Source organism: Triticum dicoccoides, chromosome 1A (assembly GCF_002162155.2).
Source record: "Triticum dicoccoides isolate Atlit2015 ecotype Zavitan chromosome 1A, WEW_v2.0, whole genome shotgun sequence".
Taxonomy (NCBI): Eukaryota; Viridiplantae; Streptophyta; class Magnoliopsida; order Poales; family Poaceae; genus Triticum; species Triticum dicoccoides.
In genome coordinates, this window is record NC_041380.1 from 376099860 (window position 1) to 376169840 (window position 69981).

At 46.4% G+C, this 69981-nt stretch overlaps 3 protein-coding genes across 3 annotated transcripts; 2 read left to right on the top strand and 1 right to left on the bottom strand.

The window, feature by feature from the left end:
* The first annotated feature begins 37673 nt into the window (after positions 1–37673).
* LOC119291423 (serine carboxypeptidase-like 34) lies at positions 37674–41529 on the top strand. Its single transcript, XM_037570207.1, has 9 exons — positions 37674–37968; positions 39388–39478; positions 39587–39682; positions 39802–39864; positions 39977–40067; positions 40160–40438; positions 40573–40709; positions 40808–41009; positions 41313–41529. The coding sequence occupies exons 1-9, from the start codon at positions 37674–37676 to the stop codon at positions 41460–41462; spliced, it is 1404 nt and encodes a 467-aa protein (XP_037426104.1). The 3' UTR covers positions 41463–41529.
* A 616-nt stretch (positions 41530–42145) lies between these two features.
* Positions 42146–45286, bottom strand: LOC119353190. Its single transcript, XM_037619778.1, has 4 exons — positions 45239–45286; positions 44967–45159; positions 42654–42775; positions 42146–42514 (listed from the first exon to the last, which is right to left on the bottom strand). Exons 1-4 carry the CDS (start codon positions 45284–45286, stop codon positions 42500–42502), a joined length of 378 nt encoding a protein of 125 aa, XP_037475675.1. The 3' UTR covers positions 42146–42499.
* Positions 45287–55494: 10208 nt separating this feature from the next.
* LOC119274359 (probable protein phosphatase 2C 47) lies at positions 55495–59173 on the top strand. The gene is made up of 5 exons (XM_037555043.1): positions 55495–55663; positions 56184–56361; positions 56445–56642; positions 57283–57488; positions 58299–59173. The coding sequence occupies exons 2-5, from the start codon at positions 56212–56214 to the stop codon at positions 58855–58857; spliced, it is 1113 nt and encodes a 370-aa protein (XP_037410940.1). The 5' UTR covers positions 55495–55663; positions 56184–56211; the 3' UTR covers positions 58858–59173.
* Positions 59174–69981: the final 10808 nt, after the last annotated feature.

A 69981-nucleotide genomic window follows, 5' to 3' on the forward strand; every position in this document is an offset into this window, starting at 1 on the left:
ATGAACACATGACACTTGCTTCAAGGCAATTTTGGAGCAAGAAAAACTCGAGGCTCAACTTTAGCAAAAACAACTCGAGTGGCACAAGGGGCAAGCAACGTGTAAGGACTTGCTACAATTGCAGCAGCGTGAGTCATTTCATTGCGGAATTCCCGTATGAGAAGAGGGAAGACAATGGTGGCAAACTCATCCGAAAGGACAAGGCCAAGTCGTTCCCCAACAAGAACAACTTCACCAAGAAGACTCCTCCCAAGGCTTTGGTTGTGCAAGAAGAGTACAATGAGGATGATGATGATGATGAAGATGATGAGTCGGTTGCCATGGCCTCCGTTGCCATTGCAACAACGTCACGGGTGTCTCTCTTCGACTCACCCAACGAGAGCATCACCACCAAGTGCCTCATGGCTAAAGCCACCAACAAGGTAACCTCCAACATCAAAACTACCATCATTAATCATCCTTCCCCAACGGATAGCATTAATGAACTTGAGGGAGCTAATGTGGAGACTAACGAGTTTGAGGCCTTTATGGGCAAACTCAAGGGAAAATCCAAGAAGCACTTTGTTGCTCTCTTGGAACAACTTGGTGAGGCCAATGACATGATCGAGGCTCACGAAGACACCATCTCTAAGATGGAAGGGCATAGTCGTGACTATGCCGATGAGATTTCGGATCTTTCCAATGCTCTTGAGGAAGAGCGTGGTCTTCGTTTGGCTCTTGAGAAGTCACACAACATTGATCATGCTAAGTTAAAGAAAGATTATGATCATGCCCTCATTGTTTCTCGTGTGCTAAATTCTGAGAAGGCCAAACTCGGGGTTGATCTTGCTAGACTCAAAGAGGAGTTTGATATACTTGACAAGGCCCACAAGGCCTTGAAGGGTATTCACGCTAGTCTCAAGGAGTCTCATGATCAACTCCAAGTGAAGCTAACTAAGGAGAAAGCAACTTTTCCTCATATGGTTTTAATTGATAATGCAAATGCTACTAACCCGTGTTGTGAGCATATACATCTTGTTGAGGAAAATGCTAAGTTGAAGGAGCAACTTGAGAGAGGTCTTGCGACTTGCATACAAGTCAAGAAGAACCTCAACGATCTCTTGGTCAACCAAAAGGGAGGTGTGGCCAAGGAAGGGGTTGGGTACGTGCCCGACTCCAAGAACAAGAAGAAGAATGACAAGACCAAACGACCTCCTCCCCACATGCAAACCTTTGTGAGGGCGGGAGAGAGTGCCCCCGAGGAGAAGAAGAAGAACAATGTCAAGAAGGGCAATGTCATCCCTCCCAACAAAGCCGGCGATTTTAATCCTTCTTATGTGTTATGCCGTGCTAGTGATGGGCATGTTTATGCCAAATTTGTTGGTTCTCTTCATGAGTACATTGAATGGTCTATTTGGGTTCCTAAGACCCTTGTTACTAACATCAAAGGACCCATTACAAAATGGGTACCTAAAACCAAGCATTGATCTCTTGTAGGTGTTTGCTTCCAGTGGTGGATCATGGTTGCTCGATAGCGGAGCTACAAATCATATGACCGGAAGCAAGGACTTGGTGGTGGACGTGCACAAAGTTCCATCTATGCCCACCAATGTCGAGTGGGGTGACGCCTCATCCTCTAAGGTATTGGGACTTGGCAAGGTGGTCATCTCTCATGATCTCACGATCGAGAAGGTCATGCTTGTTGAGTCCCTTGCATACAATTTACTTTCCATTCATCAACTTGCAATCATGGGCTTTGCCACTTTCTTTGATATCGATACCGTGGCCCTCTTGTGGAGCAAGACTCTTAAAGTAACTTTTGTTGGGCATGTCGAGAACGGTCTATATGTGATTAACTTTTCAGAGCGACCCACTAAGACCGCGACATGCCTAATGGCTAAAGTTGATGTGGGATGGCTTTGGCATCGCCGTTTAGCCCATGTCAATATGAGATCTTTGCAAAGTCTCCTCAAGGGGGACCATGTCCGTGGACTAACGAATGTTAGTTTTGTTAAAGATCGTGCTTGCAGTGCCTGTATCGAAGGAAAGCTACATGAGAAGGCTCACCCTCCCGTGACTATCATTTATTCAAAGAGGCCCTTGGAGCTCCTTCACATGGATCTTTTTGGGCCCCAATCCTTAGATAGTCTTGGAGGTAGGAAGTATTGCTTGGTGATTGTAGATGACTACTCAAGGTACATGTGGATGTATTTCTTCAAGAGGAAGAGCGAGACCCAACAAACCGTCATTGACTTTGCAAATGAAGCACAATGTCAACACAATGCAAAGATCTTGACAATAAGAAGTGACAACGGCACCGAGTTCAAGAACTACACCTTGGATGAATTTCTTAGTGATGAGGGAATCAAGCATCAATATTCCGCACCATACACCCCTCAACAAAACGGTGTTGTGGAGAGGAAGAACCGAACGTTGATGGATGCGGCAAGGACCATGATGGCGGAGTTCAAGTCTCCATACAACTTTTGGGCCGAAGCCATCAACACCGCGTGTCATGCATCCAATCAGCTCTACCTCTGCAAGGGCTTGAACAAGACTCCATATGAGATACTCACCGGTAACAAGCCCAACCTCAAGTACTTCCGGGTATTCGGGTGTAAGTGTTTCATTCTCAAGAAAGGTGTTCGGTTGTCTAAATTTGAGGCTAGAGCTTATGAGGGCATATTCGTTGGTTATGCTACAAACTCTCATGCTTACCGTGTCCTCAATAAATCCACGAGACTTATTGAGGAGACGTGTAACATGGAGTTTGATGAGAATAACGGCTCCCAAGTGGAGCAAAGTGGCACTTGTGATGTAGGTGATGAAATTCCTCCTCAAGCCATAAGAAGAATGGGTGTTGGTTTCATCCTACCCATTGAGGAACCCCTTGTGGCCGAAGGAGAAGTACAATGCTCCACTCAAGTGGAGCCATCACCAACCCAAGGCCCACACGCTTTCTAAGAACAAAGTGAAGGCCCTCAACCTCATGAACAAGACCAAGGGCAAGATCATACTCAAGACGGTGTTGACACACCAAGTGATGCCCAAGGTCAAGTTCTCTCCCTCGAGCAAGTTCAAGATCAAGAACAAGCTCATGACGGCGCTCAAGATGATCAAGTAACCGCTCCTCAACTCACCACCGAGGAGGAATTAGAGCGTCGTGCCGCCAAGGTTGCTTCCAAGCTCTCCACCAAGGATCATCTCATGACGAATGTGCTTGGAAGCTTAAGAAAGGGGGTAAGCACTCGTAGACAATTAGCAAATTATTGTGAGCATCACGCGTTTGTCTCTTGTGTGGAACCCCACAAGGTCTATGAGGCGGTAGAAGATCCGGATTGGCTCAATGCCATGCACGAAGAACTCAACAACTTCGAGTGCAACAAAGTGTGGAGATTGGTGCCAAGGCCAACGGGGAACCACAATGTCATTGGAACCAAGTGGATATTCAAGAACAAGCAAGATGCCCATGGGATTATCATTCGCAACAAGGCTCGTTTGGTAGCACAAGGCTACTCCCAAGTCGAGGGTATCGACTACGGTGAAACCTTTGCTCCCGTTGCTCGTCTTGAATCCATTCGCATGTTGATTGCATATGCTTCTCATCATAACTTTAAGTTACAACAAATGGATGTGAAGAGTGCTTTTCTTAATGGTCCCATTAATGAATTGGTTTACGTCAAGCAACCCCCGGGTCCGAGGATCCCTACTTTCCCGATCATGTGTATCAACTCGATAAGGCACTCTATGGCCTTAAACAAGCCCCACGTGCGTGGTATGACCACCTTACCGAGTTGTTACAAGACCATGGTTTTGAAGTTGGGCTAATCGACCCCACTCTTTTTACTAAGAAGGTCAAAGGGGAGTTGTTTGTGTGCCAATTATATGTTGATGATATTATCTTTGGTTCTCCTAACAAAGCTTTCAATGAGGAATTTGCCGCTCTCATGACCTCAAAGTTCGAGATGTCCTCCATGGGAGAGTTGAAGTTCTTTCTAGGGTTCAAAGTGAAGCAAAGAAGAGAAGGAACCTTCATCAATAAATCCAAATACACTCAAGACATGCTCAAGAGATTCAAGCTAAGTGACGTCAAGCCGGCCTCTACTCCAATGCCCACCAAGTGCCAACTTGACTTAGATCCCAATGGTAAAGTGGTGGATCAAAAGGTATATCGTTCCATGATTGGATCCTTGCTTTACCTTTGTGCATCTAGACCGGACATCATGTTGAGTGTGGGAATTTGTGCACGGTTTCAAGCCGCACCTAAGGAAAGTCACTTTGTGGCGGTCAAACGAATCTTTCGATATTTGGCTCATACCCCAAACTTTGGCTTATGGTACCCAAGAGGATCAAACTTCAAGCTTGTAGGGTACTCGGATTCCGATTGGGCGGGAGACAAAGTGGATAGGAAGTCCACTTCCGAAGGGTGCCAATTCCTTGGTTGCTCTTTGGTAAGTTGGTCTTCCAAAAAGCAAAGTTGTGTTGGAAATATGCCCTAGAGGCAATAATAAATTGGTTATTCTTATATTTCCTTGTTCATGATAATTGTTTATTATCCATGCTAGAATTGTATTGATAGGAAACTCATATACATGTGTGGATACATAGACAACACCATGTCTCTAGTAAGCCTCTAGTTGACTAGCTCGTTGATCAATAGATGGTTACGGTTTCCTAACCATGGACATAGGATGTCCTTGATAACGGGATCACATCATTAGGACAATGATGTGATGGACAAGACCCAATCCTAAGCCTAGCACAAAGATCATGTAGTTCATATGCTGAAGCTTTTCTAATGTCAAGTATCATTTTCTTAGACCATGAGATTGTGCAACTCCCGGATACCGTAGGAGTGCTTTGGGTGTGCCAAACGTCACAACGTATCTAGGTGGCTATAAAGGTACACTACAGGTATCTCCGAAAGTGTTTGTTGGGTTGGCACGAATCGAGACTGGGATTTGTCACTCCGTGTAAATGGAGAGGTATCTCTAGGCCCACTCGATAGGACATCATCATAATGTGCACAGTGTGGTCAAGGAGTTGATCACGGGATGATGTGTTACGGAACGAGTAAATAGACTTGCTGGTAACGAGATTGAACAAGGTATCGGGATACCGACGATCGAATCTCAGGCAAGTATCGTACCGCTAGACAAAGGGAATTGTATACAGGATTGATTAAGTCCTTGACATCGTGGTTCATCCAATGAGATCATCGTGGAGCATGTGGGAGCCAACATGGGTATCCAGATCCCGCTGTTGGTTATTGACCGGAGAGTTGTCTCGACCATGTTTGCATGACTTCCGAACCCGTAGGGTCTACACACTTAAGGTTTGATGACGCTAGGGTTATAGGGAAAGTATGTACGCGGTTACCGAATGTTGTGCGGAGTTCCGGATGAGATCCCGGACGTCAGGAGGAGTTCTGGAATGGTCCGGATGTAAAGATTGATATATAGGAAGTATGGTTTTGGCCACCGAAAGTGTTCCGGGCATCACCGGTAGTGTACCAGGACCACCGGAGGGGTCCGGGGGTCCACCAGGTGGGGCCACCAGCCCCGGAGGCCTACATGGGCCAATAGTGGGAAGAGACCAGCCCCTAGGTGGGTTGGGGCGCCTCCCACCAAGGCCCAAGGCGCCTCCAAGAGGGGAAGGGGGCAAACCCTAGGCTCAGATGGGCCTAAGGCCCACCTAGTGGTGCGCCCCCTCTCCCCCCTTGGCCGCCCCCTAGATGGAATCTAGGGCTGGCCGCCACCCCTAGCGAGGGAACCCTAGGTGGGGGCACAGCCCATCCCCTCCCCCCATATATACTTGAGGTTTGGGGCTGCCCAACACATGTGATTTGCTCTCCCTGTTGGCGCAGCCCTACCCCTCTCCCTCCTCGTCTCTTGTAGTGCATGGCGAAGCCCTGCTGGAGTCCCACGCTCCTCCACCACCACCACACTGTCGTGCTGCTGCTGGATGGAGTCTTCCCAACCTCTCCTTCTCCCCTTGCTGGATCAAGGCGTAGGAGACGTCACCGGGCTGTACGTGTGTTGAACATGGAGGTGTCGTCCGTTCGGCACTAGGATCATCGGTGATTTGGATCACGACGAGTACGACTCCATCAACCCATTCACTTGAACGCTTCCGCTTAGCGATCTACAAGGGTATGTAGATGCACTCTCCTTCCCCTCATTGCTAGATTACTCCATAGATTGATCTTGGTGATGCGTAGAAAATTTCGAATTTCTGCTACGTTCCCCAACAGTGGCATCATGAGCTAGGTCTATGCGTACTTACTATGCACGAGTAGAACACAAAGTAGTTGTGGGCGTCGATATTGTCAATTATCTTGCCGTTACTAGTCTTATCTTGATTCGGCGGCATCATGGGATGAAGCGGCCCGGACCAACCTTACACGTACGCTTACGTGAGACCGGTTCCACCGACTGACATGCACTAGTTGCATAAGGTGGCTGGCGGGCGTCTGTCTCTCCCACTTTAGTCGGATCGGATTCGATGAACAGGGTCCTTATGAAGGGTAAATAGAAATTGGCAATTCACGTTGTGGTTTTGGCGTAGGTAAGAAACGTTCCTGCTAGCAGCCACATAAAAACTTGCAACAACAATTAGAGGACGTCTAACTTGTTTTTGCAGCATATGCCTTGTGATGTGATATGGCCAAAAGGATGTGATGAATGATATATGTGATGTATGAGATTGATCATGTTCTTGTAATAGGAATCACGACTTGCATGTCGATGAGTATGACAACCGGCAGGAGCCATAGGAGTTGTCTTAATTTATTTATGACCTGTGTGTCAACATAAATGTCATGTAATTACTTTACTGTATTGCTAAAGCGTTAGCCATAGTAGTAGAAGTAATAGATGACGAGACAACTTCAAGAAGATACGATGATGGAGATCATGATGATGGATATCATGGTGTCATGCCGGTGACAACGATGATCATGGAGCCCCGAAGATGGAGATCAAGAGGAGCAAAATGATATTGGCCATATCATGTCACTATTTGATTGCATGTGATGTTTATCATGTTTTACATCTTATTTGCTTAGAACGACGGTAGCTTAAATAAGATGATCCCTCACTAAAATTTCAAGAAAGGTGTTCCCCCTAACTGTGCACCGTTGCGAAGGTTCGTTGTTTCGAAGCACCACGTGATGATCGGGTGTGATAGATTCTAACATTCGAATACAACGGGTGTTGACGAGCCTAGCATGTACAGACATGGCCTCGGGACACATGCGAAACACTTAGGTTGACTTGACGAGCCTAGCATGTACAGACATGGCCTCGGAACACGGAAGACCGAAAGGTCGAACATGAGTCGTATAGAAGATACAATCAACATGAAGATGTTCACCGATGATGACTAGTCCGTCTCACGTGATGATCGGACACGGCCTAGTTGACTCGGATCATGTAATCACTTAAATGACTAGAGGGATGTCTATCTGAGTGGGAGTTCATAAGATGAACTTAATTATCCTGAACATAGTCAAAAGGTCTTCGCAAATTATGTCGTAGCTCGCGCTTCAGTTCTACTGTTTAGATATGTTCCTAGAGAAAATTTAGTTGAAAGATGATAGTAGCAATTATGCGGACTAGGTCCGTAAACTGAGGATTATCCTCATTGCTTCATAGAAGGCTTATGTCCTTAATGCACCGCTCAGTGTGCTGAGCCTCGAATGTCGTCTGTGGATGTTGCGAACATCTGACATACACATTTTGATAACTACGTGATAGTTCAGTTAAACGGTTTAGAGTTGAGGTACCGAAGACGCTTTGAAACATCGCGAAACATATAAGATGTTTCGAGGGCTGAAATTGGGATTTCAGGCTCGTGCCCACGTCAAGAGGTATAAGACCTCCGACGATTTTCTTAGCCTGCAAACTAAGGGAGAAAAGCTCAATTGTTGAGCTTGTGCTCAGATTGTTTGAGTACAACAATCATTTGAATCGAGTGGGAGTTGATCTTCCAGATGAGATAGTGATGTTTCTCCAAAGTCATTACCACCAAGCTGCTAGAGCTTCGTGATGAACTATAATATATCAGGGACATATATGATGATCCTTGATATATTCGCGATGTTTGACACCACAAAAGTAGAAATCAAGAAGGAGCATCAATTGTTGATGGTTGGTGAAACCACTAGTTTCAAGAAGGGCAAGGGCAAAAGGGGATACTTCATGAAACGGAAAATCAGCTGCTGCTCTAGTGAAGAAACCCAAGGTTGAACCCAAACCCGAGACTAAGTGCTTCTGTAATAAGGGGAACGGCCACTGGAGCAGAATTACCCTAGATACTTGGTAGATGAGAAGGCTAGCAAGGTCGATAGAAGTATATTGGATATACATTGTGTTAATGTGTACTTTACTAGTACTCCTAGTAGCACCATGGTATTAGATACCGGTTCGGTTGCTAAATGTTAGTAAACTCGAAATAAAAGGCTGCGGAGTAAATAGAGACTAGCTAAAGGTGAGCTGGCAATATGTGTTGGACGTTTTTCCAAGCTTGATCTGATCAAGCATCGCACGCTCCCTCTACCATCGAGGTTGGTGTTTGCGTTGAGCATAGACATGATTGGATTATGTCTATCGCAATACGGTTATGTTGGGGAACGTTGCAGAAAATTAAATTTTTTCCTACGGTTTCACCAAGATCCATCTATGAGTTCATCTAAGCAACGAGTCAAGGGAGAGAGTTTGCATCTACATACCACTTGTAGATCACGAGCGGAAGCTAGCCAAGGGGATGGTGATGATGGAGTCGTACTCGAACGTGATTTGGATCACCGATGTTCAAGTGCTGAACGGACAGCACCTCCGCGTTCAACACACGTACGGGATGGGAGACGTCTCCTCCTTCTTGATCCAGCAAGGGGGAAGGAGAGGTTGAGGAAGATTGCTCCAACGGCAGCACAACGGCGTGGTGTAGTTGGTGCAGCAGTACTCCGACAGGGCTTCGCCAAGCATATACGGAGGAGGAGAGGTGTTGGGGAGGGGAGGGGCTGCGCCTTGGCTTGTGTTAAGCTCCCATGCGCCTCCCCACTATATATAGGGGTGGAGGGGCTGGTTTCTTGCCCTCCAAGTCCATTGGGGCGTTGGCCAAGGTGGGAGGAAAGAAATCCCATCATTTCCTTCCCCACCGATTGTTATCCCCCCTTTTTAGGGATCTTGATCTTATCCCTTCGGGATATGATCTTATTCCTTCTAAGGGGGGATCTTGGTGCGCCTTGACCAGGGGTGTGGGGCCTTTCCCCCACTACTCACGTTCATGTGGGTCCCCCCATGCAGGTGGGCCCCACTCCGGAACCTTCTAGAACCTTCCCGGTACAATACCGAAAAATCCCGAACATTTTCCGGTGGCCAAAATAGGACTTCCCATATATAAATCTTTACCTCCGGACCATTCCGGAACTCCTCGTGACGTCCGGGATCTCATCCGGGACTCCTAACAACATTCGGTAACCACATACAAATTTCCTTTATAACCCTAGCGTCATCGAACCTTAAGTGTGTAGACCCTACGGGTTCGGGAGACATGTAGACATGACCGAGACGTTCTCCGGTCAATAACCAACAGCGGGATCTGGATACCCATGTTGTCTCCCACATGCTTCTCGATGTTGTCATTGGATGAACCACGATGTCGAGGATTCGATCAAACCCTGTATACAATTCCCTTTGTCAATCGGTACGTTACTTGCCCGAGACTCGATCGTCGGTATCCCAATACCTTGTTCAGTCTCGTTACCGGCAAGTCACTTTACTCGTACCGTAATGCATGATCTCGTGGCCAACACTTTGGTCACCTTGAGCTCATTATGATGATGCATTACCGAGTGGGCCCAGAGATACCTCTGTTGGGGAACGTTGCAGAAAACAAAAATTTTCCTACTCGTTTCACCAAGATCATCTAGGAGTTCATCTAGCAACGAGTGATTAGATGCATCTACATACCTTTGTAGATCGCGAGCGGAAGTGTTCAAAAGAACGGTGATGATGTAGTCGTACTCGACGTGATCCAAATCACCGATGACCAGCGCCGAACGGACGGCACCTCCGCGTTCAACACACGTACGGAACAACCACGTCTCCTCCTTCTTGATCCAGCAAGGGAGGGAGGAGAGGTTGAGGGAGATGGCACCAGCAGCAGCACGACGGCGTGGTGTTGATGGAGCTGCAGTACTCCGGCAGAGCTTCGCTAAGCACTATGGAGGTGGAGGAGGTGTTGGGGAGGGAGAAGGAGGCAACCAAAGGCCAAGGCGTTCAGGTATGAAGTGCCTCCTCTCCCCCACTATATATAGGAGGGCCAAGGGGGGGTGGCCGGCCCTAGGAGATCCAATCTCCTAGGGGGTGCGGCGGCCAAGGGGGGTTTCCCTCCCCCCCAAGGCACCTAGGAGGTGCCTTACCCTCCTAGGACTCTTCCCCTTTCAAACCCTAGGCGCATGGGCCTATGTGGGGCTGGTGCCCTTGGCCCATTAGGCCAAGGCGCACCCCCTACAGCCCATGTGGCCCCCCCAGGACAGGTGGACCCACCCGGTGGACCCCCGGGACCCTTCCGGTGGTCCCGGTACAATACCGATAACCCCGAAACTTGTCCCGATGCCCGAAACAGGACTTCCCATATATAAATCTTTACCTCTGGACCATTCCGGAACTCCTCGTGACGTCTGGGATCTCATCCGGGACTCCGAACAACATTCGGGTTACTGCATATACATATCCCTATAACCCTAGCGTAACTGAACCTTAAGTGTGTAGACCCTACGGGTTCGGGAGACAAGCAGACATGACCGAGACGACTCTCCGGTCAATAACCAACAGCGGGATCTGGATACCCATGTTGGCTCCCACATGCTCCACGACGATCTCATCGGATGAACCACGATGTCGAGGATTCTATCAACCCCGTACGCTATTCCCTTTGTCTATCGATATGTTACTTGCCCGAGATTCGATCGTCGGTATCCCAATACCTCGTTCAATCTCGTTACCGGCAAGTCACTTTACTCGTACCGTAATGCATGATCCCGTGACCAGACACTTGGTCACTCTGAGCTCATTATGATGATGCATTACCGAGTGGGCCCAGTGATACCTCTCCGTCATACGGAGTGACAAATCCCAGTCTTGATCCATGTCACCCAACAGACACTTTCGGAGATACCCGTAGTCTACCTTTATAGTCACCCAGTTACGTTGTGACGTTTGGCATACCCAAAGCACTCCTACGGTATCCGGGAGTTACACGATCTCATGGTCTAAGGAAAAGATACTTGACATTGGAAAACTCTAGCAAACGAACTATACGATCTTGTGCCATGTTTAGAATTGGGTCTTGTCCATCACATCATTCTCCTAATGATGTGATCTCGTTATCAATGACATCCAGTGTCCATAGTCAGGAAACCATGACTATCTGTTGATCAACGAGCTAGTCAACTAGAGGCTCACTAGGGACATGTTGATGTCTGTTATTCACACATGTATTACGATTTCCGGATAACACAATTATAGCATGAATAAAGACAATTATCATGAACAAGGAAATATAATAATAATGCTTTTATTATTGCCTCTAGGGCATATTTCCAACAGTCTCCCACTTGCACTAGAGTCAATAATCTAGTTACATTGTGATGAATCGAACACCCATGGAATTCTGGTGTTGATCATGTTTTGCTCTAGGGAGAGGTTTAGTCAACGGATCTGCTACATTCAGGTCCGTATGTACTTTACAAATCTCTATGTCTCCATCTTGAACATTTTCACGAATGGAGTTGAAACGACGCTTGATGTGCCTTGTCTTCTTGTGAAACCTGGGCTCCTTGGCAAGTGCAATAGCTCCAGTGTTGTCACAGAAGAGCTTGATCGGCCCCGACGTATTGGGTATGACTCCTAGGTCGGTGATGAACTCCTTCACCCATATTGCTTCATGTGCTGCCTCCGAGGCTGCCATGTACTCCGCTTCACATGTAGATCCCGCCACGACGCTTTGCTTGCAACTGCACCAGCTTACTGCCCCACCATTCAAAATATACACGTATCCGGTTTGTGACTTAGAGTCATCCAGATCTGTGTCGAAGCTAGCGTCGACGTAACCCTTTACGACGAGCTCTTCGTCACCTCCATAAACGAGAAACATTTCCTTAGTCCTTTTCAGGTACTTCAGGATATTCTTGACCGCTGTCCAGTGTTCCTTGCCGGGATTACTTTGGTACCTTCCTACCAAACTTACGGCAAGGTTTACATCAGGTCTGGTACACAGCATGGCATACATAATAGAACCTATGGCTGAGGCATAGGGGATGACGCTCATCTCTTCTATATCTTCTGCCGTGGTCGGACATTGAGCTGACCTCAATTTCATACCTTGCAACACAGGCAAGAACCCCTTCTTGGATTGATCCATATTGAACTTCTTCAATATCTTATCAAGGTATGTGCTTTGTGAAAGACCTATGAGGCGTCTCGATCTATCTCTATAGATTTTGATGCCTAATATATAAGCAGCTTCTCCAAGGTCCTTCATTGAAAAACTTTTATTCAAGTAGGCCTTGATGCTGTCCAAGAGTTCTATATCATTTCCCATCAAAAGTATGTCATCTACATATAATATGAGAAATGCTACAGAGCTCCCACTCACTTTCTTGTAAACGCAGGCTTCTCCATAAGTCTGTGTAAACCCAAACGCTTTGATCATCTCATCAAAGCGAATGTTCCAACTCCGAGATGCTTGCACCAGCCCATAAATCGAGCGTTGGAGCTTGCACACTTTGTCAGCATTCTTAGGATCGACAAAACCTTCCGGCTGCATCATATACAATTCTTCCTTAAGGAAACCATCAAGGAATGCCGTTTTGACGTCCATTTGCCATATTTCGTAATCATAGAATGCGGCAATTGCTAACATGATTCGGACGGACTTCAGCTTCGCTACCGGTGAGAAAGTCTCATCATAGTCAACCCCTTGAACTTGTCGATAACCCTTAGCGACAAGCCGAGCTTTATAGATGGTCACATTACCATCCGCGTCTGTCTTCCTCTTAAAGATCCATTTATTTTCTATGGCTCGCCGCTCAACGGGCAAGTCAGTCAAAGTCCATACTTTGTTTTCATACATGGATCCTATCTCGGATTTCATGGCTTCCAGCCATTTGTCGGAATCCGGGCCCGCCATCGCTTCTTCATAGTTCGAAGGTTCACCATTGTCTAACAGCATGATTTGCAAGACAGGGTTGCCGTACCACTCTGGTGCGGAACGTGTCCTTGTGGACCTTCGAATTTCAGTAGGGGCTTGATCAGAAGTATCTTGATCATTTTCATTAACTTCCTCTCTAGTCGGTGCAGGCACCTCAGGAACATTTTCTTGAGTTGCGCCATTTTCCGGTTCAAGAGGTAATACTTCATCAAGCTCTACTTTCCTCCCACTTACTTCTTTCGAGAGAAACTCTTTCTCTAGAAAGGACCCATTCTTGGCAACAAAGATCTTGCCTTCGGATCTGAGGTAGAAGGTGTACCCAATAGTTTCTTTTTGGTATCCTATGAAGACGCATTTTTCCGACTTGGGTTCGAGCTTTTCAGGTTGAAGTTTCTTGACATAAGCATCGCATCCCCAAACTTTTAGAAACGACAGCTTAGGTTTCTTCCCAAACCATAATTCATACGGTGTCGTCTCAACGGATTTCGACGGAGCCCTATTTAAAGTGAATGCGGCAGTCTCTAAAGCATAGCCCCAAAAAGAAAGCGGTAAATCGGTAAGAGACATCATAGATCGCACCATATCTAACAGAGTGCGATTACGACGTTCGGACACACCATTACGCTGAGGTGTTCCAGGCGGCATGAGTTGTGAAACTATTCCACATTTTCTTAAGTGTGCCCCAAACTCGTGACTCAAGTATTCTCCTCCACGATCTGATCGTAGAAACTTGATTTTCCTGTCACGTTGATTTTCAACCTCACTCTGAAATTCCTTGAACTTTTCAAAGGTTTCAGACTTGTGTTTCATTAAGTAGATATACCCATACCTACTTAAATCATCAGTGAGAGTGAGAACATAACGATAGCCACCGCGAGCCTCAACACTCATCGGACCGCACACATCAGTATGTATGATTTCCAATAAGTCGGTTGCTCGCTCCATTGTTCCTGAGAATGGAGTCTTGGTCATTTTACCCATAAGGCATGGTTCGCACGTGTCAAATGATTCATAATCAAGAGACTCTAAAAGTCCATCAGCATGGAGCTTCTTCATGCGTTTGACACCTATGTGACCAAGGCGGCAGTGCCACAAGTATGTGGGACTATCATTATCAACCTTACTTCTTTTGGTACTCACATTATGAACATGTGTAGCATCACGTTCGAGATTCATAAAGAATAAACCATTCACCATAGGAGCATGACCATAAAACATATCTCTCATAAAAATGGAACAACCATTATTCTCAGATTTAAAAGAGTAGCCATCTCGAATTAAACGAGATCCCGATACAATGTTCATGCTCAAAGCTGGCACTAAATAACAATTATTAAGGTTCAAAACTAATCCCGAAGGGAGATGCAGAGGTAGCGTGCCGACGGCGATCACATTGACCTTGGAACCATTCCCGACGCGCATCGTCACCTCGTCCTTTGCCAGTTTCCGCTTATTCCGCAGCCCCTGCTTTGAGTTACAAATGTGAGCAACTGCACCGGTATCAAATACCCAGGAGCCACTACGAGCACTAGTAAGGTACACATCAATTACATGTATATCACATATACCTTTTGTTTTGCCGGCCTTCTTATCCGCTAAGTACTTAGGGCAGTTCCGCTTCCAGTGACCGCTTCCCTTGCAATAAAAGCACTCAGTCTCGGGCTTGGGTCCATTCCTTGGCTTCTTCCCAGCAGCTTGCTTGCCGGGCGCGGCAACCTCCTTGCCGTCCTTCTTGAAGTTCTTTTTACCCTTGCCTTTCTTGAACTTAGTGGTTTTATTGACCATCAACACTTGATGTTCCTTCCTGACTTCTATCTCTGCTGATTTCAGCATAGCAAATACTTCAGGAATGGTCTTTTCCATCCCCTGCATATTGAAGTTCATCACAAAGCTCTTGTAGCTTGGTGGAAGCGACTGGAGGATTCTGTCAATGACCGCGTCATCCGGGAGATTAACTCCCAGCTGAGTCAAGCGGTTATGCAACCCAGACATAGTGAGTATGTGCTCACTGACAGAACTGTTTTCCTCCATCTTACAGCTGAAGAATTTGTCGGAGACTTCATATCTCTCGACCCGGGCATGAGCTTGGAAAACCATTTTCAGCTCTTCGAACATCTCATATGCTCCATGTCTCTCAAAACGCTTTTGGAGCCCCGGCTCTAGGCTGTAACGCATGCCGCACTGAACGAGGGAGTAGTCATCGAAACGTGCCTACCAAGCGTTCATAACATCTTGTTCTGCAGGGAGAACGGGTGCGTCACCAAGCGGTGCTTGTAGGACATAATCTTTCTTGGCAGCTATGAGGATGATCCTCAGGTTCCGGACCCAGTCCGTATAGTTGCTGCCATCGTCTTTCAGCTTAGTTTTCTCTAGGAACGCGTTGAAGTTGAGGACTACGTTGGCCATTTGATCTACAAGACATATTGCAAATATTTTAGACTAAGTTCATGATAATTAAGTTCAACTAATCAAATTATTAGTGAACTCCCACTTAGATTAGACATCCCTCTAGTCATCTAAGTATTACATGATCCGAGTTAAACTAGACCGTGTCCGATCATCACGTGAGACGGACTAGTCAACATCGGTGAACATCTTCATGTTGATCGTATCTTCTATACGACTCATGCTCGACCTTTCGGTCTTCTGTGTTCCGAGGCCATGTCTGTACATGCTAGGCTTGTCAAGTCAACCTAAGTGTTTGCATGTGTAAATCTGTCTTACACCCGTTGTATGTGAACGTCTGAATAAAACACCCGATCATCACGTGGTGTTTTGAAACAGCGAACTGTCGCAACGGTGCACAGTTAGGGGGAACACTTCTTGAATTTATTGTGAGGGATCATCTTATTTACTACCGTCGTTCTAAGTAAACAAGATGCAAAACATGATAAACATCACATGCAATCAAATAATAAACGTGACATGATATGGACAATATCACATAGCTCCTTTGATCTCCATCTTGGGGCTCCATGATCATCTTGTCACCGGCTTGACACCATGATCTCCATCATCGTGCCTCCATGAAGTTGCTCGCCAACTATTACTTCTACTACTATGGCTAACGCGTTTAGCAATAAAGTAAAGTAATTTACATGGCGTTTCTCGATGACACGCAGGTCATTAAAAGAATAAAGACAACTCCTATGGCTCCTGCCGGTTGTCATACTCATCGACATGCAAGTCGTGAATCCTATTACAATAGCATGAACATCTCATAAATCACATATAGATCATTCATCATTCATCACAACTTTGGCCATATCATATCACAAACTACTTGCTGCAAAAACAAGTTAGACGTCCTCTAATTGTTGTTGCAAGTTTTACGTGGCTGAATTAGGGTTCTAGCAAGAACGTTTTCTTACCTACGTTAAAGCCACAACGTGATTTGTCAACTTCTATTTACCCTTCATAAGGACCCTGTTCATCGATTCCGCTCCAACTAAAGTAGGAGAGACAGACACCCGCCAGCCACCTTATGCAACTAGTGCATGTTAGTCGGTGGAACCGGTCTCACGTAAGCGTACGTGTAAGGTTGGTCCGGGCCGCTTCATCCCACAATACCGCTGAAGCAAGAAAGGACTAGTAACGGCAAGAAAGTTGACAAATCTACGCCCACAACAAATTGTGTTCTACTCGCGCAAGAAGAACTACGCATAGACCTAGCTCATGATGCCACTGTTGGGGAACGTTGCAGAAAACAAAATTTTCCTACTCGTTTCACCAAGATCATCTAGGAGTTCATCTAGCAACGAGTGATTAGATGCATCTACATACCTTTGTAGATCGCGAGCGGAAGCGTTCAAAAGAACGGTGATGATGTAGTCGTACTCGACGTGATCCAAATCACCGATGACCAGCGCCGAACGGACGGCACCTCCGCGTTCAACACACGTACGGAACAACCACGTCTCCTCCTTCTTGATCCAGCAAGGGAGGGAGGAGAGGTTGAGGGAGATGGCACCAGCAGCAGCACGACGGCGTGGTGTTGATGGAGCTGCAGTACTCCGGCAGAGCTTCGCTAAGCACTATGGAGGTGGAGGAGGTGTTGGGGAGGGAGAAGGAGGCAACCAAAGGCCAAGGCGTTCAGGTATGAAGTCCCTCCTCTCCCCCACTATATATAGGAGGGCCAAGGGGGGGTGGCCGGCCCTAGGAGATCCAATCTCCTAGGGGGTGCGGCGGCCAAGGGGGGTTTCCCTCCCCCCCAAGGCACCTAGGAGGTGCCTTACCCTCCTAGGACTCTTCCCCTTTCAAACCCTAGGCGCATGGGCCTATGTGGGGCTGGTGCCCTTGGCCCATTAGGCCAAGGCGCACCCCCTACAGCCCATGTGGCCCCCCCGGGACAGGTGGACCCACCCGGTGGACCCCCGGGACCCTTCCGGTGGTCCCGGTACAATACCGATAACCCCGAAACTTGTCTCGATGCCCGAAACAGGACTTCCCATATATAAATCTTTACCTCCGGACCATTCCGGAACTCCTCGTGATGTCCGGGATCTCATCCGGGACTCCGAACAACATTCGGGTTACTGCATATACATATCCCTATAACCCTAGCGTAACTGAACCTTAAGTGTGTAGACCCTACGGGTTCGGGAGACAAGCAGACATGACCGAGACGACTCTCCGGTCAATAACCAACAGCGGGATCTGGATACCCATGTTGGCTCCCACATGCTCCACGACGATCTCATCGGATGAACCACGATGTCGAGGATTCTATCAACCCCGTACGCTATTCCCTTTGTCTATCGATATGTTACTTGCCCGAGATTCGATCGTCGGTATCCCAATACCTCGTTCAATCTCGTTACCGGCAAGTCACTTTACTCGTACCGTAATGCATGATCCCGTGACCAGACACTTGGTCACTCTGAGCTCATTATGATGATGCATTACCGAGTGGGCCCAGTGATACCTCTCCGTCATACGGAGTGACAAATCCCAGTCTTGATCCATGTCACCCAACAGACACTTTCGGAGATACCCGTAGTCTACCTTTATAGTCACCCAGTTACGTTGTGACGTTTGGCATACCCAAAGCACTCCTACGGTATCCGGGAGTTACACGATCTCATGGTCTAAGGAAAAGATACTTGACATTGGAAAACTCTAGCAAACGAACTATACGATCTTGTGCCATGTTTAGGATTGGGTCTTGTCCATCACATCATTCTCCTAATGATGTGATCTCGTTATCAATGACATCCAGTGTCCATAGTCAGGAAACCATGACTATCTGTTGATCAACGAGCTAGTCAACTAGAGGCTCACTAGGGACATGTTGATGTCTGTTATTCACACATGTATTATGATTTCCGGATAACACAATTATAGCATGAATAAAGACAATTATCATGAACAAGGAAATATAATAATAATGCTTTTATTATTGCCTCTAGGGCATATTTCCAACAACCTCTCCATCATACGGAGTGACAAATCCTAGTCTCGATCCGTGTCAACCCAACAGCTACTTTCGGAGATACCTGTAATGCACCTTTATAGTCACCCAGTTACGTTGTGACGTTTGATACACCCAAGGCACTCCTACGGTATCCGGGAGTTACACGATCTCATGGTCTAAGGAAGAGATACTTGACATTGGCAAAGCTCTAGCAAACGAACTAAACGACCTTTGTGCTATGCTTAGGATTGGGTCTTGTCCATCACATCATTCTCCTAATGATGTGATCCCGTTATCAACGACATCCAATGTCCATAGCCAGGAAATCATGACTATCTGTTGATCACAACGAGCTAGTCAACTAGAGGCTCACTAGGGACATATTGAGGTCTATGTATTCACACGTGTATTACGATTTCCGGATAATACAGTTATAGCATGAATAAAAGACAATTATCATGAACAATGAAATATAATAATACTTTTATTATTGCCTCTAGGGCATATTTCCAACAGTCTCCCAGTTGCACTAGAGTCACCAATCTAGTTACATTGTGATGAATCGAACACCCATAGAGTTCTGGTGTTGATCATGTTTAGCTCGCGAGAGAGGTTTAGTCAACGGATCTGCGACATTCAGATCCGTATGTACTTTGCAAATTTCTATGTCTCCATCTTGAACATTTTCACGGATGGAGTTGAAACGACGCTTGATGTGCCTGGTCTTCTTGTGAAACCTGGGCTCCTTGGCAAGGGAAATAGCTCCAGTGTTGTCACAGAAGAGTTTGATTGGCCCCGACGCATTGGGTATGACTCCTAGGTCGGTGATGAACTCCTTCACCCAAATCGCTTCATCGCTGCCTCCGAGGCTGCCATGTACTCCGCTTCACACGTAGATCCCGCCACGATGCTCTGCTTGCAGCTGCACCAGCTTACTGCTCCACCATTCAACATATACACGTATCCGGTTTGTGACTTAGAGTCATCCGGATCTGAGTCGAAGCTAGCGTCGACGTAACCCTTTACGACAAGCTCTTCGTCTCCTCCATAAACGAGAAACATGTCCTTTGTCCTTTTCAGGTACTTCAGGATATTCTTGACTGCTGTCCAGTGTTCCTTACCGGGATTACTTTGGTATCTAGCTACCAAACTCATGGCAAGGTTTACATCAGGTCTGGTACACAGCATGGCATACATAATAGATCCTATGGCTGAAGCATAGGGGATGACACTCATCTCTTCTTTATCTTTTGCCGTGGTCGGTGACTGAGCCGAGCTCAATCTCACACCTTGTAACATAGGCAAGAACCCCTTCTTGGACTGATCCGTTTTGAACCTCTTCAAAATCTTATCAAGGTATGTGCTTTGTGAAAGACCTATGAGGCGTCTCGATCTATCTCTATAGATCTTGATGCCTAATATGTAAGCAGCTTCTCCAAGGTCCTTCATTGAAAAACACTTATTCAAGTAGGCCTTAATGCTGTCCAGAAATTCTATATTATTTCCCATCAAGAGTATGTCATCTACATATAATATGAGAAATGCTACAGAGCTCCCACTCACTTTCTTGTAAACGCAGGCTTCTCCATAAGTCTGCATAAACCCAAACGCTTTGATCATCTCATCAAAGCGAATGTTCCAACTCCGAGATGCTTGCACCAGTCCATAAATGGATCGCTGGAGCTTGCATACTTTGTTAGCGTTCCGAGGATCAACAAAACCTTCCGGCTGCATCATATACAGTTCTTCCTTAAGATGCCCGTTAAGGAATGCCGTTTTGACGTCCATTTGCCATATCTCATAATCATAGTATGCGGCAATTGCTAACATGATTCGGACGGACTTCAGCTTCGCTACGGGAGAGAAAGTCTCGTCGTAGTCAATCCCTTGAACTTGTCGATAACCCTTAGCGACAAGTCGAGCTTTATAGATTGTAACATTACCATCCGCGTCCGTCTTCTTCTTAAAGATCCATTTGTTTTCTATCGCTCGCCGATCATCGGGCAAGTCTGTCAAAGTCCATACTTTGTTTTCATACATGGATTCTATCTCGGATTTCATGGCTTCAAGCCATTTGTTGGAATCCGGGCCCGCCATCGCTTCTTCATAGTTCGAAGGTTCATTGTTGTCTAACAACATGATTTCCAGGACAGGGTTGCCGTACCACTCTGGTGCGGAACGTGTCCTAGTGGACCTACGAAGTTCAGCAGTAACTTGATCCGAAGTACCTTGATCATCATCATTGTTTTCCTCTTCAGTTGGTGTGGGCATCACAGGAACGGTTTCTTGCGCTGCGCCACTTTCCCGCTCAAGAGGTAGTACTTCATCGAGTTCTACTTTCCTCCCACTTACTTCTTTCGAGAGAAACTCTTTTTCCAGAAAGCATCCGTTCTTGGCAACAAAGATCTTGCCTTCGGATCTTAAGTAGAAGGTATACCCGAAAGTTTCCTTAGGGTATCCTATGAATACGCATTTTTCCGACTTGGGTTCGAGCTTTTCAGGTTGAAGTTTCTTGACATAAGCATCGCATCCCCAAACTTTTAGAAACGACAGCTTAGGTTTCTTTCCAAACCATAATTCATACGGTGTCGTCTCAACGGATTTATACGGTGCCCTATTTAAAGTGAATGTAGCTGTCTCTAGAGCGTATCCCCAAAATGATAGCGGTAAATCGGTAAGAGACATCATAGACCGCACCATATCCAATAGGGTGCGATTACGACGTTCGGACACACCGTTTCGCTGAGGTGTTCCAGGCGGCGTGAGCTGTGAAGCGATTCCACATTTCCTTAAGTGTGTACCAAATTCGTAACTTAAGTATTCTCCTCCACGATCTGATCGTAAGAATTTTATCTTTCGGTCACGTTGATTCTCTACCTCATTCTGAAATTCCTTGAACTTTTCAAAGGTCTCAGACTTGTGTTTCATTAAGTAGACATACCCATATCTACTCAAGTCATCTGTGAGAGTGAGAACATAACGATATCCTCCACGAGCCTCAACGCTCATTGGACCGCACACATCGGTATGTATGATTTCCAACAAGTTGGTTGCTCGCTCCATTGTTCCGGAGAACGGAGTCTTGGTCATTTTGCCCAAAAGGCATGGTTCGCACGTGTCAAACGATTCATAATCAAGAGACTCTAAAAGTCCATCTACATGGAGCTTCTTCATGCGCTTGACACCAATGTGACCAAGGCGGCAGTGCCACAAGTATGTGGGACTATCGTTATCAACTTTAAATCTTTTGGCATCTACACTATGAACATGTGTAATATTACGCTCGAGATTCATTAAGAATAAACCATTGACCATCGGAGCATGACCATAAAACATATCTCTCATATAAATCGAACAACCATTATTCTCAGACTTAAATGAGTAGCCATCTCGTATTAAACGAGATCCAGATACAATGTTCATGCTCAAACTTGGCACTAAATAACAATTATTAAGGTTCAAAACTAATCCCGTAGGTAAATGTAGAGGCAGCGTGCCGACGGCGATCACATCGACTCTGGAACCATTCCCGACGCGCATCGTCACCTCGTCCTTCGCCAGTCTCCATTTATTCCGCAGCTCCTGCTGTCAGTTACAAATATGAGCAACGGCACCGGTATCAAATACCCAGGAGTTACTACGAGTACTGGTAAGGTACACATCAATCACATGTATATCAAATATACCTTTGGTGTTGCCGGCCTTCTTATCCGCTAAGTATTTGGGGCAGTTCCGCTTCCAGTGACCCTTCCCCTTGCAATAAAAGCACTCAGTCTCAGGCTTGGGTCCATACTTTGACTTCTTCCCGGTAACTGGCTTACCAGGCGCGGCAACATCTTTGCCGTCCTTCTTGAAGTTCTTCTTACCCTTGCCCTTCTTGAACTTAGTGGTCTTATTGACCATCAACACTTGATGTTCTTTCTTGATTTCAGCCTCTGCTGACTTCAGCATCGAGAACACTTCAGGAATGGTCTTTTCCATTCCCTGCATGTTGTAGTTCATCACAAAGCTCTTGTAGCTTGGTGGGAGCGACTGGAGGATTCTGTCAATGACCGCCTCATCTGGGAGGTTAATGTTCAGCTGGGTCATACGGTTGTGCAACCCAGACATCTTCAGGATGTGCTCACTGACAGAACTGTTTTCCTCCATCTTACAACTGTAGAACTTGTCGGAGACATCATATCTCTCGACCCGGGCATGAGCTTGGAAAACTAGTTTCAGCTCTTCGAACATCTCATATGCTCCGTGATGCTCAAAACGCTTTTGGAGCCCCGGTTCTAAGCTGTAAAGCATGCCGCACTGAACGAGGGAGTAATCATCAGCGCGAGTTTGCCAAGCATTCATAATGTCTTGGTTCTCTGGGACGGGAGCGTCACCTAGCGGTCCTTCTAGGACATATTGTTTCCTGGAAGCTATGAGGATGATCCTCAGGTTCCGGACCCAGTCCGTATAGTTGCTGCCATCATCTTTCAGCTTGGTTTTCTCTAGGAACGCGTTGAAGTTCATGTTGACATGAGCGTTGGCCATTTGATCTACAAGACATATTTGCAAAGGTTTTAGACTAAGTTCATGATAATTAAGTTCTAATCAAATTATGAACTCCCACTCAGATTAGACATCCCTTTAGTCATCTAAGTGTTACACGATCCGAGTCGACTAGGCCGTGTCCGATCATCACGTGAGACGGACTAGTCATCGTCGGTGAACATTCTCATGTTGATCGTATCTTCCATACGACTCGTGTTCGACCTTTCGGTCTCCGTGTTCCGAGGCCATGTCTGCACATGCTAGGCTCGTCAAGTTAACCCTAAGTGTTTTCGCTGTGTAAAACTGTCTTACACCCGTTGTATGTGAACGTAAGAATCCATCACACCCGATCATCACGTGGTGCTTAGAAGCGACGAACTGTAGCAACGGTGCACAGTTAGGGGAGAACACTTCTTGAAATTTTTGTAAGGGATCTTCTTATTTACTACCGTCGTCCTAAGTAAACAAGATGCATAAACATAATAAACATCACATGCAATTATATAGTTGTGACATGATATGGCCAATATCATATAGCTCCATTGATCTTCATCTTCGGGGCTCCATGATCATATTGTCACCGGCTTGACACCATGATCTCCATCATCATGATCTCCATCATCGTGTCTTCATGAAGTTGTCACGCCAACGACTACTTCTACTTCTATGGCTAACGCGTTTAGCAATAAAGTAAAGTGAGTTACATGGCGTTCTTCAATGACACGCAGGTCATACAAAAAATAAAGACAACTCCTATGGCTCCTGCCGGTTGTCATACTCATCGACATGCAAGTCGTGAATCCTATTACAAAGAACATGATCTCATACATCACAATTCATCATTCATCACAACTTCTGGCCATATCACATCACATGATCAATCGCTGCAAAAACAAGTTAGACGTCCTCTAATTGTTGTTGCATCTTTTACGTGGCTGCAATTGGGTTCTAGCAAGAACGTTTTCTTACCTACGAATAACCACAACGTGATTTTGTCAACTTCTATTTACCCTTCATAAGGGCCCTTTTCATCGAATCTGCTCCAACTAAAGTGGGAGAGACAGACACCCGCCAGCCACCTTATGCAACTAGTGCATGTCAGTCGGTGGAACCGGTCTCACGTAAGCGTACGTGTAAGGTTGGTCCGGGCCGCTTCATCCCACAATACCGCCGAAGCAAGAAAAGACTAGTAGAGGCAAGTAAGATGACAAAATCCACGCCCACAACAAAATTGTGTTCTACTCGTGCAAAGAGAACTACGCATAGACCTAGCTCATGATGCCACTGTTGGGGAACGTTGCAGAAAATTAAAAATTTTCCTACGGTTTCACCAAGATCCATCTATGAGTTCATCTAAGCAACGAGTCAAGGGAGAGAGTTTGCATCTACATACCACTTGTAGATCACGAGCGGAAGCTAGCCAAGGGGATGGTGATGATGGAGTCGTACTCGAACGTGATTCGGATCACCGATGTTCAAGTGCTGAACGGACAGCACCTCCGCGTTCAACACACGTACGGGATGGGAGACGTCTCCTCCTTCTTGATCCAGCAAGGGGGAAGGAGAGGTTGAGGAAGATTGCTCCAACGGCAGCACGACGGCGTGGTGTAGTTGGTGCAGCAGTACTCCGACAGGGCTTCGCCAAGCATATACGGAGGAGGAGAGGTGTTGGGGAGGGGAGGGGCTGCGCCTTGGCTTGTGTTAAGCTCCCATGCGCCTCCCCACTATATATAGGGGTGGAGGGGCTGGTTTCTTGCCCTCCAAGTACATTGCGGCATTGGCCAAGGTGGGAGGAAAGAAATCCCATCATTTCCTTCCCCACCGATTGTTATCCCCCCTTTTTAGGGATCTTGATCTTATCCCTTCGGGATATGATCTTATTCCTTCTAAGGGGGGATCTTGGTGCGCCTTGACCAGGGGTGTGGGGCCTTTCCCCCACTACTCACGTTCATGTGGGTCCCCCCATGCAGGTGGGCCCCACTCCAGAACCTTCTAGAACCTTCCCGGTACAATACCGAAAAATCCCGAACATTTTCCGGTGGCCAAAATAGGACTTCCCATATATAAATCTTTACCTCCGGACCATTCCGGAACTCCTCATGACGTCCGGGATCTCATCCGGGACTCCGAACAACATTCGGTAACCACATACAAATTTCCTTTATAACCCTAGCGTCATCGAACCTTAAGTGTGTAGACCCTACGGGTTCGGGAGACATGTAGACATGACCGAGACGTTCTCCGGTCAATAACCAACAGCGGGATCTGGATACCCATGTTGGCTCCCACATGCTTCTCGATGTTGTCATCGGATGAACCACGATGTCGAGGATTCGATCAAACCCTATATACAATTCCCTTTGTCAATCGGTACGTTACTTGCCCGAGACTCGATCGTCGGTATCCCAATACCTTGTTCAGTCTCGTTACCGGCAAGTCACTTTACTCGTACCGTAATGCATGATCTCGTGGCCAACACTTTGGTCACCTTGAGCTCATTATGATGATGCATTACCGAGTGGGCCCAGAGATACCTCTCCGTCATACGGAGTGACAAATCCCAGTCTCGATCCGTGTCAACCCAACAGCTACTTTCGGAGATACCTGTAATGCACCTTTATAGTCACCCAATTACGTTGTGACGTTTGATACACCCAAGGCACTCCTACGGTATCCGGGAGTTACACGATCTCATGGTCTAAGGAAGAGATACTTGACATTGGCAAAGCTCTAGCAAACGAACTAAACGACCTTTGTGCTATGCTTAGGATTGGGTCTTGTCCATCACATCATTCTCCTAATGATGTGATCCCATTATCAACGACATCCAATGTCCATAGCCAGGAAATCATGACTATCTGTTGATCACAACGAGCTAGTCAACTAGAGGCTCACTAGGGACATATTGAGGTCTATGTATTCACACGTGTATTACGATTTCCGGATAATACAGTTATAGCATGAATAAAAGACAATTATCATGAACAATGAAATATAATAATACTTTTATTATTGCCTCTAGGGCATATTTCCAACAGGTTATTCATTTAAGGAGAATAATGGTTACTCTGTTTATTTGAATAATACCTTCAATGGTCTTGCACCTAAAATGAATGGTTTATTGAATCTCGATCGTAGTGATACACATGTTCATGCCAAAAGATATAAGATAGTAATGATAGTACCACCTACTTGTGGCACTGCCATGTAAGTCATATCGGTATAAAACGCATGAAGAAGCTCCATGTTGATGGATCTTTGGGCTCACTCGTTTTGAAAAGTTTGAGACATGCGAACCATGTATATTGGTGTATATGCATGAAGAAACTCCATGCAAATGGACCATTTGGACTCACTTGATTTTGAATCACTTGAGACATGCAAATCATACCACATGGGCAAGATGACTGAAAGCCTCGTTTTCAGTAAAATGGAACTAGAAAGCAACTTGTTGGAAGTAATACATTTCGATGTGTGCAGTCCAATGAGTGCTGAGGCGTGTAGTGGATATCGTTATGTTCTTACTTCACAAATGATTTGAGTAGATGTTGAGTATATTTACTTGATGAATCACGAGTCTGAATTATTGAAAGGTTCAAGTAATTTCAGGGTGAAGTTGAAAGATCGTCGTGACGAGAGGATAAAATATCTATGATATGATCATAGAGATGAATATCTGAATTACGAGTTTGGCACAGAATTAAGACATTGTGGAAATTGTTTCACAACTAATACAGCCTAAAACACCATAGTATGATGGTGTGTCCGAACATCATAACTGCACCCTATTGGATATGATGCATACCATGATGTGTCTTATCGAATTACCACGATAGTTTATGGGTTAGGCATTAGAGACAACCACATTCACTTTAAATAGGGCACCACGTAATTCCGATGAGATGACACCGTATGAACTATGGTTTAGAGAAACCTAAGCTGTCATTTCTTAAAAGTTTGGGGCTGCGACGCTTATGTGAAAAAGTTTCAGGCTGATAAGCTCGAACCCAAAGCGGATAAATGCATCTTCATAGGACACCCAAAATAGTTGGGTATACCTCATGTCTCAGATCCGAAAGCAATAAGGGATTGTTTCTAGAATCGGGTCCTTTCTCGAGGAAAAAGTTTCTCTCGAAAGAATTGAGTGGGAGGATGGTGGAGACTTGATGAGGTTATTGAACCGTCTCTTCAACTAGTGTGTGGCAGGGCACAGGGAGTTGTTCATGTGGCACCTACACCAATTGAAGTGGAAGCTTATGATAGTGATCATGAAACTTCAGATCAAGTCACTACCAAACCTCGTGGGATGACAAGGATGCGTACTACTTCAGAGTGGTACGTAATCTTGTCTTGGAAGTCATGTTGCTAGACAACAATGAACCTACGAGCTATGGAGAAGCGATGGTGGGCCTGGATTCCAAAATGGCTCGAGGCCATATGATCCGAGAGAGGATCCATATATGAAAAGAAAGTGTAGACTTTGGAAGAACTACTTGATGGTCGTAAGGCTGTTAGGTACATATGGATTTTTAAAAGGAAGACGGACAATGATGGTAAGTATCACCATTAAGAAAGCTTGACTTGTCATTAAGATGTTTTTTCCGACAAGTTCAAGGAGTTGACTACGATGAGAATTTCTCACCTGTAGCGATGCTTAAGTCCGTCGGAATAATGTTAGCATTAGCTGTATTTTTCGATCATGAAATCTAACAGATGGATGTCAAAGCAAGTTTTCTTACCAGTTTTCGTAAGAAAAAGTTGTATGTGATACAATAAAAGGTTTTGACGATCCTAAGGATGCTAAAAGGTATGCTGGCTCCAGCAATCCTCTATGGACTAGAGCAAGCATCTCGGAATCGGAATATATGTTTTGATGGAGTGATCAAAGCTTTCAGGTTTATACAATGTTTGCTAGAAACTTGTATTTACAATAAAGTGGGTGGGAGCACTACAACATTTCTGATAAGTATATGTGGATGACATATTGTTGATCCGAAATGATGTAGAATTTCTGGAAAGCATATAGGGTTATTTGAAAGGTGTTTTTCAATGGAAAACCTGGATGAAGCTGCTTACATACTGGGCATCAAGATCTATAGAGATAGATCAAGACGCCTGATGATACTTTCAAAAAACGCACACCTTGACATGTTTTTGAAGGAGTTCAAAATAGATCAGTCAAAGAAGGGGTTCTTACCTGAGTTGTAAGGTGTGAAGTTGAGTAAGACTCAAAGCTTGACCACGGCAGAAGAAAGAGGAAGGACGAAGGTCGTCCCCTATGCTCTTGTCATAGGCTCTATACGGTATGCCATGCTGAGTACCGCACCTGATGTGTGCCTTGCCACATGTCTGGCAAGAGGGTACAAAGGTGATCTAGGAGTAGATCACCAGATAGCGGTCAAAATTATCCTTAGAGGAATAAGGATATGTTTCTCGGTTATGGAGGTGATAAAGAGTTCGACGTAAAGAGTTACGTCGATGCAAGCTTAACACCTATCCGGATAGCTCTGAGTAGAGATACCGGATACGTATAATGGAGCAACAATTTAGAATAGCTCCAAGTAGAACAGTTATTTGAAATGGCTCCAAATATAGCATAGTAGCTGCATCTACAAGATGACATAGAGATTTGCGAAGTACATACGAATTTGAATGTTGCAGACCCGTTGACTAAAACCTCTCTCACAAGCATAACATGATCAAACCCAGAATTCTTTGGGTGTTAGTCACATGGGATGTGACCTTGAGTGTTAATCACATAGCGATGTTAACTGGATTATTGACTCTAGTGCAAGTGGGAGACTGTTGGAAATATGCCCTAGAGGCAATAATAAATTGGTTATTATTATATTTCCTTGTTCATGATAATTGTTTATTATCCATGCTAGAATTGTATTGATAGGAAACTCAGATACATGTGTGGATACATAGACAACACCATGTCCCTAGTAAGCCTCTAGTTGACTAGCTCGTTGATCAATAGATGGTTACGGTTTTCTAACCATGGACATAGGATGTTGTTGATAACAGGATCACATCATTAGGAGAATGATGTGATGGACAAGACCCAATCCTAAGCCTAGAAGAAAGATCATGTAGTTCGTATGCTGAAGCTTTTCTAATGTCAAGTATCATTTCCTTAGACCATGAGATTGTGCAACTCCCGGATACCGTAGGAGTGCTTTGGGTGTGCCAAACGTCACAACGTAACTGGGTGGCTATAAAGGTACACTACAGGTATCTCCGAAAGTGTCTGTTGGGTTGGCACGAATCAAGACTGGGATTTGTCACTCCGTGTAAACGGAGAGGTATCTCTGGGCCCACTCGGTAGGACATCATCATAATGTGCACAATGTGGTCAAGGAGTTGATCACGGGATGATGTGTTACGGAACGAGTAAAAAGACTTGCCGGTAACAAGATTGAAAAAGGTATCGGGATACCGATGATCGAATCTCGGGCAAGTATCGTACCGCTAGACAAAGGGAATTGTATACGGGATTGATTAAGTCCTTGACATCGTGGTTCATCCGATGAGATTATCATGGAGCATGTGGGAGCCAACATGGGTATCCAGATCCCGCTGTTGGTTATTGACCGGAGAGTTGTCTCGGCCATGTCTGCATGACTTCTGAACCCGTAGTGTCTACACACTTAAGGTTCGATGACGCTAGGGTTATAGGGAAAGTATGTATGCGGTTACCGAATGTTGTTCGGAGTCCCGGATGAGATCCCGGACGTCACGAGGAGTTCCGGAATGGTCCGGATGTAAAGATTGATATATAGGAAGTATGGTCTTGGCCACCGGAAGTGTTCCGGGCATCACCGATAGTGTACCGGGACCACCGGAGGGGTCCGGGGGTCCACCAGGTGGGGCCACCAGCCCCGGAGGCCTACATGGGCCAATAGTGGGAAGGGACCAGCCCCTAGGTGGGCTGGGGCGCCTCCGACCAAGGCCCAAGGCGCCTCCAAGAGGGGAAGGGGGCAAACCCTAGGCTCAGATGGGCCTAAGGCCCACCTAGTGGTGCGCCCCCCTCTCTCCCCCCTTGGCCGCCCCCTAGATGGGATCTAGGGCTGGCCGCCACCCCTAGGGAGGGAACCCTAGGTGGGGGCGCAGCCCCTCCCCTCCCCCTATATATACTTGAGGTTTGGGACTGCCCAACACATGTGATTTGCTCTCCCTGTTGGCGCAGCCCTACCCCTCTCCCTCCTCATCTCTCGTAGTGCTTGGCGAAGCCCTGCTGGAGTCCCGCGCTCCTCCACCACCACCACGCCATCGTGCTGCTGCTGGATGGAGTCTTCCCAACCTCTCCTTCTCCCCTTGCTGGATCAAGGCGTAGGAGACGTCACCGGGCTGTACGTGTGTTGAACACGGAGGTGCCGTCCGTTCGGCACTAGGATCATCGGTGATTTGGATCACAACGAGTACGACTCCATCAACCTGTTCACTTGAACGCTTCCTCTTAGCGATCTACAAGGGTATGTAGATGCACTCTCCTTCCCCTCGTTGCTAGATTACTCCATAGATTGATCTTGGTGATGCGTAGAAAATTTTGAATTTCTGCTACGTTCCCCAACAAGTTGTGTGTCTCTCTCGTCTACTGAGGCGGAGTATGTTGCCGCCGGTAGTTGTTGTGCACAACTTCTATGGATGAGGCAAACTTTAAAGGATTACGGTGTCACTTGTGACAAAGTGCCTCTTTGGTGTGACAATGAAAGTGCCATCAAGATTTCTCTCAACCTAGTGCAACACTTTAAGACGAAGCATATTGAGATTCGGTATCACTTCATCCGGGATCACATTAGGCGAGGAGAGATCGAGCTCAACTATGTCAACACTCATGAAAACCTTGCAGATATTTTCACAAAGCCCTTGGATGAAGCAAGATTTCGCGAGTTAAGGCATGAGCTAAATATCATTGATTCGAGCAATGTGGCTTGAACCCGTGCACACCCTACCACGCTCAATTTGGTGTCTAGTTTAGGTGTAGGCATGGACATAGGGGGAGTGTTGTTCTCTCAATGAACTCTCCCTCCCCCCATTATGCATAAATTGATCAAGTCTTTCACTTTAGCCGTTGTTGATGGCACTTGTGCTTCAAAGACGAGTTTTGGTCATGGGCCCAAGGTTAAAATCTTTGCGGTGCCATACCTTTTGACTCAAACATAGGTGGCCTCGGCCACCGCCTTCTTGTGAAGAGGTGTGTCTTGGTCGTTTGCTGGTGTGTTTTTTTTTCTTTTGTCGTTTTGTCGTGTCTGTTTAGTTGTCGTGGCGTGCTGGGCGGTACTACCGCTGGTGATGCACGGTACTATCGCTCGTAAGCGGTACTACCGCCCCCCAGCACGGTACTACCGCTGGGGGACGAGAACAGGGGGTTAAGTCAGGGCAGGGGGAGGTTTCTTCTCCCCCATACCCATTCACTTCGCCCCTCATTTCTCTTCCTCTCTCCAGCCTCCTCTCGCCGCGGGAGGGCTCCGGCGGATCTCCGTCTCCGGGGCGTCCCTCTCCATTTCCTTTGGTGGAGTTGATCCCCACCTCGTCCTCTTGCCATGGATGCCGGTATTGCCCCCGTTCTTTCTTTCGTTTTGTCTCTTTTTCAGTTCTTGTTTCTTAGGGGCAATGGTGGTTGCATCTCTAGATTTTTGGCTAAATCTAGGCTTGAGTTGGTTGGAGAAGGCAACTAGACTATCTCGATTAGAGTTTGGTAGGATTATTTTTGAATTTGGTAGGCCGGTAGTGCCGGATCTGATTGCGGTAGTAAGAACCCGCTGTTTCACCGCCTCGTGCTATATGAAACTGTTGTTTCTCCGCCTCAAGCAGTACTACCGCTCCTCTTGGAGCGGTACTACCGCTTGACCTAGAGCGGTACTACCGCTCCCTTTGGGGCGGTACTACCGCTTGGGGCGGTACTACCGCGGGCACGTCACGGTACTACCACTGAATGCCAATTTCCATCATTTTCCTGCCTTACCTTGATCTGTTATTGAGTTTGTTGGCTTATGCTCGTTCTTTCTGGTTGTTTTACGTGTTCTTGTGTTTGGCTCCAGGTGATGACCTTTCCGAGCAGCAAGGTCGCCGTATCAACCCTGGGCGTGCCACATCAAAACGCTACCGCACCTTAGAGCCAGCCGGTGGTTCCTCGAGCACCCAATCGCCTCCAGCAAGTGCATCTGCAAGTGTTCCTCCACCTCCTCAGCAATCGAAGCGAGCCGCCAACAAGCCAAAAGGGAAGACTGTGACTGAGATGACCAACAAGGAGTTTTGGGAGAAGCGTCGCCGCAACCCATATGCGGTGGACCAAGAACCCACTTTGGTCAACCGCCCGTTCTGGAACCGTTTTCAGTTTGCCATCTACTTTGATGTGATCAAGGCCAAGAAGAATCTTTTTGTTGATGTTCGCTCCATTGACACTGATGCTATGGAGAAGGACCCGGAGTACTTTGGCGAAGCTCTTCAGATGTGCACTCAGCTGAACATTCTCAGGATCATGCAATTCAACAAGGATTTCGATGCGGATCTGGTGGCTCAATTCTATGCCACCGTCCATCTTGGGACGGATGTCGACAGGACTCTGACATGGATGACCAATGGCAAGCTGCTGTCTGTCAAGTGGAAGGCTTTCATGGAGTTACTTGATGTGGTGGATAACGGGCTTGAGACTCATGTCGGTTTCCGTCCTCACCGCAATGCTACATCCACCCACAAGCAAGCCCTTTGGCCCTACTGCATTGTGAAGGTTCACCCAGTAACTGAGAAGAAGACCTATGAGTTGTCTCCGTATCTAGACATTCTTCATCGCATATTCCGTGAGACTCTCTTCCCTCGGATTGGGAATCTGGATATGGTCCACTCTTACCTCGTGGACATGCTCCTTTTCTGTCAGCATGAGAAGGAAGCAAGCATTGGAGAGGGCCTGGATATCTCTCATGTCATGTGGTCTAAACTTCTATCTGCCGTGTCTGAGCGCAAGTGTCCTATCTATGGTCCATTCATCATGAGGCTCATTGAGAGGGCCTGGGCACAGACTTATCCTAGAGTGCTGCTAGAGACTGGAGACTTCGTTTCTCATGAGATCAAGCGTCTGAGGAAGAAGGACAGCTGGACAGCGCCTCACATAGGGGGTCCATCTGCTACTGCTGCCACAGGGGGCCCGTCTGCTGCTACTGATGCTCATGAGGAGGACTTTGGCCCCTCTAGTGCAGAACCGTCATGGGCACAGAAGCTTAAGCGCAAGATGAAGAAGCTCTTCTGCATGGAGTCCCATGGTCAGTACATGACTCATGTGGCGGAGAAGCATGCCAGGACGCGCCACAAGGAGCTCATGCGTCAGATGGGAGCAACAGTTGCCAGTGGGTCTGAGGGTCAGATCACTGAAGAGGAGGACTGGATTCATCAGAATTGCCACTGGACCAACTCCGATGCCGAGCAGTTTTCGACCCACGACGAAGATGCAGAGATGTGATGTTCGAGATCTTCTTCCTCCCATCACCTGGAGTCGTAGTGTCACTCTATGCCCTTTTTGGTGTCTCGCTGCCAAAGGGGGAGAGAGTGTAGGGATTTGCTTCTTGTGTCGTGCTTTGAGTCGTCTTGTGTTTTCTTGTGTGTTCCTTCTTTGGTTTGGTTTGGTGTGAGACCTTAGTTCTAGTCATATGGTGTAAGACATATGCTCCCTATCGCTACCTTATTACTTATGTCATTTCAGAGTACTGTAGTTTATTGTGAGATGCATGCTTGTCCTGTTTATTCTCTTTTCTCCTATATCTTGTGCTTAGTATTGTTGGACTATAAAATATAGGGGGGGTGTTGATCCGAATGTGTGTGTCATGCCATCTCTAGGTGCACACATTCTGGGGGAGCCCGTCTATATTTTGTAGTTTTTAGTTTTCTTCGTTTCATTTCTTTTCTTTGCGCAAATCCCTAGTTGTCATCAATCCACCAAAAAGGGGGAGATTGTTACGACATATCTCTCTCAAGGTAGTTTTGGTGATTAATGACAACATGTTTGCGGACTAATCTTGTGCTTTGAATTATTCACAGATTCTCCCCTGGCACGAGACGCCTTCTTTCCCTCGGAGTGTACTTCAAGACGGTGTAGCTCTTTCGTTTCTTTCTCGGTGGACTAGTTGCGTAGAGGGCACCGTACTATCAAGAGGGGGTCCGCTGGGGTTTTGCATGGGTGGAATCATCATGTACACATCAGCTTCTCACCCTCCGAGCATTTCCTTTCCATTGAAGAGATCTCTCCTCTCTCTTCTTTGTCCTGTCTGGGTCAAAGCGGTAGTACCGCGCACCTAGCGGTAGTACCGCTAAGAAGCCACAAGCGGCAGTACCGCTCCGCAGCGGTAGTACCGCCAAGTACCGCCAGTGGCTCCACAGCAGTAGTACCGCTGGTGGCCTGGCACCTCCGCCTTGTCCTCAACTTCTTTGAGAGATTTCTTCTCTCTCGCGCGTGCGCCCCAGCGGTAGTACCGCACTGCCTGCGGTACTACGGCCAAAGGGTCACAAGCGGCAGTATCGCTCCGCAGCGGTACTACCGCCCTTGACCCCACTGCCGTAGTACCGCTGGGCAGTCTGGTTCCTATCGCCTCGATTCGAGAGGTCTTTTTCTCGTGTCAGGTTTTGCAACACTAGTCACGGTTATAGTGGCGGTAGTACCGTTCCAGGAGTGGTAGTACCGCCCTACCACCGCGGTAGTACTGCATTTGGGTCCGTTCCCTACTTGTCTCTCCAGTGCGGCAGTACCGCTGGCTGGCGCGGCAATACCGTTGTCCTGGCGGTAGTACCGCCCCCTCTCAGCAGTAGTACCACCCTGTGCGAGGCTGGTTGGTGGGGGGCAACGGGATTGTTGCCCCACTATAAAAGGGAGTCCCCTTCTTCATTCTCACCTACCTCTTCTCTCCCTCAAGCTCCATTTATTGCTCAAGCTCCATTAAATACTCCAAGCTTCATTTTCGCCCGATCTATCTCTCTAGCCAATCAAACTTGTTGATTTGCTCGGGAGTGGTTGAGAAGGCTCCGATCTACACTTTCACCAAGGGATTTTCGATTCCCCCACTCATCCCTAGCGGGTCTTGTTACTCTTGGGTGTTTGAGCACCCTAGACGGTTGAGGTCACCTTGGAGCCATATTCCATTGTGGTGAAGCTTCATGGTCTTGTTGGGAGCCTCCGATTAAGTTGTGGAGATTGCCCCAACCTTGTTTGTAAAGGTTCGGTCGCCGCCTTCAAGGGCACCAATAGTGGAATCACGGCATCTCGCATTGTGTGAGGGCGTGAGGAGAATACGGTGGCCCTAGTGGCTTCTTGGGGAGCATTGTGCCTCCACACCGCTCCAACGGAGACGTACTTCCCCTCAAAAGGAAGGAACTTCGATAACACATCCTCGTCTTCACCGGATCCACTCTTGGTTATCTCTTACCTTTACTTGTGCAAACTCTTTAGTGTTTCTACCCTTGCTTGCTTGTATGCTTGTTGTTATTGCATCATATAGGTTGCTCACCTAGTTGCACATCTAGACAACCTACTTTGATGCAAAGTTTAATTTGGTAAAGAAAAGCTAAAAATTGGTAGTTGCCTATTCACCCCCCCCCCCTCTAGTCAACCATATCGATCCTTTCAATAGGCAACTGCAATATTGTATGTGTTGCGATGAGCGACCACAACGTTGCCCATGTTGGAAGGAATCACTGCAATCGTCATCTGTGTTGCGATGGCGTCGGCCTGATCCATTGCTTGTTGAACTCCATGTATTGTTTGGCCACCATTGCTTGTTGATTTTTGTAATTCCTGATTGGTTTGTGGCATTATTAATTCAAAGCCAGGCTCGTCATGTGCCTCTTCTCTAAAAATGATGAGTTATTTATGAGACGGACCTTAATATGAACCTATTATATGCATAGCAACATGCTTTGTGCGGTGTGATGCATTTGTCACTATTATTTTCAACCCCATGATTTAATATGCATCATTCCCATAGGGGCATTGGGTATAAGTATTTAAGCAAGTTTGGATATAATGTCCGAAGTCCGGTAAAAAAACTCAGTACAAACTTATTAGCATAATTATGTCTTTGTCACTTTGAGATCAGCATTTCTGTTCTGTTGAATGATTCCATTGTGCCGTCTCAATGATATCATATCAGTTATATACATGATCATGTCACATGCTCCTTCTTTCTAAAAATGTAAGGCGCGTCTTTGACTTTGTGTGGTCTTTAATGAATGACTTTGATCATTAATATATTATAAATTAGGCATGTACAGAGTACAGTTTGTATTGCCATATTTATCTTGTAAAATAATTTGATTTTGTATGTCTTCATATTAATGAGGTAAACATATTATTAGTGAAAATCATAGTTAAAGTTGGGTGTCTCGTGTATTTGTGTATGTACTTCGTTTGCACTCTGTAGCAAAAAACACTAAAAAAAGTCAAGTGCGCCTTGCTTTTCTGGAAGGATGGTGTATTATGTTCCTTTTTGTGTATTGCAGTTGTACAGTATTATATAGTGTCATTTTCAATGTGGACTGAAAAGCCTTTTCTTGTGAATGATACTTTGGGACAAAGGACAATGCTCCCTTTGATGCTTATGGTGATAAAACTGATACTTGTTTGTCTGCGTACCAATAGCCGGCACAGCAATTCAAACCATGTATTTTTATAAGAGTGCCTTTTTTATTCTTTTATAATGTAGCATTAAGGCAATTCAAAATAATGAGCTCATGGACTTGGTTTCTTCCGAATTAGGATGTACAAAGCCAACACTAACACACACAGAGGATCAAGTCGTATAAGATCGAAACGATGCCTAGACGGATGAAAAAACAATTAAAAAAAAAGAGAAAATGGCAACGATAATCCACACCAAACACTTGATGAGCCAACAAAGATGACGTAAGCACACGTGATTCCGGCATAGACATAACCATGCAAACTGGAAACCTTGTGCACAATACACAAGCACTCCAGACGGTAAGAGCTGTTGGCATGGACATAACCACGCAAACTAGAAACCGTGTGCACAATACACAAGCACTCCAGATGGTAAGAGCCGTTGGCATGGACACAACCATGCAAACTGGAAACCGTGTGCACAATACACAAGCACTAAGAGCCGTTCGTGGAGCCAAAAACATTCGTCGATGCATGACTAACGGACGAGAAGCGACACTTACCCACAATGTTTTGTATTTTTCCAAAAAGCATAGGCAAGGACCGAAGCTGTGTTGTGGGGTTGCTTTCGCTGCTTTCCAAACTGAAATTATCACTAAAAGTAAGTATATATGGCTAATATTTCTTACTGCTGGTCTTTCATGAATAACAACATTGCTAAATCATATTCTTAAAGAGTAATGATGTAATTCTGAGCAAGAGGGAGAATCAGGCCAACGAGAAAAGGTTGATGCCGGCCAAGGACTCGATCTACTTGTCAGCTGTCTCTGGACTCCACACACTATCTCTGTACGTACTATAAATACTTCATTCCAATGCCTAACTTCCCCACAACACCGAGCAAAAGGAGCTAAGAAACCTTAAACCATGGAGGTTTCCACCTTACCCTGGTTGCTACTTGTGTCTGTTGCACTGGCACTCTGTTGCACTGTTGCAGCACGGCCTGACAGTGCAACAGCAAGCCTTGACGCAGCCACAATGGCCGCGCAAGAGCTTGACCGCGTCGCATCACTGCCGGGGGCGCCGAGCTACTCATATGCGTTCAAGCACTACTCCGGGTACGTCACCACCGATGAGCGCCTCGGCAAGGCACTGTTCTATTGGTTCTTCGAGGCTATGGAGAAGCCTGACGACAAGCCACTGGTCCTATGGTTAAATGGAGGTTGCTAACTAACTAACTAACTAACTATTTTTACCTTGAAACTTCAGAAAACTTCAATTTTTTTTTTAGAAAAGGAGGATGACCCCCGGCCTCTGCATCTGGGAGATGCATACAGCCACTTTATTGATTATTCTCGCGGACCTTACAAAGTATTACAACAATATGCCTGAATCCGCCATCTTGACAACATATATCACTACTCCTATCCAAATGATGCAGGGGTGCTACCTGGGCCACATACCCAGACTACTCGCCTAATCCTATCATCCAAAGCCAGAAGCCCCATCCGAGCCACATACTGGGTCTGGGGCATAAACTGGTCTGACGCACTCACATGTGTCGTCGCCGCCATCTTCCACATGTCCGTCTTCAGAGCAGATATTGAGGCTTCTACCTTGTGAGGTCACTCCGTCATCGACGCCACCTTGACGCCAGACAACTACCTCCACCTGCGCGAGTCCATCACCGTGCATCGGGCGCCGAGTCTCCACCGCACCACGCCGCCGAGATCCGCCGTCATCAATGTGAAGGATGAAGCACCGCTCCACCAAAAAGGCGCCCGCTGGTCCCTCGATCCCGTGTACGCCTCCAAGAATGACGCCCCCAAGGAGGAAACGACACCAACGCGCCGCCGTCATCCGATCAACTGATCTAGGGTTTCCCCCGGAGGTAGCGGATAGAGGTCTAGAGCTTCTCCACGGCGATGCCTTCAAGAAGGTAATGACACAACAGGGTGTCACCAACGCCGGCCATGGCATGAAGCCGAGCACAAGGTTTTCATCCGGATCCGCTCGAAGAACCTCCATCACGTAATGTGTGCACGGGTCGCCGCCGATCTGAGCCGCCGCACAACGAGCAGGCCGCACCGGCCAGATCAGATCTGTCCGGAGGGCACAACCCGCATGGTGCCGACCCAACCACCAGGCCCTCCATGCCGCCACCGCCGATCTGAGGTCAGATGATGTGTCGCCGCAGACCCGGCCGCCGCCGCCGAACGCCGCCACGCAGCCCGAGGCCGAACCGGCTGCCGCACCCCACCATCGCCGCCCCTGGCCAAGGCAGCCGCCGCGCCGCCGCCGGAAGGCAGGCCCGCCGCGCCGCCAGGCCAGATCGGCCCTTGGCCGAGGCAGCCGCCGCGCCGCCAGGCCAGATCGGCCGCGCCACCCATGCCGCGGGGCGCCGCACCACCCCCACGGCGCAGGCAAGAGGGAGGACCCCCGCCACCGCCGTCAGCCCCGGGCCATCGCCGGCGGCGTCCTTCGGCGGTGGCGGAGGGAGGGGAGGAAGGGAGGGGAGGGGACCGGCGGCGGCTAGGGATCGAGATCCCGCCCGAGTCGCCCGAGCGGGGGCGACGCGGGTGCCTTCTTAAGACGGGTGTGTAATTTAGCTATACATCGTGTGGTTTTGCAAAATTTGCAGGACCTGGGTGTTCTTCCGTCGGGTTTGGTCAGGCGCAGGAGCTCGGGCCATTTCTTGTGAAGAAAGATGTGCCTGAGCTTGAGCTCAATCCGTATGCCTGGAACCAAGGCAAGTGCCAACCAAGACTAACACACTAGACTTGCAAACAATTTTCATAGCAATGGAAGCATGCATAGCTTACTGTCGGGTGAACTTTCAGCTGCCAACCTGCTGTTCCTGGACTCTCCAGTGGGTGTTGGATTTTCGTACACGAACACGTCCTTCGAAATAGATCCACCGGGAGACAATTCCACAGGTATGCAAGACAGATATGTCTTTCCTCTTCTATCCTAACAATGAAGGGATTTCTTCCCAAGATAACATGACATTTCATTCGTCCTTTGCAGCACACGGTTCATATGCTTTCCTCGTCAGGTGGTTTCAGAGGTTCCCCCAGCAGAAAATGAAAGAGTTCTACATAGCTGGAGAGAGCTATGCAGCTCTGCCAGCCCATTCATAGCTGGCTAGATACTACTAGTAGAACTACTAGATTGTACTGTACTCATGATCTGACTTTTGCTCATTCTAATTCTCTTGCCACTGGATCGCTAGGACATTACGTTCCGCAGTTAGCGAATGTCATCGTGGAGGAGAACAAGAAGGCCTCCAAAGAAAACTACATAAACTTCAAAGGCATCCTGGTACATACATGCAGCTATAATAAGCTACCCATTTCACCATCCTGCGATTGCTTGAATGTTAGCAGTAACTAACTAAACAAAATGGAGTATAGATCGGGAACGCGTACATGGACGGGGACACGGACTTGCAGGGGATCGTGGACTCGGCGTGGCACCACGCCATCATCTCTGACACGCTCTACAGCGCCTTCCTCAAGTCGTGCGACTTCAGCATGGAGATCCTGTCTCCGGAGTGCGACGCGGCACTGAGCGAATTCTTTCTTCTCTACAAACTCATAGACGTCTACAGCCTCTACACCCCCTACTGCGACCTCGGGTACCCGGCTTTGAATGCGTCGTCCTCGGCGAACATCGGGCAGACCAACGGCCGTGTAAGCAAAGCATCCTCCTTGGCTTCAGCTTCAAAAGTTTCAGCCACTTATTTTCCCCCTCGGTCTGCATGTGTGCGTGTGAGTTCTGATCGAGCAGTGTAATTGATTCTTCTTTCATGCACAAAAATGAACAGTTTGATCTGCTCAAGATGCCAATGGGCTTCGATCCATGCACGCAGACGTACGCCACCGAGTATCTGAACCGTGACGACGTGCAGAGGGCTCTGCATGCCAACACCACGGGACTGCCGTACCCCTACGTTCTTTGCCGGTGAGTTCGCCTAGCTGAGTTTGCTTGCTGGGCTCAGAATTATGTTTCTTTTCATAGCTGAATATATATTGTTTTGTTTGTGTGGTGTTTCTTTTCAGCAATACCATCAACGATGTGTGGAAGGATTCCGACATGACGGTCGTCCCCATCGTCAAGAAGCTCGCGGAGGAAGGGCTTCGCATATGGATTTTCAGCGGCGACACGGATGGGAGGATCCCTACGACGTCGACGAGGTACACGCTGAAGAAGCTCGGCCTGCCCATCAAGGAGGACTGGTCGCCATGGTTCACTCACAAGCAGGTACCCCTCCATCACAAATACAAGTTCTTCTAACATTTTTTCTTCTGAATTGAATGTATATAGACACATAGTAGTGTATTTATTCACTTATTTCAGCCTGTGTGTAGTTCATATTGAATTGTCCAAAACATTTTATATTTATAAACGGACGGAGTATTAGTTAATTGGATGAGTGAATAGCAGAACAATCCCATCGACCAGTAGCTTCCAATTGGTTGCTTATTAATCTTATCAGATCTTATGGCACTATCTCACACGTTACATCGTGTGACGTTCTTGTTCTGATGCGTTTGTTGTTTGCAGGTTGGTGGATGGAGTGTGGTGTATGATGGCCTGACATTTGTCACGGTGAGAGGCGCCGGGCACATGGTGCCAACCTCGCGGCCCGAGCAGGCGCTGGAGCTCTTCAAGCACTTCCTCGCCAACCACAACCTCCCCTCCAAGCCCTTCTAGAGAGAAAAAACTCCTTTGCTCTTCTAACCTGTAGCTCCTGATCAAGCTGGTCTGGGATGGATTTCATTGCAAAACACTACTTGTAAAACTTGTGGATTTTGTTGCGGAGATCAGTTGTCTAAATATGATTTCTACGTCACATACCTAAATAGACTACAAAATATTGCTTCTGCCATTTTTCAGTCACCTGAAAATTTATTTGGAAAACGTTTGAAATCACCCGGATGATTTCTGGAACGTCACCTAGACGCCACGTGTTTTGGTGCGGACCACGCACCGCTTCCTTCGGAGCCACTCGTTCCCCTGCCTTATCTCTTGAGGGCGGTCGTCTCCTACCTCTCTCATTTTTTTTCATCTCTCTACCCAGAACGCAACATAACAATATTCCCGAAATACTTCTCAAGACGAATCCATGCATGTGATTTATATAAATCTCAAGTGCAAACATTTAAAATAATATTTTGGGTTAATGGTCCCAAATTTTGACACAAGACATGTCTAAAAACGTCACTTTCTTTGGAATATTTCCGCAAGACAAGAGTAACGATGATCCATGAATGGTTTTTTTTTTTGCGGGGTAGAGGATCCATGAATGGTTGCATAGCAGCATATGCTTCGTCAAAGTTGTACATACCGATGATTATGTCATCGCGGGCATGAAGTAACACCATTTATTATACACAAGCAACGTATGAATACCAAAAGTAATTAGGAAATTGGTGTGCTTGACAGGAGCTTAGCGCCACCCAGTCAATGCATGACACATTATTAACTCGTCACGTCCCAATCACCGCCGCTGCGCGATCACAACCCGCTCACACAGATCACTGTGCAGCCCAGTCACGCTGCAAGGCAGATGAGAGAATGTTCGTGCCTTATGAATTCCGAAGTAATTATAGCTAGTGTAACGTATTTATACACGCCCTCCAATTCCAAACAAAAGTGGCACCACATAGACGTTAAAATTTGGAGAATAACAGAAGAAGACCAACGCCCCCATCAGACATTCTTTATGGCCATCTAGGACATCTTCCCTCTCAATCAGAGTCATCCTGAAAACGTGAAATACAATCAAATGCATATATGTATTATACATGTCCTACATGTACAACACAATATATGGAGTATGTAGAAAAACTGTAGCAAGAAAACAGCAGGAAAAAAAAGAGATGTCACTTGATTTACAAGTACCTCACTGATACTATCCCACATAAATGGGAACTCGCAATCCACATGACCTCCAACATACAAACTTTCGCCAGCTGGATGCCTCAAGTCCACGGAACCTTGATTCTTACAACCAAAGCAATGTCCTTCGAAAACAAAAATATTGACTTCATTTTTCAATATCATGAAAAAAGAGAGAATGATTTGAAGCATATAAATCATAATAATATGTTAAGTTTATGACTTGGTAATAAGCTACAAAACTTTGATCTACAACATCATAACTGCCGTGTGAAGATACTCCCTCCGTTCCATATTACTCGTCGCTGATCTAGTACAACTTTTTACTAAATCATCGACGAGTAATATGGAACGGAGGGAGTAGATGGCATGACTACACAATTGGGCAGCGAGTTGAAATGAGGATAGCCAGAGAAAATAGATTGATTGCTCTTGCTTATCTCGCTAAATACATAGCACTTTCATATAATGTATGCTGGATGCTTAGGTTTTCGAATTGTAAAATCCTAGACTTCCCAATGCATATTATTAGTATTTCCTAAAAGTAAGAGAAAACGCACATATGCATGGTATTCATTCATGGTATTACCAGAATGTTAACAAGAATAACAGGATATAACTCTGTGTTCTCCACTGTTACCAGAATGTTAACTAGAACTGGAATCCTGATTTAGCTCGTTTCACCAGCTGGTAAAGGAAACTGGAAAACGAAATACATGCTTCCAACAAAAAAGGGCAGCCCCAGTGCATGTAGCTCCCGCTTGCGCAGGGTCTGGGGAAGGGTCCGACCACTTTGGGTCTATTGTACGCAGCCTTTCCCTACATTTCTGTAAGAGGCTGTTTCCGGGACTTGAACCCGTGACCTCATGGTCACAAGGCAGCAGCTTTACCACTGCGCCAAGGCTCCCCTTCAAATACATGCTTCCAACGAATAAAGAAAATAATCTATGATAAATGATCATTTTAGGAGGGGCCGTCTCTCTGCTCCTCTTGACATCCCCGGCCATGATTTTCCTATAGTTCAATATGCAGACGATACCTTGGTTATCATGAATGGTTCATCTGGTCGGATGCATATTCTCATGAATACTTTGGATGATTTCGCTAAGGCTACAGGACTCAGGGTTAGTTTTGCTAAGTCCTGCAGCTAACTTCTATAAATTTCTGTTTGATGGTCTCCAAGCAGACCCCATTTTCCCCAAGATTTGGAAGAGCAAGTGCTTGCCCAAGCATAAGGTTTTTGCCTGGCTTTGATTATGGACAGATTGCACACCAGATATTTATAATCATCAGAGGGCATATTGGCACCTAGACTCCAATTCTAATCGTGTTCTTTGCAGCTCGGGGATACTTGAGACACGTGACCATTTGTATTTTGAATGCCCTTTTGCCTCGAGATGTTGGAACAGTGCAAAGGTCAACTGGATTCAGGGGAACAGCCTTATTCAAGCCCGGTGCACGGTGACCTGGAACATTTGGCAATGGACTCCGAAGTGTGCCATCCAGGTGACCGAATAGCCGATGCGCTCCTGCACCTACTGTTGATGCTGAGGGGCGGTACCCTACTGTTACTTCTGCCAGAGCTCCATGCGACGTCCACGGATCATTGTAACACAAAGCCAAGACATAATGCTCTCCAATACCATGGTGTCCTTCATTTGAGAGCCTATCCCACGCCAGTAGGAGCTTGAGGACCCACCAGACGCTAGCGGAAGTGTCATCACCGGCAAACAGAACCGGGAAGAGAATGGACTCAAACCATGGTGATTGCCTCCTTATGTGAAGGATAGCTTAAGGCAAGACTCTACTCGAATACAAATATAACTGTATCTAGTTTTTTGACACGCACAGGGGTTCAATGTTATGTAAGGCTCTTGCCTAAGAACAAATCAAGTAGAGTATCAATCAGACACATATTCTGACCAGATATGAAAACAACAACTGGTAAGGTGGCAGATGTAGGAGACCTAACCATCTACGCGACACCTGCTGTATGTTGATCCCCACATGACAAAACATCAGACAACAGTAGTAAATTTACACACAAAAACTTGCTCAGCTATTCATATTAATCGAATTATAGTAATACTACTACTTAAGGAGTCACTTTGTATAGCTTTATATATTCAAGATTAACAAATCCAATCCAAGCACGGCAAGTACATATAAATAGATTGACTATGCAAACTAGAGGCAAAGCAGTTCATCAAATAACAGTTCCTAACATATTAGTAAATGCAAAGCAGCATATTTCATGCAACCCGTTATATGGCACTACTATATGACTGGTAGTCACGTACAATTAAGAAAGCATACCATTGTCATCAGAATCCAAAGGCTTGCAGCAAAGAACATTACAGAGTTCTCCTTCGTCTGGGATCACTTCAGCAAAGAATAGAACAGTGGAACCAGCCTGCTTAGCTGTAAAGTTGAAGTGTTCATAGGAGTTCATGTTTCCTTCAATAATGAAAACTTCGTCTTTACTTTCATCAAACACAAAACGCATCTCCTGAAAATATTTCTCAGGTTAAAACAAGGGAATGTGCTCAAAATAAAAAATTACAAATTTAAATGGAAAGAGCACAAACCCCAGCAAGACCCTCGTCGTCGTTATATTTCTGTAAAGCATATGCCATGTACTGTTTCTTACGGTCAGCATCGCGCTTTAGCATTTCTTTTTTGGAATATTTCTTTCTTCTACCTCTGTTTCACTTTCTCCATCTTCAAGATGATTCTCCGCTGCTGCCTCCAAATCACTCAACCTCCAACTTGTCAAATTTCCAAATCTATCGGTAAGAAAAGGATCTCCGACATCCACATCGTCATCACTACCATCATTAGAACTGAAACAGATTGTAGATGGTTTCAAACAATTTTAGGAGAATAATCAATCATATAAGCACCCTATTTATAAATGATTAAAAAATTACAAGAGAATTATCAACAAATAGAATATAAAGTGATTACAGAGAGACTACTTTGATAGTACTTCATCCATTATATATAGCAGTCCCACATACAAATTTCATGTTATACTTATACAGACAATCTAACTGAAACATTCAGAATTCCGCGAACTCGAAGTGAGTGACTTCAACCAAACGTGACCGTATAGTACTTCTCAGTTCTCACACTAAACTAGAACATCGAAGGCAAGGGGAAGCATATTGGTGAAAGAATTACCTGTGTTGACGAGCATCAACAGCACCTTCACCCCTATCTCGTCCATCATTGCTATCAGCACCATGCCTGAAGTGAACCAACAATGTTAAGGGCTAAAATAGGTGAAGAAAGAATTGCGGGAACAATGATAAATAACGTTTTCACACTGTCATTCGAGTAAGCTAAATCTCGACCATGTTGAGGAAAATGGTAATAATAGGTGAAGATGGCCGAGGCGCGCCAGAATACACCTGGCCGCAACAATGTGGTGGGAAGGGAGCCAGACGAGGAGGAGGAGGTGGCGGCGGTGGTGGAGATGAAGAATCCTGAGGACGTCTTCGTACGGCTGTTGCGGCTCGACCGGCCCATTGGATGGGAACAGGTGCTCGGCGGCGCCGAAGGAGGTATGCAGGAATTGGGACGAAATCCCGGGGGTGGCGGGAGGGACGTGGGTAGCTCAGGTCACGGAGGCGGCGGCGGCGGCGGCAGCTTCGCGTCGTGGCTGCTTCGAGAATTTGGCGACCCTCGAGGGGAATTTGGTCGGGGTGGGCGGTTGGTTACGGCCGTTTGCGTGTTTTTTTTAATTATATAAGGCGACTTTTATATTCAATAACAATCGAGCTAAATATACTGCACAAGTTCAAAATTTACAGTGCGAATCAATCTGTGGTTGAGTTGGTTAGGTGGACAGTGTTATCCCCAACCCATCAGAGTTCAAATTCTGGTGCTCGCATTATTTCTGGTGCTCATAGGGGTAGGATATGCGTGTGTGTTCATAGGGGTGTGAGTGTATACACGTGTATATAAGCGCTTGTGTTTGTACTGATGCTTAAAAAAAGTTTCAAAATTTACAGCACAAGTTCAGCGGACAGCTTACCCCGGGTTTTGCTTGTCGTCGGCCATAATCCGTCGATCAGGTTGTTCTCTGTTTCGAAGGAGAGACGCACGATACGTCAATTGTTCATCGTGTGCGAGAGAGAGTACGGTACTAGAAAAGGCCAATATGTGCCAGCCATGGATATTTGAAATCACATCTACTATCTACGACCACCAATACACAGGCGTTCTCGGACACTTGATTCGAGTTTTAGTCTGACTGGAGTTTATTTATTTATTGGGCAGAGCTGAGTCCAAATCCAAATACAAATAGCACAAAGCCGTGAAGGCGTGGAGTCCAGTTATTAGTACGAAACGACGTCGTGCTGTTTCTTCTTCAGTTTCCTGTCGCCAACACGCGTGTTTACTCTTTGTCAGCGAGACGCAGGGAATCCTCGCCTGAAGGCGAGCGCGACATGGACTGGCCCAGACTTGCGGGAGGCCCCAGCCTCGGGTTTTTTTTCACGTTTATTGTTTATTGTTTTCCTTTTTTGCTTTGTCTTTTTTTTACTTCTGTTTAGTTTATACTTCCAAATGTTCTAAATAAATATATTACATAAAACATTGGAAAAAATGTTAATAAGCATTTGAAATTTTTTAAATGAGAACAGAGAAAATATTTTTCATGTATAGGAAAATTAATAAAAAAATATACAAAGTGTGTGAAATTTTTTGACCATGTATTTAATTTTTTTTATCAAGCATTTGAAAAATGTTAAATGTGTATAGAAAATGTCAGCCATGTATTAAAAAAATATTAATCTTGTATCTAAAAAAATGATTATCAAGCATATGAAAAATAGAAATGTGTATATAGAAAAAAAGTGCTGACCATGTATTCAAAAAAATTTAATCTTGTATTTGCACAATGTTAAATGTGTATTAGATAAATATATTAGATATATAAAAATTGTACATTGTGTATAAAAAAGAAGACATAAAAAATATAAGTTTTCATAAAATGTTAATCTTGTATTTTAAAAATGTTAAACGTGTATATAAAAAATATTTGCCTCAATTTGGGAACCTTTACTTGACCACTATCACTTGGTGAAGATTCTTGAATTGCTTCCTCATTTTACAGTGAGGTAAGCACTTACTTAAGCACAGGCACAGGCCTCCTGCCTGGGATCCTCCTAAACTACTCCTGGTCGTCGTCAACGGGCTGCATGTAGTAGTAGACACCTCCATTGTAATAGGAGTCGCCGTCGACGGTGGCGTCTGGCTCCTGGGCTCCATCGTCTAGTCACAGCAATCGAATATAGAAAGGGGAAAAGAGGGAGCAAAGCAACCGTGAGTACTCATCCAAAATACTCGCAAGCAAGGAACTACACTACATATGTATGCATTCATATCAAATGGAAAAGACTATCATATGTGGACTGAACTGCAGAATGCCGGAATAAGAGGGGGATAGCTAGTCCTATCGAAGACTACGCTTCTGATAACCTCCATCTTGCAGGAGGAGAAGAGAGTAGATGGTAAGTTCACCAAAAAACATCATGTAGCATAATCCTAACTGATGATCCTCCCCTCGTCGCCCTGTGAGAGAGCGATCACCGGTTGTATCTAGCACTTGGAAGGGTGTGTTTTATTAAGTATCCGGTTCTAGTTGTCATAAGGTCAAGGTACAACTCCAAGTCGTCCTGTTACCGAAGATCATGGCTATTCGAATAGTTTAACTTCCCTCTAGGGGTGCACCACATTTCCCAACACGCTCGATCTCATTTGGCCGGACACACTTTTTTGGGTCATGCCCGGCCTCGGAAGATCAACACGTCGCAGCCCTACCTAGGCACAACAGAGAGGTCAGCACGCCGGTCTAAATCCTATGGCGCAGGGCTCTAGGCCCATCGCCCATTGCACACCTGCACGTTGCGTACGCGGCCGGTGAGCAGACCTAGCAACCTCCATTACAAAGGAAGTTGCGTTACGCGGTCCAACCCGGCGCGCGCCGCTCAGTCGCTGACGTCAAGAAGGCTTCGGCTGATACCACGACGTCGAGTGCCCATAACTGTCCTCGCGTAGATGGTTAGTGCGTATAGGCCAGTAGCCAGGCTCAGATCAAATACCAAGATCTCGTTAACCGTGTTAAGTATCCACAAAAGCCGACCAAGGCCAGGCCCACCTCTCTCCTAGGTGGTCTCAACCTGCCCTGTCGCTCCACCTCAAAGTAACAGTCGGGGGCCGTCGGGAACTCAGGCCCACCACTACCTGGATGGAGCCACCTGCCCCTTCAGCCCCCATCTCCGAACAATATCATAAGTAATGTAACAGTGTAAAGCATATAGTATATGCCCGTGATCACCTCCCGAAGTGATCACGGCCCAGTAGTATAGCATGGCAGACGGACAAGGGTGTAGGGCCACTGATGGAACACTAGCATCCTATACTAAGCAGTAGGATAGCAGGTAAGGGTAACAACAGTAGTAGCAAGGACAGGCTATGCAACAGTATAGGATTAACTGAAAGCAGTAACATGCTACACTACTCTAATGCAAGCAGTATAGAGAAGAATAGGTGATATCTGGTGATCAAGGGGGGGCTTGCCTGGTTGCTCTGGTAAGAGAGAGGGGTCGTCAACACCGTAGCCGTACTGGGTAGCAGCGGCGTCGGTCTCGGTGTCTAGCGAGAGAAGAGGGGGAAGAAACAATAAATATAATGCAAACAAATGCATGGCGATGCATGACATGACAAAGCGTGATGCTAGGTGTGCCCTAACGCGGTACGAGGTGGTACCGGTGAAGGGGGAAAACATCCGGGAAAGTATTCCCGGTGTTTCGCGTTTTCGGACAGATGAACCGGAGAGGGAAAGTTGCGTGTTCGCTATGCTAGGGATGCGTGGCGGACAAACGGGCTGCGTATCCGGATTCGTCTCCTCGTTCTGAGCAACTTTCCTGTACAAAGTTTTTTCATCTGAGCTACAGTTTATTTTTTTATTAATTTTAAAAGAATTAAATCATTTTTAGGATTTATTTAATTATTTTAATTCAACATTATCCAGAATAGTGTTTGCTGACGTTAGCATGACATCAGCAGTTGACCTGGTCAACCTGACAGGTGGGTCCCGTTCGTCATTGACACATTTAATTAGCAGGTTAATTAAATAGAGTTAGTTAGTTTAATTAATCGTTAGGTTAATCTAATCAGGATCAATTAGTTTAATTAATCCTTTAATTAATCAATTAATTATTAATTTTATTTATAATTATTTTTTTAATCTTCTTTTTTTTATAAACGCTCTGGGGGCGTGGGGCCCCCATGTCATTGGCCCTAGGGGCCAATCGGGTGTGGGCAAACGGTTTGCGGGCGTAGCCCAAAAGGACGCGGCGGGCAGCGAGGCGTCTGGGCGCTAACGAGCGGCGTCGCCGGCGCGACGGGCAACGCCGACGAGGATGAACGAGCGGCGGCAGCGGGTGGCCAGGAGGGACGCCGATCGAGGCGCGAGCGGAGAAGAGGGCGACAGGTCAGCGACGGCGCGCTGCCGTGGTGCAGTAGCAGTCCGCGGAAGCGGTGGTGCGTGAGTGCGGGGCGCGCGCGGACGACGCCAGCGTGGAGACGAAGCGGGACTAGCGCGGGGCGGATGCAGGGCACCACAGCGGGTCGTGCACAGGCGGGGCGCTCTAGCGGCCACGGCGTCGGCGAGGTCGTCAGCAGCAGCGGCGGCAAGAGGCAACAACAGTAGCACGACAGGAGAGCAGTCGAGCAGCGACACAATTAGCAGGCAGGGCCGCGAGCGCGAGGGGTGGGCGCGGTGACCACGAGCGGCGAGCTTACGGGTGGTGGTGCTGCCGGTGCTAAACACGAACGTAGGGAGAAGGGAAGGATGCATCTCGCATGCCGGCTCACATCGAGGTGCGTAGGGGGCTCAGGGGAGCCGGAGGGACCCTGCCGGTGAGGTCCCGCGACCGGACGGGCCGGCAGGTGCCAGGGCGAAGCAGAGGTGCGGGTTGGAGGAGCTCGTCGGGCGGAGGAAGAAGAGACGCATGGGCGTAGTTGACGAGGAGGCCGGGGACGGTCGTGGCGATGCGGTGGTGAGGCATTGGTGGGCGGCACCGGCGACCGGGGATGGCGATGACGTCGTGGCGTCGGTGGGGTCGTGCCCGATCCAGAACGAGCAGAGAAGAAGACCAGCGACGCGGTGGTTGCCTTGCCGACGAACGGCGACTGCGTCCCGCCTGAGGAGCACCGAAGAGCAGCAGGGTAGCACTGGAGAGGAGAGGTTGCGAGAGGGGGTTCGGGCACGAGGGCCCTCGCCGCTGAGTGTGTGGCGGCGCGAGGAAGATGGGGAGGGAATCGAGCGAGAGAGAGTGGGGGTCGGCGCTGGCTGGGGTTAAGAGGAAGTTAGGTGGGCCTTGGGCCAACTGGTCCGGCAGCTGGGCCGGTTGGTTCGGCAGCCGGAGGCCTAGTTGGGCCGAACGGCCCAGGGGGAGGGGGGGCCTTTTGTCTTTTGTTTTAGTTTTGATTTTTCTTTTGTTTATTGTCTTTTACTGATTTCTGTTTATACTTTAATAAACTTAGTTTTATAAAATATCACAATAGCACCTAAATTAGTGTTTCAAAACATACCACTGCCACAAATAATTTGGCACATTAATTAATTAGCTTGTATTCATTTACTATCCTAAAAGCATTTAAATAATTGATTTAGCCCCTGTTTTATTCATTTTATAGTATTTGAATATTTTAGAAAGGTGTGGTTTCTTCACCACAACTACTCGCGATTTATTCATAACAAATTGAACATTTTACTTTTAAAGTTTGAAAACTTTTGATGTTTACCTTTAATTCAATTTTGAATTTGGATCGGTTTCGAACTAATGCAAGATTAGCAACAATAATCGAGGTGACGTGCATCGCTAGCAGAGGTTTACTGTAGCTTAACTATCCGGGCATCACATGACCATTGACCGTATAGTTGCAATGAGGAGCCTCTCCGGTAAACTGTCGAACACTTGCAAAGCGGTGGAGGTGTAATGGTCGTCGATGTCGTCGAGCCGATACTAGCGATCAACAAGGCATGGAGATGACCGGCAAATGTGCATAAGCATGGTGAGGGTCCGGTTAGCCGACGAGGAAGAAGATTTGAGGCGTTTCCGCCGACTCGGTCGATACAGTGGCTGCGGCGTTTCAGCTTGACTCCGGCGACGATCGACGACCGGCTCAGACTTGGGCAGAAGGGCGGCGGGGTAGCGGCGGAGGCGGTGAGTAGTCGTTGGCAGCTGCGCCGGTGACGACGCAATCGTCAGTGGGGACGTGGATAAGAGGTCGTAACTTTTACTCGGCCTGGTGAAGGTCGAGTAATTTTAGGTCCGTGGTGTGTAGGAGCATTATTTTTTTACTCATCTAATCGTTTTTCGGCTAGGTGCCGCTTGGAGGAGCAAATCGGGATTTTTACTATTCTAACTGTTTTTAAAGGATCGGCTAGAGAGGCTCTGATGATTTTATCATCTATGAATGAGCAAAATACGAATACAAAGTTTATTTTTTTATCTTCCTCGGGGGAAATGGTATGGAGGAAAAGAATGGCCAAGGCTTGATCTCCTCCCACTTGGTTAGGTCGGTGACAGAGACTTAAAATCTAGGTAAAGATGGAAGCAGCTCAACCCGGACACTCTACTTGCAGCATGGGTCGGCCAACCATCGACCATCATTATAGTCCCGTAAACAAGACGTGAACCATTTCAATCCAATCAAAAACCAGCAATAAGAACCAAAACACCCATCTTCGCTCTCCGTCGTCGGATCCGCCGCTTTCACCTGCAGCAAAGCAAAGCATATAGGAGTATCATTATATCCGCACATACACGGAGGGAGGATCCGGCCAGGCAATGGGAAGCCGACAGGCGCGGAGGCAAGGAAAGAAGGCAGAAAGCGAGATCGACAAACACGGCGTTCAATTGGATGGTGGAGTGGATGACGCTGCTGTTTCGGGCCAGGCACATGGATCACGCGTCCAGGATCCACTGCGTCCGGGAGCGGCCTCCGGTCCCAATCCCGTGGCCGTCGCCGTCGACGCCGTGCGTACCGGCTGACATGGGGTTCCGGTCCCTTTCCACGCCAGGGAGGGGCCAACGAGACCCACCCGCAACCAAAACGCACGCGGCCCTTCTCCTGTCCTGACGTGGATGGTTGCGGAACAGATCGGCTTCCAATTGCGTCCATTGTTTGGTAATTGCAGATTAAACACAGCTTTTGGCTGTTGCTGGGTAGGTTTTGAGTTTTGACACATCGGCACCGGCACGGCACGGCGCATCATCGGACGCCAGGCCATCGTGTGGACGGGATATTATTGTAGTGGTAGGTTCGAGGTGGAACAACGCCGTGGGTGTAGAATGGATCGACCTCACGCTCAAAGGCATGCGTAGCGTGGCTTCCACTCTCGGATTTCTTTTGCCGCATTTTTTACACCGGCGATGCAAAACAACGCCTTGTAATTTTGCCGCTACTACTACCTCCCTTCTTAATAAATATAAGAGAGTGCTGATCCAAGGGACTATTTTTAGTCTGACTAAAAATAATCTTTTTTAGAGGCTAAAGTTCCAAGCACCCATGACTAAAGAGAGGCTAGGACTAGTCTTGAGGCTAAAATTTAGTCATAGGAAACCTACTAAAATATGTATTAGCCCTCTCTCTCCTCATTTAATTCCTCTCCTTTAACACATGCGAGTTCTGGATTGGAGAGTTTGGAGGATAATAAATGCTCAGTAACTTAATTTTAGTCTCTTTAGTATTTGGATCCAAGCATGGGTGAGGCTAGCAAGTTTTAATCCCACTACTTTTAGTCATGGGACTAAAACGTATCCAAGCACCCTCTAAGACGTTTGAGCAGTTTAATTAACTCCCCGGTCTTATATTTAGAAATGAAGGTAGCAGTTTCGTTTTACATGCTCTTGCACGTACCTTCAATTCAGTACATCTACCGCCACGTGACTCCTCAGCCCTTCATCACGACTTCACGAGCGTTTCCAAACCGACTAGCCTCTCCTCCTACCGCCGCCCCCGCCAATCTCCCTCGTCTTCATGGCCCTAAGGTGCGGTCAATCTTGGCCCTTAGCGGCGGAAGGCCTTCTGTTTCGTTCTTAGTTTTTTTTTTCAAAGTTTGTTTAGGGTGTATGTCGTGTTTAGAAAGACGAGACGACGGCGGCTCCATGAAGATGAGATAAAGTTCTCCTTGCCTAGCCCACGCCGTGGCGGTGCGTCCAGCATTGTTGAAAAATGTGTAGAGGTGTGTCTCCGGCGGATCTTGCTTGATTCTTCCGCCGTTTGTCTACATGTTAGATCCTTCTGATCTATGTGTTTCTCTTAATCGATGATGGCTGATATTCTACAACGTTGATCCTTTGGGCCTTAACACGACGTCTATCTGACTACCTACAATAATAAAATTTGTTCGACTTGAATGAGAGGGGAACGATAACGATGGCACGCCTTCGGCTCGTTCCAGTGCTTGTAGGGCATGGATGTAATTTCTTCCACTTTGTGTGTTTTTACTCTCATGATGTTTGAATGGATAGACTAGAAGTTCCATAATGTTTTTTTATAGTTTTCTAGCGAAGCAGGATCATAGGTTTCAGATTCCCATTTATTCGTTTATGCATGTAATTCTTCAGCTCATAGACACTCTCATTGTCCTTTTATTTCTACTCTCTCTCTCAAGTTCATTTACAGGACTTTGTAATCCATGCCGTACTCTGCATTTGAGCTGAATGAGCCGAATGAAAGTGCATATATATTCAGGATCACTTTGTTCCTGGTGTTTAAGGACCTTGCAGGCCATTACTGCATGTTCTTCATTCAAGGCTTGTCTTGATTGATGCTTCTTCAAAGGAACACTGGTTTTCTACCTGAAGATTCCTGCAGCTTCTCTATCCAGATGCCTCATATTGTTCTGTTGTTCATTAGAAACAAGGCCTCTTTTGGTTCATAGGATAGGATTATCATAGGAATAGGAATTTTGTAGGAAATGAGATGACATGTATCTCAAATCCTATGAATAGGAATAGGAAACAAGATGTCATTTGGTTGACACCAAAGGAATTTTTTCATTGAGTCTAGGCTTATTTTTATTTTCCTATGAAATGTGGAGGATAGGAACCAATCCTATATAGGAATATGAATCTATTCCTATGAACCAAAAGGCTTTAAAGGAAAAAATCCTATAAAAATTCTATCCTCTAAAATTTCTATGAAATTCCTCCAAACCAAAGGAGGCCTTAAATTTTTAGGTTTCTATTTCTTTCAACTTTGTTCATCGCCACATATGTAGGTCCAGAAGTTGCTCTTTTTATTTATTTATAATAGGGCCTTCTGTATATCCCTCTGTAATACTCTTGGAGATGAATAAAATTTGGCGCCTTCGGCACTATATTTGACATGAAATTAACTACACGCTAAACGGCGTGTAGTTAATTTCATATCAAATATAATGCTGATCACATAATAACACGCATATAATATCTTATTTAATATCCACATGTATTTAATATATTTTAAAATTAACGTGCATTGCATGTATAGATTAACTGGTTGGTATAGATAAGAAGCAGTGGTGGCAGTAGAGACAAAGAAAAATCTAAGACAGCAGCAGGAAAGGGGCGAAAAGGTCCAAGCAGAAAGCAGTAGACGGGCATTATTTTATGCACGCAGAACGAAAGCGAGGGAAGGGAGGGACGGACGGGCGGACCCGACAGAGACACGGAATGCACACCGGAGCCGCATCCCACCCACATCCAGCCGTGCACAGCTGCGCCGCAGATGGGATCACACGAACCATCTCGCCCGCCCGCCCGCCCCCAAGACCAGCCCCCTCTCCCTCCTCACCTCGCCCCGCCCCCGTCCCCAAATCCGCCACGAGCTCCTCCCCATCCACGACCTCCTGCACGCTCCTCCCCCATCGTCGCCACCAGCTCCTCCTCCTACCCGGCGCATCGCACGGCGCGGCTGCGGCGACGGCCCTTCTCCCTTCTCCGGTGGTGAGCGCTCCTCCCTCCCTGCCTGCCCGGCACCTCCCTGATCTGACATGTCCTGTCCGCAACTCTGCATCTTCGGTTCGTTCGTTCGCCCGGATGGACGGATTCGTCGTGGCCGTCGTGGAGAAATCGGATCGTTCTTGGTCGGCTGTTGGGGCAGTGCGGGAGGAGGGATTTCTTTTGCTCGCCTGCGCCCACGGAGGTCCCGGGGCGGCGGAAATGGCGCCGTCCCGGGCGCGGCTATTGGTTCCAATCGTTGCACGGGCGGGAGGGAAGCGGATTTCAATTCTTTCCTGTTATTGATGCTACGGGTGTTCCTTTTTTTCGCTCGATTAGATATTATTATCATGGCGGCGTGATTGGTACGGCTCTAATCATGGCCGATCGGGAGGACTGCTTTCAATCTCCCAGCAATCCGGAAATGTTCTTCGTCTCTAATCGTTCCTAGCTTTCAGGAGCGGAAAGTTGCATCTTTTTTTCCTCAAATGATTTTGTTTCTTGTACTGTCTCTGATCACCAACAGAACAGAGTAGCCAAGAGCCCCAGACATCATGAGCGGAGGCGTTGACCCGGAGACCCCACCCAGTAGCGGCGGCAGCGCCACCGGTAGCCCCATGGCCCGGAAGCCGCCGCGTCACCAGCTCACGGCCATACGCCACTGCGCCAGCAGTGCGCGCATCGCCGCGGCCTCCACAGACTTGGTAACCACACTGACTATCCCCTCCAGCTCATTGCCTGGCCATTTCCTCAAACTACTATGTGTTTCTCTTTTGTTTTCTTGCAGGGCTTGGATTCGGGAACACTGAGCTTGATCTCACCAGCAGACATCCGTCCCACCTTCCTGCCGGTCTTCCGGTCTGGGAGCTGCGCCAATATCGGGCCAAAGTCCTACATGGAGGACGAGCATGTTTGCATCGACAGCCTCATCGAGCACCTCGGAATGCGTACCCCTGCTATCCCTGCACCGGGTGCTTTCTATGGGGTGAGTTGGATTACAGTTACCATAAATTTCGCTCCGGTGGTTCCTCACTGTTCTTGTCCCATTAACTGTTTGACAATGCATGTGCTCATTATGAATCAATGATTTAGTCTGGTGTGACTTTTCTGTGATAATAATGCCACCCATTCTGACTTATGTGCAGCACTAATGCTGCGATAATAGCTTCTAGATGTGTTCATTTGCTCAACTTGGAAATGCATGATTACGTCGGTTGTGGACGTATGATGGTGGAAATGATTGTAATACTGTGGTTGAATGATTGCGTTGAGGCGAATCAGTTCATTATAAGCATTGATAGATGCTTTTAGTTTCATTTCTTATTTGCTAGTACAATGGAAACCTCTGCAAACAAAAAGTGTCTTTCTTGAATCATGCTTTTAACAGAAGGAGAAATAGTTCTTTGTAAACAGTAAGAGCTGTATTGTGGATTGAAATTCTACAGTTTTTTATGCTAAACTGGGCCCTGTATTCAATTAAAGAAAAACCACGCCTTGCATATGAATGGCGTCTCCTGGTTCTTGAGTGCAGTAATTATTCGTTTTGTGGGGGAATTTTTTTGTGGCATTTGACTTTCGTAGCACAACTAATGTTTAATGATACATTTTCTTGACATAATTTGCAGGTGTTTGATGGTCATGGTGGTACAGATGCAGTCTGTTTTGTTCGGAAGAACTTACTGAAGTTCATAATCGAAGATGGTCACTTCCCCAACAGCATGGAGAAAGCAATCAGAAGTGCATTTGTAAAGGCTGATCACGCGATTGCAGATTCCCATTCTCTTGACCGCAATTCAGGGACCACAGCATTGACGGCCCTTATTTTTGGCAGGTAAGTTACTAAGTTTTGGTGCTAGTACCAAAACTTTTAATTTTACTGACACAAGGCATCCTAAGAAGACACCTGTCGAATGTTATTGCACCCCTTCCGGTTGGGTTTACCTGTCAATGTTATTGTACTCCCTCCGGTACGGGTATTGGTCTTCAATTTGCCTAAAGAAACATGTGTTAAATGCCACAAAAATTATATCTTCAGATTTGTCGTCGAATGAAGTTTCTAAATATATTATTTTGTGACATATAACACATATTTTATTAGTAAATTGAAGACCTAAAAATCCATGCCTGACTTATAAAACCAACCGGAGGGAGTTTGTAATAATGTTTTCCATTCATTGTATAATATTGCAAGGAGTTAAATCAAAACCAGTTTGTTGACATAGAAAAGAAACTGATTTGAAGCTGGGTATTGTGTTATTCTTGGTTAGAAGAACTCACTGGGTTGTTGGTTAGGCATTTTTGCGACTTTAGTGGTAAATAATTGGACACTATTCCTTCCTACTCCCTCCGTCCCATAATAGTGTCAAAAAACGTCTTACATTATGGGACGGAGGGAGTATTTTTGAAATTATAGAGGCTACTTCATATCCTTTATATCTGACAGCTACTTCACATTTATTGCTTCAACCCCTAATGTCTCAACCGAACACAAGGTTCTTTGCTGTACCAAGCTGTCCTCTGGGCCTCCTTGCCTTTAATAGTTGACACATTACCAGAGTAGAACCTGTATTGTGTTTGCAATCTTTAGATTGGTTATTTGCATCTTATGATATACTCTCATCCACCTCATTCAATGGTACAGGACATTGCTTGTTGCAAATGCAGGAGATTGTCGAGCTGTGTTAGGAAAGCGAGGACGAGCTGTTGAGCTGTCAAAAGATCACAAACCCAACTGCAAGAGTGAAAAGCTCAGGATTGAGAACCTTGGTGGCATAGTCTTCGATGGCTATCTCAACGGTCAGCTATCTGTAGCAAGGGCAATCGGTGATTGGCACGTCAAAGGTTCTAAAGGGTCTATAAGCCCTCTCACTCCAGAACCTGAATTTCAGGAGGTTAGACTCACCGAGGAAGACGAGTTCTTGATAATAGGATGTGATGGCCTTTGGGATGTGATGACCAGCCAATGTGCCGTGTCAATGGTACGGAAAGAGCTGATGGCCCACAACGATCCGGAAAGGTGCTCAAGAGAACTTGTTCAGGAAGCGCTCAGACGAGACACTTGCGACAACCTAACTGCGGTAGTTGTATGCTTCTCAGCAGACCCACCCCCTCAAATTGAGATCCCAAGATTCCGAGTACGGAGAAGTATTTCGATGGAAGGGTTGCATATGCTAAAGGGTGCTCTCGACAGTAATGCCTGACCTCCCTCTCTAAACATGTCTTCCTCCCTCGCGTAACCCTTTTGTTGTATGATCTTATATTATTTGTTGTTGTTCCTTGAAAGTTTTGCCCAGGTCTCGCCACTATAGGTCCCTGGAATAAGTTGTGTAGAATCATGTTCCAAATTTTGTTGAGGTGTAGGCTAATCATTTTGCGAAGGCAATGCTCTGTTTGTACCGGCTAGCGTTTGATTGTCCAGAGTGTAATTGGGCAATGCCCGGCTTTCTTATTCTGGTACAAATGACAGTTATTATAGCTGATCAATTTTGCTCTGCTCAGGAGTTATACTAGTCTAAATTATGAACTCCCCCTTATCCCTCAGATGATAAATGATATCATATCTACGTTGGTAAACCTGACAGAGAAATGAACTTTTAATCCTTGCTCTTTATTGTATTGTCTGATGGTAGCATTGTAAGTTCAAGTCCAACGATGCCGTGCACATAGCTTGCATAAATTCTTGGGAAGATAGTACTGTAGTACTCCCTCCGTTCCGAATTATTTGTCACATGTATGGATGTATCTAGATGTATTTTAGTTGTAGATACATTCATTTCTAAGACGAGTAATTTGGAACGGAGGGAGTGGTACGAAGCTCACTGATGGACCCATCTACTCAAACTTGCAAATATTTTCTTGTATTGCAACACTTCCACTGACTCCTCTGCTTGCAGCTTGCCTGCGATGCCGCTTGTGTGGCTGCACAGCGATGATCACGTGCGACGAATTTGATCATTTCTGGGATAACTTTTTCCCGAACTGCATTGATTTTGGAACTTTAAAACCATATAATCCCTCGTTCCATCTTGAGGTCTCACTGGACGCAGTGTTGCAGAAGTCCACTTTTTTTTTGTTTGCTTAGTGGCAAAGGTCAACAACTCTGGTGACTGGTGACTCGTTGGGGTTGAAGGGTCTTGTTTGGGTGCTCGTTTACATTTCAGAATGAATCAGACCTCTCTTTTTATAGGGGAGAAAGAATCGGAATAAGGGATCGAATTTATCCTTGTACTCCTTTGTACCCAAGAGGTGGGCTCGATTGGAACATGGGCTTTCCCTGACCAGATTCTTCACACCTTAAGTGCAGACTCTCCCCTCCTATTAGGGTTTCGTTTTCTCTCGGCGACTCTCCGAGCCGCCGTTGAGACTATCCTATCCCCTCGCCGATCTTCCTCCGGTCCCTAGCCAGGCTTGGACTGATCAAGGGGCGATCTTGCATCGTTCCCCGGTCTCGGCCTTGTTAGGGTTTACGGGAGGAGGAGAAGGCAGATAGGGTTCCGTCAAACCTGGTGATCGCTGTTTCGTCGGGTTAGGGTTTGCGGTATGGCTAGCCGCGCGTCTGGATCAGGCGCGGAGGCAAGCGATGTTGAGGAGATGATGAAGAATCTGGGCATTACTGAGGATGACCTAGATGATGTGGTTTTCGAGGAGCAAGATGTTCCATCTGAATCAGCGGTGCGGTGGATGGCTATCACAAGAGTTCACACCCCTAAGAACTACAGCCAATATTGGTTCTTCCGTAACATGAGGGTTGCCTGGGACCTAGCGCAGGAGGTAAAGATCCGTCCGCTCAAAGAAAATCTGTACACTATGCAGTTCTCGTGCCTCGACGATTGGGAACACGTCATGGCGGAGGGACCGTGGACCTTCAAAGGAAACGCGGTGGTGCTTGCTGAGTATGACGGGTTCACTAAGCCTTCAGAGGTGAATCTGGATATGCTTGATATACATGACTTTCCTGACGGGTACTTCCCAATGATTAAAGCACTAGCAGGGAAAATTGGGCAGTACATATACGCTGAACCAAAATCACAAGACTTTGAAGGCAACTTTGTACGAGTTAGGGTTAAGATCAATGTTCATCTTCCTCTAAAGAATGCAGTCTCTATGGTGAAAGAGGGGAAAAGGAAAATCTTTCTGGTAAAATACGAGCGATCACCAGACTGGTGCGCTGTGTGTGGCCACCTTGCACACCAGTTTAAGGAGCACGGTGATGGTGTTCATCCACCTGAAGCTCTGGTTTATAAGAATTTGCGGGCATCGTGGTTCAGAGGACCGGGCCGGGGACCGGGAGAAGGAAGAGAGCGTGGCAGATCGGGTCGTGGCCGTGGACGAGGCCGCGTTTCTTCTCAGAGGAGTCAGGAGAGGTGGAATGAGCAGGAGCTTTCAAAGAACATGAAGGAAGATATTGCAATGGATGATGCGGAAAATAACAGGAAAAGGGGCGCCCTAGTGATGCTGGACTCGAGGGGTTCAGCTAGCTCTATGCCTGTTGCCCAACCAAGCAACCCTTTGCCTATGCAGTAGAGTCAAGATGTACCGGTGACCTCTCCATCCAAGCAGGAACCAAAGAGGAACAAGCTTTCTCTACCAGCCCAAGACAACTCAATGGTGAAGAGTCTAGTGTTGACAATAAACAATGATGCGCATTTGGCGGGCTCCCACGGGGAGTCGCGCCATGCGCAGTGAGTCTACTATGTTGGAACTATCGCGGGGCTGGCAAACCCGCGACAGTTCGAGAGCTTCGTGATCTAACGAGGCAACTTGCCCCCTCTGTATTATGCATTGCCGAAACTCAGATAGAGGGCTCTCGAGTAGAGAATTTAGCAGGCTCATTAGGATTTACCAATAGTTTTGCAGTTAGTAGTTCTGGGAGAAGTGGTGGACTTGGTATCTTTTGGAATGATGAAATAAAGCTAGTGGTTGATGGTTACTCCAAGTATCATATTAATGTTGTGATAGATGATCTGGCTTAGATAAAAACTAGGGTCACTTTCGTCTATGGGGAGGCCCAGGTAGTGGAGAGATATAAAACATGGGACATGCTACGCAGCATTGTTGGTGCTAACGATCTGCCATGGGCGGTTATAGGAGACTTTAATGAGGTGTTATACTCACATGAGCACGACGGAGTGGCAAACAGAAGTCAGGCACAAATGGATGCATTTAGAGATGCGCTTGATACATGCGGTTTGTCAGATATAGGCTTCACTGGAATCAACTGGATGTTTGAAAAAAGGTGGCAGGAGGAACTTACGCTAGAGTTCGGCTGGATAGATGCGTCGCTAATCCAGCATGGTCTTTGGCTTTTCCAACAGCTATTCTGGAACATAAGCACGCGGTTTCTTCTGATCATATTCCCATCTTCCTCCAGCTTGACATGCAGCATGCAGTTTCACGGGGACCGAGGCAGTTCAGGTACGAGATGTGTTGGGAGCGGTGTTGGGGAACGTAGTAATTTCAAAAAAAATTATACGCACACGCAAGATCATGGTGATGCATAGCAACGAGAGGGGAGAGTGTTTTCTACGTACCCTCGTAGACCAGCAACGGAAGTGTTGACACAACGTAGAGGAAGTAGTCGTACGTCTTCCCGATCCGACCGATCTAAGTACCGAACGTACAACACCTCCGAGTTCTGCACACGTTCAACTCGGTGACGTCCCTCGAGTTCCGATCCAGCAAAATGTTGAGGGAGAGTTTCGTCAGCACGACGGCGTGATGACGGTGATGATGTTCTACCGACGTAGGGCTTCGCCTAAGCACCGCTACGATATGACCGAGGTGGAATATGGTGGAAGGGGGCACCGCACACGGCTAAGGAACGTTCACGAGGATCAACTTGTGTGTCATGGGGTGCCCCCTTGCCTCAGTATATAAAGGAGGGAGAGGGGAGGTGCGGCCAGCCCTATGGGTGCGCCTGAAGGAGTCCTACTCCAACCGGGAGTAGGACTCCCCCCTCTTGCCTTGTTGGAGAAGGAAGGAGGAAGGGAGAAAGAGGAAAGGGGGGGGGGGGGCGCCCCCCCTTCCTTGTCCTATTTGGACTAGGGGGGGAGGGGCGCGCGGCCTGCCCTGGCCGGCCCTCCTCTTCTCCCTTATGGCCCATGTAGGCCCAATAACCCCCCGGGGGGTTCCGGTAACCCCCCGGTACTCCGGTAAAATCCCGATTTCACCCGGAACGTTTCCGATATCCAAATATAGGCTTCCAATATATCAACCTTTATGTCTCGACCATTTCGAGACTCCTCGTCATGTCCCTGATCACATCCGGGACTCCGAACAACCTTCGGTACATCAAAACACAAAAACCTTAATTACGGTCGTCACCGAACTTTAAGCGTGCGGACCCTACGGGTTCGAGAACTATGTAGACATGACCGAGACACGTCTCCGGTCAATAACCAATAGCGGAACCTGGATGCTCATATTGGCTCCTACATATTCTACGAAGATCTTTATCGGTCAGACCGCATAACAACATACGTTGTTCCCTTTGTCATCGGTATGTTACTTGCCCGAGATTCGATCGTCGGTATCTCAATACCTAGTTCAATCTCGTTACCGGCAAGTCTCTTTACTCGTTCTGTAATACATCATCCTGCAACTAACTTATTAGTTGCAATGCTTGCAAGGCTTGAGTGATGTGCATTACCGAGAGGGCCCAGAGATACCTCTCCGGCAATCGGAGTGACAAATCCTAATCTCGAAATACGCCAACCCAACAAGTACCTTCAGAGACACCTGTAGAGCACCTTTATAATCACCCAGTTACGCTGTGACGTTTGGTAGCACACAAAGTGTTCCTCCGGTAAACGGGAGTTGCATAATCTCATAGTCATAGGAACATGTATAAGTTATGAAGAAAGCAATAGCAACAAACTAAACGATCAAGTGCTAAGCTAACAGAATGGGTCAAGTCAATCACATCATTCTCCTAATGATGTGATCCCATTAATCAAATGACAACTCATGTCTATGGTTAGGAAACATAACCATCTTTGATTAACGAGCTAGTCAAGTAGAGGCATACTAGTGACTCTCTGTTTTTGTCTATGTATTCACACATGTATTATGTTTCCGGTTAATACAATTCTAGCATGAATAATAAACATTTATCATGATATAAGGAAATAAATAATAACTTTATTATTGCCTCTAGGGCATATTTCCTTCAGTCTCCCACTTGAACTAGAGTCAATAATCTAGATTACACAGTAATGATTCTAACACCCATGGAGCCTTGGTGCTGATCATGTTTTGCTCGTGGAAGAGGCTTAGTCAGCGGGTCTGCAACATTCAGATCCGTATGTATCTTGCAAATTTCTATGTCTCCCACTTGGACTAAATCCCGAATGGAATTGAAGCGTCTCTTGATGTGTTTGGTTCTCTTGTGAAATCTGGATTCCTTCGCCAAGGCAATTGCACCAGTATTGTCACAAAAGATTTTCATTGGACCCGATGCACTAGGTATGACACCTAGATCGGATATGAACTCCTTCATCCAGACTCCTTCATTTACTGCTTTCGAAGCAGCTATGTACTCCGCTTCACATGTAGATCCCGCCACGACGCTTTGTTTAGAACTGCACCAACTGACAGCTCCACCGTTCAGTAAAAACACGTATCCGGTTTGCGATTTAGAATCGTCCGGATCAGTGTCTAAGCTTGCATCAACGCAACCATTTACGATGAGCTCTTTGTCACCTCCATATACGAGAAACATATCCTTAGTCCTTTTCAGGTATTTCAGGATGTTCTTGACCGCTGTCCAGTGATCCACTCTTGGATTACTTTGGTACCTCCCTGGTAGACTTATAGCAAGGCACACATCAGGTCTGGTACACAGCATTGCATACATGATAGAGCCTATGGCTGAAGCATAGGGAACATCTTCCATTTTCTCTCTATCTTTTGCGGTGGTCGGACATTGAGTCTTACTCAACTTCACACCTTGTAACACAGGCAAGAACCCTTTCTTTGCTTGATCCATTTTGAACTTCTTCAAAACCTTGTCAAGGTATGTGCTTTGTGAAAGTACAATTAAGCGTCTTGATCTATCTCTATAGATCTTAATGCCCAATATGTAAGCAGCTTCACCGAGGTCTTTCATTGAAAAATTCTTATTCAAGTATCCCTTTATGCTATCCAGAAATTCTATATCATTTCCAATCAATAATATGTCATCCACATATAATATCAGAAATGCTACAGAGCTCCCACTCACTTTCTTGTAAATACAGGCTTCTCCAAAAGTCCGTACAAAACCAAATGCTTTGATCACACTATCAAAGCGTTTATTCCAACTCCGAGAGGCTTGCACCAGTCCATAAATGGATCGCTGGAGCTTGCACACTTTGTTAGCTCCCTTTGGATCGACAAAACCTTCTGGTTGCATCATATACAACTCTTCTTCCAGAAATCCATTCAGGAATGCAGTTTTGAGATCCATTTGCAAAATTTCATAATCATAAAATGCGACAATTGCTAACATGATTCGGACAGACTTAAGCATCGCTACGGGTGAGAAGGTCTCATCGTACTCAATCCCTTGAACTTGTCGAAAACCTTTTGCAACAAGTCGAGCTTTGTAGACAGTAACATTACCATCAACGTCAGTCTTCTTCTTGAAGATCCATTTATTCTCAATTGCTTGCCGATCAACGGGCAAGTCAACCAAAGTCCACACTTTGTTCTCATACATGGATCCCATCTCAGATTTCATGGCTTCTAGCCATTTTGCGGAATCTGGGCTCACCATCGCTTCTTCATAGTTCGTAGGTTCATCATGATCTAGTAGCATGACTTCTAGAACAGGATTACCGTACCACTCTGGTGCGGATCTTACTCTAGTTAATCTACGAGGTTCGATAGTAACTTGATCTGAAGTTTCATGATCATTATCATTAGCTTCATCACTAATTGGTGTAGGTGTCACAGAAACCGGTTTCTGTGATGTACTACTTTCCAATAAGGGAGCAGGTACAGTTACCTCATCAAGTTCTACTTTTCTCCCACTCACTTCTTTCGAGAGAAACTCCTTCTCTAGAAAAACTCCGAATTTAGCAACAAAAGTTTTGCCTTCGGATCTGTGATAGAAGGTGTACCCAACAGTCTCCTTTGGTTATACTATGAAGACACATTTCTCCGTTTTGGGTTCGAGCTTATCACGTTGAAGCTTTTTCACATAAGCATCGCAGCCCCAAACTTTCAGAAACGACAACTTTGGTTTCTTGCCAAACCACAGTTCATAAGGCGTCGTCTCAACGGATTTCGATGGTGTCCTATTTAACGTGAATGCAGCCGTCTCTAAAGCATAACCCCAAAACAATAACGGTAAATCAGTAAGAGACATCATAGATCGCACCATATCTAATAAAGTACGATTACGACGTTCGGACACACCATTACGCTATGGTGTTCCGGGTGGCGTGAGTTGCGAAACTATTCCGCATTGTTTCAAATGTAGACCAAACTCATAACTCAAATATTCTCCTCCACGATCAGATCATAGAAACTTTATTTTCTTGTTACGATGATTTTCAACTTCACTTTGAAATTCTTTGAACTTTTCAAATGTTTCAGACTTATGTTTCATTAAGTAGATATACCCATATCTGCTTAAATCATCTGTGAAGGTGAGAAAATAACGATATCCGCCACGAGCCTCAACATTCATTGGACCACATACATCTGTATGTATGATTTCCAACAAATCCGTTGCTCTCTCCATAGTACCGGAGAACGGCGTTTTAGTCATCTTACCCATGAGGCACGGTTCGCAAGTACCAAGTGATTCATAATCAAGTAGTTCCAAAAGTCCATCAGTATGGAGTTTCTTCATGCGCTTTACATCGATATGACCTAAACGGCAGTGCCACAAATAAGTTGCACTATCATTATCAACTCTGCATCTTTTGATTTCAACATTATGAATATGTGTATCACTACTATCGAGATTCATAAAAAATAGACCACTCTTCAAGGGTGCATGACCATAAAAGATATTACTCATATAAATAGAACAACCATTATTCTCTGATTTAAATGAATAACTGTCTCGCATCAAACAAGACCCAGATATAATGTTCATGCTCAACGCTGGCACCAACTAACAATTATTTAGGTCTAATACTAATCCCGAAGGTAGATGTAGAGGTAGCGTGCCGACCGCGATCACATCGACTTTGGAACCATTTCCCACGCGCATCGTCACCTCGTCCTTAGCCAATCTCCGCTTAATCCGTAGCCCCTGTTTCGAGTTGCAAATGTTAGCAACAGAACCAGTATCAAATACCCAGGTGCTACTGCGAGCATTAGTAAGGTACACATCAATAACATGTATATCACATATACCTTTGTTCACTTTGCCATCCTTCTTATCTGCCAAATACTTGGGGCAGTTTCGCTTCCAGTGACCAGTCTGCTTGCAGTAGAAGCACTCAGTCTCAGGCTTAGGTCCAGACTTGGGTTTCTTCTCCTGAGCAGCAACTTGTTTGTTGTTCTTCTTGAAGTTCCCTTTCTTCTTCCCTTTGCCCTTTTTCTTGAAACTGGTGGTCTTATTGACCATCAACACTTGATGCTCCTTCTTGATTTCTACCTCCGCGGCTTTTAGCATTGCGAAGAGCTCAGGAATAGTTTTATTCATCCCTTGCATATTATAGTTCATCACGAAGCTTTTGTAGCTTGGTTGCAGTGATTGAAGAACTCTGTCAATGACACTATCAACAGGAAGATTAACCCCCAGTTGAGTCAAGTGATTATGATACCTAGACATTTTGAGTATATGTTCACTGACAGAACTATTCTCCTCCATCTTGCAACTATAGAACTTATTGGAGACTTCATATCTCTCAATCCGGGCATTTGCTTGAAATATTAACTTCAACTCATGGAACATCTCATATGCTCCATGACGTTCAAAACATCGTTGAAGACCCGGTTCTAAGCCGTAAAGCATGGCACACTGAACTATCGAGTAGTCATCAGCTTTGCTCTGCCAGACGTTCATAACATCTGGTGTCGCTCCTGCAGCAGGCTTGGCACTTAGCGGTGCTTCCAGGACATAATTCTTCTGTGCAGCAATGAGGATAATCCTCAAGTTGCGGACCCAGTCCGTGTAATTGCTACCATCATCTTTCAACTTTGCTTTCTCAAGGAACGCATTAAAATTCAACGGAACAACAACACGAGCCATCTATCTACAATCAAACATAGACAAGCAAGATACTATCAGGTACTAAGTTCATGATAAATTTAAGTTCAATTAATCATATTACTTAAGAACTCCCACTTAGAAAGATATCCCTCTAATCCTCTAAGTGATCACGTGATCCAAATCAACTAAACCATGTCCGATCATCACGTGAGATGGAGTAGTATCAATGGTGAACATCAATATGTTGGTCATATCTACTATATGATTCACGCTCGACCTTTTGGTCTCCGTGTTCCGAGGCCATATCTGTTATATGCTAGGCTCGTCAAGTTAAACCTGAGTATTCTGCGTGTGCAACTATTTTGCACCCGTTGTATTTGAATGTAGAGCCTATCACACCCGATCATCACGTGGTGTCTCAGCACGAAGAACTTTCGCAATGGTGCATACTCAGGGAGAACACTTATACTTTGATAATTTAGTGGGGAATCATCTTATAATGCTACCGTCAATCAAAGCAAGATAAGATGCATAAAAGATAAACATCACATGCAATCAATATAAGTGATATGATATGGCCATCATCATCTTGTGCTTGTGATCTCCATCTCCGAAGCACCTTCATGATCACCATCATCACCGGTGCAACACCTTGATCACCATTGTAGCATCGTTGTCGTCTCGCCAATCTTATGCTTCCACGACTATCGCTACCGCTTAGTGATAAAGTAAAGCATTACAACGCAATTGCATTGCATACAATAAAGCGACAACCATATGGCTCCTGCCAGTTGCCGATAACTCGGTTACAAAACATGATCAACTCATACAATAAAATTTAGCATCATGTCTTGACCATATCACATCACAACATGCCCTGCAAAAACAAGTTAGACGTCCTCTACTTTGTTGTTGCAAGTTTTACGTGGCTGCTACGGTCTTAGCAAGAACCGTTATTACCTACGCATCAAAACCACAACGATAGTTTGTCAAGTTGGTGCTGTTTTAACCTTCGCAAGGACCGGGCGTAGCCACACTTGGTTCAACTAAAGTTGGAGAAACTGACACCCGCCAGCCACCTGTGTGCAAAGCACGCCGGTAGAACCAGTCTCGCGTAAGCGTACGCGTAATGTCGGTCCGGGCCGCTTCATCCAACAATACCGCCAAATCAAAGTATGACATGCTGGTAAGCAGTATGACTTATATCGCCCACAACTCACTTGTGTTCTACTCGTGCACAACATCAACGCATAAAACCTAGGCTCGGATGCCACTGTTGGGGAACGTAGTAATTTCAAAAAAATTCCTACGCACACGCAAGATCATGGTGATGCATAGCAACAAGAGGGGAGAGTGTTGTCTACGTACCCTCTAGACCGACAACGGAAGTGTTGACACAACATAGAGGAAGTAGTCGTACGTCTTCCCGATCTGACCGATCCAAGTACCGAACGTACGACACCTCCGAGTTCTGCACACGTTCAACTCGGTGACGTCCCTCGAGTTCCGATCCAGCAAAACATTGAGGGAGAGTTTCGTCAGCACGACGGCGTGATGACGGTGATGATGTTCTACCGACGTAGGGCTTCGCCTAAGCACCGCTACGATATGACCGAGGTGGAATATGGTGGAAGGGGGCACCGCACACGGCTAAGGAACGATCATGAGGATCAAATTGTGTGTCATGGGGTGCCCCCTTACCTCAGTATATAAAGGAGGGAGAGGGGGAGGTGCGGCTGGCCCTATGGGTGCGCCTGGAGGAGTCCTACTCCAACCGGGAGTAGGACTCCCCGCTCTTGCCTTGTTGGAAAAGGAAGGAGGAAGGGAGAAAGAGGAAAGGGGGGCGCCGCCCCCCCTTCCTTGTCCTATTCGGACTAGAGGGGGAGGGGGCGCGCGGCCTGCCCTGGCCAGCCCTCCTCTTCTCCCTTATGGCCCATGTAGGCCCAATAACCCCCCCGGGGGGGGGGGGGGTTCCGGTAACCCCCCGGTACTCCGGTAAAATCCCAATTTAACCCGGAACGTTCCCGATATCCAAATACAGGTTTCCAATATATCAATATTTATGTCTCGACCATTTCGAGACTCCTCGTCATGTCCGTGATCACATCCGGGACTCCGAACAACCTTCGGCACATCAAATCACAAAAACCCTAATTACGGTCATCACCGAACT

Excerpts from the sequence above, each read along its gene's own strand:
- LOC119274359 (XM_037555043.1), top strand. The coding sequence starts at position 56,212 with ATGAGCGGAGGCGTTGACCCGGAGACCCCACCCAGTAGCGGCGGCAGC. Across the intron at positions 56,643-57,282 it reads CACCGGGTGCTTTCTATGGG|GTGTTTGATGGTCATGGTGG; the intron begins GTGAGTTGGATT and ends CATAATTTGCAG. Across the intron at positions 57,489-58,298 it reads ACGGCCCTTATTTTTGGCAG|GACATTGCTTGTTGCAAATG; the intron begins GTAAGTTACTAA and ends TCAATGGTACAG.
- LOC119291423 (XM_037570207.1), top strand. The coding sequence starts at position 37,674 with ATGGAGGTTTCCACCTTACCCTGGTTGCTACTTGTGTCTGTTGCACTG. Across the intron at positions 39,479-39,586 it reads CCTGAGCTTGAGCTCAATCC|CTGCCAACCTGCTGTTCCTG; the intron begins GTATGCCTGGAA and ends GTGAACTTTCAG. Across the intron at positions 40,710-40,807 it reads TACCCCTACGTTCTTTGCCG|CAATACCATCAACGATGTGT; the intron begins GTGAGTTCGCCT and ends GTTTCTTTTCAG.
- LOC119353190 (XM_037619778.1), bottom strand. The coding sequence starts at position 45,286 with ATGGCATATGCTTTACAGAAATATAACGACGACGAGGGTCTTGCTGGG. Across the intron at positions 45,160-45,238 it reads ACGACGAGGGTCTTGCTGGG|GAGATGCGTTTTGTGTTTGA; the intron begins GTTTGTGCTCTT and ends AAATATTTTCAG. Across the intron at positions 42,776-44,966 it reads TTTGGATTCTGATGACAATG|GACATTGCTTTGGTTGTAAG; the intron begins GTATGCTTTCTT and ends TTGTTTTCGAAG.